The following is a 72,089-nucleotide window of genomic DNA, read 5'->3' as shown; positions in this document are numbered from 1 at the left end:
TTACTAATGCTTATTAATTCTTTTCTGAAGACCAAATATATGAGCTAAGTGTTACATGATAAGGGCTGTCCCCTTTTCATGTAAGTATAAAAATAGAGAGATTTAGTTAAAATGAAAATGAAATAGCAATAGACGAAAATCGAACCTCGTAATTTAGGTTTAGAAATAGATTACGTGTGAGAATTAGAAAAAGGAATGTAAACCAAACGATTGTGTAGAATAGAGATAAAATATTTCAAGAAAACAATGTGCACTGTCAATTTTGTTATGAAAATTTAATTGAAAGAATGCAGCTATAAGATAATGTTTTTAACATATTGGAAAATAGGTTACTGAGTATAGGTTTAAATTCCTTTTGTAAAAAAAGGAAAAGTTTTGGACACACATGTCCAGAACACGTGAAAGAAGGCACATGTTTTAACATGTGTATGACGTCATGGAAAATATAAAGTTCTAGAAATAGACAGAAAAACTTTAGAGTTCGGCAGACAGAAGCAGGGGGATTTTGAGAGGGACAGACGACAGTCCAGTTTGGAATTCGAACGTCTAGAAGCGGGACGGACACTTTGAAACTTAATATGTGAAGCTTTGAATTCTTGTTGATAAAAACCACGGCCGGTCGTGAAGAAATAAACCCATCATGTGTTTTTATAAAACGTCGTCTTGTGTTGTGATTCTACAAAAAGATAAATTGAATTATTATATGTCTATATGTCTGTGTTATAAAATGTCTTGACATACACATCTCATATCCACAATGTGAATCTACATCTCATATCTACACTAAAACTGTATGAACAATGTCTCCTCACTCGAAGAGTTTCCATAGCAACACTTCTAAGTAATGAACATTTAATATAAATATGAATCATCATAACAGAAACAACAACATTCTTTATAAAACGAACAATCTCTCTTACAACAACAATCTACAACGACATCTCTCTCTCTCTCTCTCTCTCTCTAAGCAACACTCTAATAAGACTATCTCAACGACAAACACTATAATAAGACTCTCTCTCAATGAAACCTCTATATAACACTAAGTCCTTACTGATACTTTTCTTATGGCCAAAAATGTGAGCTAAGTTCTTCCCAGTGCTTTTCTTACGATAAAGTAATCGCGCTACGTATTTACTAATGCTTATCTTCAGGCAAAATATTCTGAACCAGATTCTTACTAATGCTTACAAGTGCTTTTCTGAAGACCAAAAACCTGAGCTAGGTTCTTACTGATGCCTTTCCTAAGGAAAAAGATCTGAGTTAACTGCTTACTGATGCTGTTTTCTCCAGCTGACGCAAATGGTGTCTTATAAGAAGTCAACTTGCTGTACGTCTCGCAGACCGCTTCCTACAGAAAAAAACAAAGATTCTTTGGTTAATAGTAACGGTGTTAGGGTCATATCTCAACATCCCCCCCCCCGATTTAATTTGCGACATCTGATGATTCATTTCTAGGTGGTATGCGTCCCATTTCGTCAATTTAAATTGAAACAACAGTCAAATTTACAGTTTACGCATGAAAGGATTGACAAATTTATGCGATGAGTTTTGTTGGTTTTTAATTAACTGTTTCTTTATTTTTAATTTCAGGAAACATTTACGCCTGAAGTAAAGCAGGGGTTAAATAACCTCAGTACAATTTACGATAATATCCAATATAGACTACCATCCAAAATACGCACGTATTCGCTACCAAAAAGGACCGCATTCCCGTGGGAACTACGACACCATACTACAATTTCCTGCCAATTATCATCCTCAGAAATCAACACGACATCAACCGTTGAACGAAGAGTTTGATTAGGGCAAATCACCGCCCTACGAAGTGGTTGTTACAAACGACAGACTATCTACGTATAGAGAATCAGTCGATTAGTTAATGTAATATTATTTTATCTAAATGTATTTCATTACATCAAACACTCTTTTCTCGATATTATATTGCTACTATTTCCTTCTTACCATACTCTCCGAATTCGACTCCTGTATGCCCAACTTCGGAAATAAACCCCTATGTGCCATTCAAAATTATATCTGAACTCTCTTCTGAAATCAGGGCATATCTGTCTTAATTCCAAAATTATCCATTAAATGCTCTCTATTCCATCGGCACTATGTGAGCCCAGTGGCAAGGAGAAGTCCTAGACGACTGGAAACAATGCCGAGGTAACTGGAGAGCACATAGAACACCTGCAAGTCACAAATGGTCACCCATTTAGTAATGGCCAGGTTCAACGTTGCTTAACTTCGGTGATCCAGTGGGAACCGATGTGTCAACGTAATTATGCCGTAATCGTGGGTGGCATTATTTAGAATCCAAACCCAAACATGAAGGTCTTTAATGGTATCCTCTACAATTTGAGCTGACGACACCCTAGAAAAATTAACGTAGTGAAACGTATAAATATATATTTCCGCATACGTAGAGCATATTGTTTCCGTAGGAGTTATACTTCTGGCTAAAAACTAAATCATTTTATTTCTAGTCCAAATGCCTTATATTATTTTTCAAATCTGTAGACCAAAAATTGGCCGATTAGTTTGCTAGAGGTCGTTCCACTCATAAAGATGGAGATTTACTCTAAATGCAGCAGCAAATGCGATGCACTTAAGCACAATGTAGAAAATATGCACAAATCAAACTGTGCATAATAGTGAAATGAAACTAATCATCCAAATGGAAAGCAGAAAAACAAACGAACTGTTAATTAATAAAAGTTAATTATTAAAAGGTATGTGCAAATTAGTTATCCTTTTTAAATGTCGCGGACATATTCACAACAAACTCTATGAGGAAATGGTACTTGTTTTTTTTTTAATAGAAAAGTGACTTTTTAATATCAATATCAGTGCGATTAAGAATCCAACTTAATATATGTATATATGTACTTGCACGCCGCCCAGTGTTTTGTGGTCTGAAGATACGCCTAAATATGATATTTTAATTCATGCAGATTACCTATCTATTATTATAGAGACAACTCTTCATCGATTATTATATTAAACCTTATATATAGTAGTGAGATCAAAACATATATATATATATATGTATGCATATATATATATATATGTATGCATATATATATATATATATGCATACATATATATATATATATTGTTACTTACCCTATATTCTTCCCGAGTGTTTAAACACGCATACTGTCCCCAGACATTAAACCCGTTATGACAGATATGCAATAAACATACCTGACATTAGCGGTCTCTACGAAATTATTCAGACAAATTTTGATTTAAAATCTTACATAAAGTGTATTCACACATAGGGTAAGTTATGAATCGTACATAGGGCTCGAGCAAAACCGGGCTAGTATCAACTGAAATACTATGAATGTGATAATAAAAGTATGAAAAGTCATATGGTTAAGATTAAACTTAGAAAAGTAAAATGACTAGTTGTTAAAACTGGAAAAAAGACAAGATATTCGAGTAAAAATATAAATTTATGACTTAAATTTGCAGCATTAACTATATTACTTTCATTTTAACCATATTACTTTCCATGCACGCATTTTCTATGTAAGCCATGATTTTTCCAGGCTTTGCTTTGAAATAATGTTTTCTTTTTTGTGTTCTATATCATACGTATTATCAACAACCCATAAAAAAACTATTACCAATATCTTTAATTGACTAAATAAAAAAATCAAATAGTAGACGTAATTAAGTAAATGATTTATGAAGGTGTTGACGACGACAATGATGCTATTATAATCAACAGCCAATCAGAGGAAATCGTCTCTAAATCTTCAATGTTGAAAAAGTTGCTATGGTCACCAACAACCAATCAGAAGAAACTGTCTCATCTGTTCCTTACTTACTCAAAAGTCATTTGGAATCAAGTAATTTATTATAACTTTTGTATTAATGAACGAGAATTGAAAATGTTTATTTCAAAATATAGCCTAGAAGTTGACCTATGAACTATAAAACTTGTTTGAAACTTGGACGCAGTTCTAAATGAGTAAAATTAACACTTAACAATATATTCAAACATGGAAGTGTTTCAATTATATAATCTAAAGAAGCTTTGAGTAAAACGCAACTTTTAAAATCATCGCCAATAATATTTGCATTATTAACACTTTATTATATACAAATAACGTGTTATTGAATATTTTATCATGTAGTCTCCAACAACTTTTTTAAAATTCTTTTTTACGGTACTTCTAATCTGATGGGATTTTCGTTCATGTGCTATGGTATTCTATCAACAGCATATCTGTTCAAACCACATATTTATCAGTTAATAAAGACCTTATACGTAATGTTTCGTTATGATAGTTCAAACTGATATTTTGTCATATAGGAACGTGCCAAAAGTAATGCTGTTACGTAGTTGGTCCGAGCTGAACAGTTATTATCATGATCATTATTGATGTTATATAATACAATATTAGAAAGAAGGTATCAAGGCAAAAGTTATTACTTATGATAAAAAAATTATATTAAAAAAAGAAAACATTATATATGCAGCACAACATTTGGGACTATGCTGTGGAGTACAAATCACCCCTATTTGAGAACTAAGTGGAATCAACCAATCCTACGAATACTACTGGTTTCAGAGACTACATGGAGGCATTCAGACCATATTTTACCGCATGCTACAAACACGTTCCTCTCATACCACTTTAGTGGCTCCTGTATGAAAAGAGCACCGAAGAAGGGTAAAGGAACGTCCCCAGAAAAGGCGCTACAGCAGTTTTTACAAGTTTACCGAATTACGCCAAATGAAAACACTCAATCGAAGATGTCGCCGACAGAGTTAATATTCCAGAGAAAAATTAGGCCGATCTTCGAGAATCTTTTGTCAAAACAGGTTAAACCACCGAATACTATAGTTCCTAAAAGAGGTATTTACTTGGTGAAAAGGAATTTTTCCAGGTACACAAAAATAATAGTACGATGTGGGAACAAGGATAGGTCCAGAAAAGGATCGGGCAGATGGTCTACATTATCGAAGGTTCGAGATTTACGCGCAAGAAGCATTTAAACCAAATTCAGAAACGTAACACAAATGACGAAAGACAACCTCCTGCTAAACAAGAAGAAGTAATGGACCAGATATATGATACGTTCGAATTGGTAACACCACAAGTCGCCAGACAACGCTGATCCTTCAGGAAAAGGAAAATAACCGACCCGATAGAGATCAAGCCCAGTAAATAGAGCTATACGATTATCCCAACGGAATGAAAAGCTCGGGAGGAGATGTTGTGGGGTACAAATCAACCCTGTTTGAGAACTAAGTGGAATCAACCAGTCCTACGAATACCACTGGTTTCAGTAACTAAATGGAGACAGCCCTACCATGTTTAACCGCATGCTACGAACACGTTCCTCTCATACCACTTTAGTGGCTCCTCTATTCTTTATGTTAAATATATATTATATTTTATACACTTTAACTATTTGTGGTTTCTTTCATTTGTAACCCCGAGCACCGGTCTACAACAGGCTACAAATTGGTCAAAAGAAAAATTATTCCCAACTCGCTTTTTAAGTTAAAATACACTTTATGCAAAACGTATCGCAAAAGAAAAACAAATGAAATAACATTATATATATATATATATATATATATATATATATATATATATATAAAGAATAAAAATTATTAAATGATCTATTTTTTATATTTTATATTTTTTATTGTTTATTTTTTATTCTTTATTTGTTCTTTATTTATTATTTATTTATTTATTATTTTCTGTTAATTTATTAATTAATTTATTTATTTTCCATTTATTGTCTTCTAACAACTCTTGCTGACCTTGTTTTAAGTGATGACCTGTACATTTCAGTTGACCTATATTATTTTGCCCTCTATATTTTTTTGCGCCTTTAACATTTCCTGTCTGGGTCATTTTGACATTTATATCTCTATTTTATATTTAACTCTATCACCATTTTATTTCTCCACTTTTTTCCCCTCTTTTTTCCCCTGGTCTTTTTTTATATATATTTATGTTTCGGCAGTAGAGTGAAAAGCATATCTTATTTTTCTTTTACTAATATTATTGGAATTTTTTCCTTTTTTCCTTGTACACATTTTTTGTGAATTATTCCATGGATTTCTGCCTTTGGATTATTATGGGCCATCTTCTTCCAATTACGGGATTTCCTTGGATTTTGCTTGTGAAAATGGAAATTTAATTAACTTTCTTGAAGTTATATATTTGGATTTTACCGTCACTGGATTATTTATCTTCCACCAGACTATCCATTCATGTGTAATCACCTTTTTCTTCACCATATTCCCTCTGCTTCACTTTTTTTGTTATCAAGTAAGATCTTTGACTTACTTGTTGGTTCATCAAATACTTTTGCTGCAAAATCCGATCCCACATTTTGCTAATTTCTACCCTTTGATGAGAAGGAAAATATTTCTTCGAAACTCCGCGGATTAAGGACTATCCACTTATCTAGTGTTTCCTTTTCAGATTAAATATGTTTTTTAAATCATTTCAAAGTGTTTTTAACATGTTTTATTAACTTTTTGCTCGTATTATAAACTCTATTATAAACTCTATCTCCTATTTTGTTTTATCGAGCGTTTACATCTGGCTGAGATAACTTTATAAATATTAATTCTTTAATATTTATAATTTACTTTAATTTTACCATCTTGGATCATTTTGGTAAATTTAATTGAAATTTTTATTGTATATATATATATATATATATATATATATATATATATATATATATATATATATATATATATATATATATTTAAATAAATGTTTAGAGGTACAGAATTTATATACATTTTTGAAAATAATAAGCGAAAGTTTCTCAAGAGCTCTTTCGGCTATCATCTCATCAGGAGAAAATTGATAGCGTACAAAATAATATTGTGTCGAAAATAAAGAGTTCTAATGGGGAACTTATTAAATGTGCCAAAAGTACGGGGACACTAAAATAAATTTATTAACGTTTAAAAAACGATTAAAATATTGGCACAACGAGGGAGGAGGAAAAAAAACGGGAGAAAAGATTCAAAGTTACCCAAAGAGAAACAATGCGTTGGATGTTTCTTTTTGCCAGCACAAAGAAGGTTGACGCACCGCAATAGAGACAGACTCCAAACTCTTTAAATGGTTTTTGGAGTCCGCTCCATATAGCACCTCGAACCATTCTATTTTATATCTTTCGGCACAGCACGGGTTGTCAACCAAATGCTGGTCAATAGCAGAGTCCAAGCCTGCAGAAGGAGGGAGACCACCAGACCCCATCCTCCCTTGTCTGATCTTTGATGGAACATGCTGGTTTATACGAGTCAAAAGGTGCAAGGATGTTCGCCCAACATAACCAGCATCGCATTGGCATTTAAATTTATATACAATATTGCTATTTTGGATGTAAGGCAAAATATCCTTGCGAAAATACGGAAAAGCAGGTCTCGTAGTATATACCAAACGCAAGGACACAGAATAAAAGCAGTCGTAAATACTTCTGCGAATCTGGTTAGAAAGTCTATTACTCTTTTCCCCAATCTACGGTAATTTTAAATAAACCGGGCATTTCAAGGGTCCAAACATTTTAGGGGATTTAAAACCCGCAACCTTTTTGAAAATACAGTCATCAATAAGGTCAACAGGATAACCATTATTGATGAATATTTCCCTGATCTTATCGAGTTCGGCGTCTAATCTGTTAGGCGAACAAATCACGAGGGCTCTATTAGGTGTGTCAGAAATTTCGTGAAAATAGTGAATAATTCCACCCCATCTTTCCAAGCTTATAACTCCTCGAAAAATGTAATTCAAGCCTTAATTTTTTCAATTAAAGGAGCAAGGACCAAGGTTTCATTTAAAAAAGACAAACAAAAAACAACGTGTTTTTTTTTTTAAGGTTTTAAACTTCCGACTTTACAGGTAAATTTCTAAAAAAACAGTATCTTTTTTGTTTTAAATTTGAATATATTATTTATTGACCTTTTCTCTTCAATTTGTGATATATAAGACTTTGGTACATAAATTAATTATTTGCTTTTTAATAGACATTTCAAAATGGGAGGCGTGAATTATTCGACCCCCTATCTTTCCAAGCTTTTAACTCCTCGAAAAATGTAATTCAAGCCCTATTTTTTTTCAATTAAAGGAGCAAGGACCAAGGTTCCATTAAAAAAAAAGAAAACAACAAATAACGTGGTTTAAAAAAAGGTTTTAAACTTCAAACTTTACAGGTAAAATTCTAAAAAACACTACGTTTTTTTGTTTTAAATTTGAATATATTAATTATTGACCTTTTCTCTTCAATTTGTGATATATAAGACTTTGGTACATAAATTAATTATTTACTTTTTAATAGACATTTCAAAATGGGAGGCGTGAATTATTCGACCCCCTGTCTTTCCAAGCTTATAACTCCTCGAAAATGTAATTCAAGCCCTAATTTTTTTTCAATTAAAGGAGCAAGGACCAAGGTTCCATTAAAAAAAAGAAAACAACAAATAACGTGGTTTAAAAAAGGTTTTAAACTTCAAACTTTACAGGTAAAATTCTAAAAAACACTGCGTTTTTTTTTGTTTGAAATTTGAATATATTATTTATTGCCTTTTCTCTTCAATTTGTGAGTAAATTAATTATTTACTTTACGGTGAGTAAATTAATTATTCACTTTTTAATAGATACTTGAAAATGGGGGGGGGCGTGAATTAAAAAAAACGTTTGTCTAAAATATTATATTCGGTTTATTGGAAAAACATAAAATTTCACATTGATCCTGAAAATATCGTAAAAATAGAATCAATAGAAAAATTTTGATAGATTTTTAAAGTTTAAAAATTGAAAAATCTTGAGTTCGGAAAATTTATTACTGTTTAAAAAATATATATATTTCTATTACTTTTAAAACAACTTTAATAGTTTATTTTGGAAGTATAATCCATAAAGAAAATAAACAACCCACTTTTAACGGAGAAATTACGAGTTTTTTATATTTTATTCGCAGTTTCGTGTTAGGGGTGTAAAAAATTCCTACAAAAATTCTGATACACCTAGGTCTCTATGTACCAAAGTATTAATTAGGCCGACCTTACGTGATTTTGGTACAAAAGACAACCAGTTCACATATAGGCCAGTAAATGTCGGCTTTCTATAAATTGTAGTGAGAAAGTTCCCCCTTGAACGTTCGAGAAGAACATCCAAGAAAGGAAGCGAATTGTCCTTCTCACTTTCCATAGTGAACTTAAGAGCCCCATGCAAGGAATTCAACCTATTAAAAAATATCGACGCTTCACTTTGCGATGGAAAAATAGCAAAAGTGTCGTCAACATATCTGAAATATGCAGTGGGTTTGGTTGTAGAATTGAACAAAACCGATTCATGGTACCCGACGAAAATATCCGCTAAAGTTGGGGCCAACGGACTCCCCATTGAAACCCCGTCGACCTGACAGTACATAATATCACAAAAACTAAACCCCACGGATTTAGTGCACATTAAAATGAGTTCAATAAGGATCTCTTTAGAAAACCGTGGAGCAATCAGGCGAGCATCATAGAGCGTGCTGGTACATATATGTATAGTCTCATTCAAAGGTATGTTGATAAAGAGACTAGAGACATCAGATGAGCACATAAAAGACGTCTCTGCTTTTAAATCCAACCCACGTACACAATCAACAAACCGAAAAGAATCTGGGATGCAATGTGTGGTATATAACTCGCGCACAGGTTGCAGAATTTCCACAAGCCACTGAGCCAAAGAATGTTGTGCTGAACCAACCATTGATAAAATAAGTCTCAGTGGAACACCTTGCTTATGGATTTTGGGGAGACCATACATTCTGGAACGTTGTGACCCAGAGGGTCTGATCCTCTCATAGACGTTCTTGCAAAAAACCTTCTTTTTTAATAATGCAAATATACGTCTTTGCATTTTAGCCTCGTTCTTGTAAGTATTATCCGTCAACTCGACGGGGCCGAGTTTACGGAATTTCGAAACATCATTGAGAATAACTGCCATTTTCTCAACGTAGTCCGATTTGTCCAAAATCACCACTCCTGCATCTTTGTCTGGTTTGCACATATAAATATCAGTATTGGACTTTAACGCTTTCATAGTTTTAAATTGCGTTATGTTCCAGACAAAGTCGCTATGATCGAGAGGTGTGTTACTGTATCGGTGAGCTAAGGCAACTAAACTAGATTTCATCCCAGCAATATTTTTCCGGGGAATTCGGAACATTATGTCTAAGTTGGGAGAACAAAGCTTCAAAGGCAAAAAGTGTTCTCTCTTTATTTATACTCGTAGGGGGAATACAAAAATCTAAACCCCTAGACAAAACTCTATTTTCAATTTCTGTAAGAACAGTTTTTGAAAAATTGAAAATACGTTTGCTTCCATTAATGGGTTCACACCCATATCTTCTGCGAACAAGAAGAGCAAGTTGTTTACTATTGTCTTTGGAAGCATTTTGCCTAGCAAATTGATCACCGATAGATAAATACTTGCAAAAACGGAAAAAAGTCAAAAAAAGGACAGGAACCCCTTCACTACGGGCCAGAGGTAATGACGATTACTAATATACACGTCTAGCTTCTCCGTCAACTTATTAATGTCGTCTCGTATAAACGCAATCTCCATAGACAAGAGGTTGTGCCAATATTTTACTCGTTTTTTTAAACCTTAATAAATTTATTTTAGTGGCCCCGTACTTCTGGCACATTTAATAAGTTCCCCATTAGAACTCTTTATTTTCGACACAATATTATTTTGTACGCTATCGATTTTCTCCTAATGAAATGATAGCCGAAAGAGCTCTTGAGAAATTTCCGCTTATTATTTTCAAAACTGTATATATATATATATATATATATATATATATATATATATATATATAAATATACATAAATATATATATATAAAATATATATATATATAAAAATATACATAAATATATATATATATATATATATATATATATATATATATATATGTAAAGGAAGTTTTTCTCTTTGGTTGTGTTGGTATGTTTCCCCTGGCCTCCAAAAAGACAGGGACGAGCAGAAGTGTACTTTATATGTTTGCGAGTGTTCTAACACAGGATTTAAATCAGAATGTATACGATTATTATCGATAATCGATAATAAAAAAAATCTGATAAAAAAGGAAGATATGTTACATAAGGGAGGGAGAAGAAGAGGATTTGAGTTGGACACTTTACTTGAGGGATACTGGTACCCTGGTGATGACGTGTCCATTTTACTAATGAAGAGAAGAAGTTTACGACGATGAGAGAGAGATATTACGAGTGTTAAGAGACGAGAGAACGGGACCCAAGATCCCTTAAACCGTTTGTCTAGTGGTTAGGACACTTGTTGTGGATGTATGTGTTTGAATTAAAGAAGATTCATACCTGGTCCGCTGCTTTGGGAGAGTCTTCATCTGGGTGGAGCTCTCCTGCTGTGTTCGCCGGAATACACAAAATGAAGACAGATGTTGGGTTTTCAACCTTTTATTCTCCCAGGCATGATCTGCAGATGTCGCCATCGATGGTCTCCACTGTGGGTACCTACCACGTCCCACGTCTGGGGCGCGCAGCTCCCCCTTACTTAGGACAGAACCATTTTAGACTTCTGCTCGGCTTGGCATTTTCTGAGAGACTCAACGTTTCACCAACCTTGCCACGTAGCATCACATGACATCCGGTTAGATGAAACGTCACTTCCTGCAACGTGGATTAACTACAAAAATATCTCTCTGACCTCCTCCCATCCTCTCCCTCTCACTCTCGATCTACTATCTAATAGAGACACAGAGAGAGAAGATAGAGAGAGAGTATGAAAGAGCCAGAGAGAGAGAGAGAGAGAGAGAGAGAGAGGAGAGATGCTCTTTAACAAATACACTTAAATATGACATTTACATGTATGCAGATTCCATATTACTTTTTAAAAATTAAATTTTATTTATTATTATATTGCACCCAACCTATAGTAGTCAACCACTGGTGTGACATCGTAGTAAATAAAGCTTAGATATATTTTAATTCATGCATATTTGTACAGATTATTATAGAGTGATTACACCATAGATTACTTTATTGTACCCAATATACAGTAGTGATTTCAAATAAAAATATGATTCGGGTACCATCAGATGTAATCGAAACCAAAACTTCGAACCTTAGTTGTTAAGTTTGAAAGTTTCCTCTCTCTCTCTCTTTCTCTCTCTCTCTCTCTCTCTATATATATATATATATATATATATATAAATATAACACGGAAATTACATAATTGTCGATGCAATAATTTATTTCAACCTTATGGTATTTTCAAGCATCTAAACTAGACAATTACATAAATAAAAATTACATAAATAAAAAAATAAAAAGAATTGGGTCTCGACCCAATTCTTTTTCTTTTTTTATTTCAGTATCAAACATGTAATTGTCTAGTTTAGATGCTTGAAAATACCATAAGGTTGAAATAAATTATTGCATCGACAATTATGTAATTTCCGTGTTATATTTTTATGTTATTGCTCTGTTTACCACATTGAGCTCTCATACCCGGATTTCCTCCTGGAATTATTCCATTATAACACTATATATATATATATATATATATATATATATATATATATATATATATATATATATATATATATATATTATAACACTCTGTAGATATTCTGCCTGCTACGACATATATAAAGTTGGGTTGTTTGTCGCACTGACATTGATATTAAAAGCTCACTTTTCTAATTAAAAAGAAACGAATACAATTTCATTATATACTTTGTTGTAAATATACCAGCGACTTCAAAAAAAGGTAAATAATTTGCATATTCCTTTTAAAAAGTAACATTTATTAATTCACAGTCTGTTTGTTTTTCTGCTTTCTTATTGGATGATTAGTTTTATTTCACAATTCGGAACAATTTGATTTGTGTATATATTCTGCATTGTGCATAAGTGCATCGCATTTGCAGCTGTATTTAAGGCAAACTTCTATTTTTATGAGTGGAACGATTTCTACCTGTTACATGAGGAGGGATGTCCCTTTCACTTATAAGTAAGGAGGCAGACTAGGTAAGTGAAATATTATTAGGAAAAGGCTAGAATCGAACACTGTATGCAAGTGGATAATTGAAATCCCATGAATGCAGCTCATTTGTAATTCTTTTAAAAATAACTAAATATTATTCATGTCAGAAAAAAAGCAATTGTCTATTCTTTTAGAATAACTGGATATTAAATATGGCAGTTAAAAGGGTGAACAATGCGAGTTTATAAATTAAAAATAGGTTGTATATTGAACAATTAAAATTGGAAATTCTTTTTTATCCAAAAGTGTGTTTGGGCGGACATAAAACGTGATATAGTCATATTGGTCGACAATAGACTTCTGACGTCATAAACAAAGTCATTTCTGAATATATTGAATCAGAGGGTTCGAAGTTGGAGACAACTAGAGGGAGATTCAGAAAATCAGAAAGAGAAAATCACAATCACTGTCACAGTGATAGAGTCGAGAGCGACTTAGCGGAACTGATCCCCTTAAAAGTGAAGAATAGAAGAGAGACCATGTAGCTATACAAGTTTGAATTCCTGACATCATCAATCGGCTGACAGATGAATAAAGAAATCATTTAATATTTTGTAACTGGTTGTCTTCGTGTCGTCCTTACAACCGAAAAGGTAAATGCGTTTTGTATATTCATCTATAAACGAACTCTTATATAACTCTCTCAAGTAATGTGCCCCCACAATCATAATGTATCTCTCCTCCCAAGTCTTTGTTATATGTTGCTCAATATGAACCTCATAATTCTCAATCTGTACCCGCTACACAACATACCAAACTACTCTGTCAAATTTTAATCTAAAGACTTGAAACAATATATAAGGTATTTGTATTAGTAACACAAAATGATAGTTTTTAAGCAGAAATATAACTCATAAGGAATCAAAATGCTCTTCGTATGCGGAATTATACATTTATACGTTGCACAGTGTTAATTTGTCACGGATGTCGTAAGCTCAAATTGTGGCGAATACTGCTAAAGTGCTAAATAAATGTTTTGGTCTCTATTCTAACTAATGGCACCCAAGTCATATTAAACAAAAAGAATATTGTTTACATCAATAATATACAACGGTTACACTAAAATAATCCACAGTGATAGAGTCGAGTGCGATTTAGCGGAACTGATCCCCTTAAATGTGAAGAATAGAAGAGAGACCATGTAGCTATACAAGTTTGAATTCCTGATATTATCAATCGGCCGGTTGAGGAAATAGAGAAATCATCTACATTTTGTAAGTGTTGTCTTCGTGTCGTCCTTACAATCGAAAAGGTAAATGTGTTTTGTATAACTCTCTCAAGTACTGTGTCCCCACAATCATAAATAATGTATCTCTCCTCCAAAGTCTTCCTTATTTGTTGCTCAATATGAACTCCATCATCCTCAATCTGTAACTGCTACACAACATAGCAAACTACTGTAAAAGTTTAGTCTAAATATTTGAAACAATATATAAGGTATTTTGATTAGTAACACAAAATGATATAGTTTTTAACCAGAAATATAACTCATAAGGAACCTAAATGCTCTTTGCGTGCGGAATCATACATTTATACGTTGCACAGTGTTAATTTGTCACGGATGTCGTAAGCTTAAATTGTGGCGAATACCGCTAAAGTGCTAAATAAATGTTTTGGTCTCTATTCTAACTAAAACCACGCAAGTCATATTAAAAAAATATTATTTAAATCAGTAATATACAACGGTTACAATAAAATAATCAAGGGCGAATTAACGCTATTATAATACATAGACAATTTACATGAATTAAAAAAATATTTAAGCGTATTTTACGATCGAATGATGCTGGGCAGAGTGTTATATAATGCAGATATAAATTTACGGATACGTGTAAAATTTTTTTACATGGAGAAGACACGTTTTATAAATTGAGTATTTGAAACGGAGGGAGACATTTTTATGAAGGAATGTGTAAGGTTGTAGATGATGTTAGATCATAAAAAAAACAAGTGACTGTCTTTGAAAAACATGGTAATAAGAAGGGAATTTCTAAAGAGAACATAGGTAAGTAATTGCCAAAGAAAGGGTCATATAAGGGGCCATTTGTAATAAAGGTGATAAGTGATGATTTGAAAAGACGGGTCAACTGAAGAGATAATTTTGGAAAAGAAGGTCGACTAAGGAGATAATTTTGGAAGTAGAAGAGATATGTCGGGATTTTTAAAGATAAGTCAAATATAAGTTTGAAAGATGAGCAAAGAGGATTATTATATAAAAGCCGAATTCGGAGAGTATCATAAAAGAGTAATAATAGTGACCCAATTCAGAAAAAGAAAAATGCTAGCTCTACACAATGAGATACGTTTAGGAGATTGATTTTGGAGCTGGTGCATTTAGGGGATAGTTTCGAAAACGGATAAACTAGGGGTTAATTTTAACAGATATAGAGTAACTTTAAAAGACGCATTATATATTCTTTTGAAAGATGCGGTCACATAGTAGATCTTTTTCGACGTTGGAGATATAGGAATCGAATTCGAAGAGTATCTTAAAAAAGAAAATAGGAGCGGTTAATTAAATTGTCCCATCGACTGTTTTTCTCTACGTAAATAGTTCGTAGAAGGGTGGTGTGTCCTCATCTGAATCGTCGTTCACCGATTGATGCTGGGTTGATCTTTGAGGCGGTAATCGGAACGGAATTGTAATATTGGTCGATAATTGGCGCGAGAATATGGTGCTTTCTGGTTGAGAATACGGGAGTGTGTTGTTGAATGGTAGTCTATACAGGTTTTTATCATGAATTGTACGTAAGTTAATAAAAACCTGTCTCACTCCAGTCGTAAATATTACCTAAAAATAAAAAATAGAGAAACAGTTAATGGAAAAACCGATGAAATTTTCAGTCGTTTCTTAAGTAAAGTTTATACATCTATCTATCTATCTATCTATCTATCTATCTATCTATCTATCTATCTATCTATACAAGTGAAAATGTCTGTGTGTGTCTGTTTGTTTGTGTTCATTTCCCTACACAATAACTCTGTCAATTTTCGGTCTACAGACTCAAAATTTGACATACGAAGTAGTGAGATTTGGGAAAATCTTTTTGATCCGGTTTCGGTCAGAGATTTGGCTGTTAAGGGGTCAAAGTTCAACGATTTGACCTTTGAGAACTCTACCAAACTCCTCCGACAATTTTGGGTCTAAACACTTTAAATTTTAGATATAAGTTACTTGGACATGGATCTAATTTTATAATTTGATGTGAGCCCAAAACTATAAATACTAAGAGGTCATAAGAAATAAGTAATGATTAGGAAAGACGTGTCAACTAAAAAGATCATTTTGGAACAAGCGGACGTTGGATGGATATTTTTGGAAGTATGGCAGATATGCCTGATTTCAAAAGAGGGTTCCGATATGATTATGAAAGATGGGCACATCGAGGATTATTTTCGAATTTAACAGCCGAAGTCGGAGAGTATCTTAAAAATTACCACCAGCGGTTCAATTCTGTAAAAAAAGTGTTAGCTGTAATCAAGAGAGTTTGGGGGATTAATTTGGGAGCGGGCGAATTTAGTGGATAATTGTAAAATGGATAAATTAATTAAAGGTTGGGACAGATATGGAGGGATTTTAGAAGAGGGGTTGGATATGGTTTTGAAAGATGAGCACATAGGTGATTAGTTGTATGCTAGGAATATAGGTGTCAAATATGTATATGGTAGCGGTCTAATTTCGAAAAAAAACCCTGCTAGCTATAACCAAATAAATTTATGTACAATAATCTTCAATTAGCTGATCAACTGTTTTTCTATGAATAAACAGTTCTACAGTTCTAACAACCTGTTCGTAGGAGGGTGGTGCGTCCTCATATGGCTCGTCGTTCAGAAGTTGATTTCGGATTGATATCTAAGGCGTTAATTCGCATTGATATGACGTATCGAGTTGTCGCTGGCACGGGAGTATGGGAACATCAGTCTGAAAGAACAGTTGGAAATGACTTATATACCATACATTACGACCATGTAATCCCTACGGCCACCTACCTTGAAAATACTGCTGTGAAACCTGACATAGTTATATGGAATAAGTCAGAGAGATTTCAAAAATATTTAAAAAAAAAAAAGAAGAACGTAAACAAAAAAGTTTTTTAAAAAGTTACCTCTTACACACACATTTTGCCAATGAAGTTTTATATTTTTTGCCCGATTAATGAAAATAAATATTTTTTTTTAAATAAATAAACCAAAAAAGGGGAAAAATAAATATTATTTTATGTAAAATTTTTTTTTTTACACAATTAAATCAAATTAATTCGAAAGGAGCTTTTCATTATATCAAAAAAGGGGGGTTAAAATTGTTTTGATAGGTATGACTACAAAAATTTGGACGATCTTATTTTTAATCATGCGTCATGTCAATCAACCAATGAGAAGCCTCCGACCTCGTTAAAAAATTATCGAATTTAAGTCAGTTCGCTATCAGTCTAAGTCTTGACACGGCTGACCTACAGCTGGTCCAGACTACATTGATTCTTCGCCGATTTAATACTGCCATCTTTGTTCTGGAGAATTACTCCACACTCGATATCGTGAGTGTGAATTGATTCTTCGCCGATTTGATTTACTGCCGCCATCTTTCCTCAACATAATTGCTCAACACTTAACAGGAATAAAAATAACAAGAAAATAAAACTCAAAAGTTCACACAAATAGACTAAATCATGTACAAGTCGATCAGCATAGTCCGTGTCTTTTTCTTTTAGTTTCTCATTAAAAAGTAAAATGTCCTTTTTGTATGTATTATGTTTAATAATCATTTTTGACAATGTCAAGATGAATAGTCACATACAAACGACCTATACGTTTAGAAGAAAATTGCTTATCAGTATAGAAAAATAAGATTTATATTTATTTGCTAGCATTTCATAAACACAATATACATTCTCTCTATATATATATACTGTTATTGCATGTTTTAATAAGATAAACCTCCATTTTAGTTTTGTAATATGTTCAAATACAAATGGTTTATTCTAATTTTTTATCCAAAACCAAAAAGCTATTAGCTTCGTTAAACTGAGTATTAAACAATATTTTTCATAATAATGCATAACATACCCATAAGACTAGAAATTCCATCATACCAACTAAACCACTGTCTTCACCTAATATCCTTGAGCCACCAATATGACTGGCAGGAGAAAATTCGAAAGTGAGCAAACACAAAGGAAAAAAAATACAGGTTTTAAAAGGTCTCTCCCTTTGCCTGGTTTCCTATTGTCCCTGCTTTTCGACTGCATTTTCCGTTATGTTCATTTTTCTTGTTTTTTTTTATTATTTTGACCCATTGTGGTAAAATGTCTGACCATCGATATCAAAATCAATGACACAACGTATATGCATACACGCATTTACACGTACACAAATATACAGATAAAATATAAAACCCAACTATTAAACATGTACGTTATAATGGAATATATTCACATACGATATATGACATTTTATAATATTTTTTTTTTTTTTTTACACAGTGATCACCACTTATCAAGGCCCGGAAGCCACTCAGGGATAAGGGTTATTGCAAGTACATTACGTTAGTGAGGAGATTTGATGGAGTGTTTACTTAAGGGGGCGGGCCATTAGGAATTTGTTAACATTAGACTTGAAGACATCCAAGTTTTTGTCCGGAGGGAAGCAGGCAGACGGAACAGAGTTCCACAGGCGTGCAGTTCTAAGAAAGAAGCTTTGTTCATGAAATCCGCGTTTTGATTTAGGCACATATATAGAGTGGGGGACATTTTTCACAGTGGATTCAGCTAGACGGGTGTTTTTCGTGAAAGATTGGCGAGGGGGGACCAGGGATTGGAGTTCAGACGAGCACCTGCCATGAAAATAACGATAAAACAAGGATAGGCTCGCAACGTCTCTTCTGTGGGAGAGGGGTTGCAGGGTAGAGAAAAGGGCATCCCCCACTAAGCCACTAATATATATCTCTTACCGACTATATCACATATGTAGTAATGGCAATTACTCTCGAATCGTATCGTTTCATTTTAACTACTCATACCTGCACGTTCTCTCGTTCTATCGCAGGTAAAAACAAAGAAGGATATAAAATTACGACCGAACATTTTTACTAAACACCAATTATGATTTTCCCCCTTTCTCTGCATTTGCATTGTTGTGTCTGTGTCTGTTCGTTTCAACACGCATCCATCATCTTTTCTCAACTCCTATTTTCTACGCTCTCCGCCTCTTTCTTTCGAGGTCTATTTTCTATTTCACTTTTCTCTCCTCTTACCCGTGACGTCAGCGCGTGCACACTTTGCCAATTTGCATACGTGCCTTAAATGCGGCTGCTGCTGCTTTTCTCGTTCATCGACGCTCTGTCACAATAAGAGCGCACGGCTTCGTTACCTCCAACATGATTCCACTTTATTTTATTATAATTATGGGATCAATGCTCTTCTACTTCCCCCATAATTCTATTGGGTTATCGTCATAGTCATTCTTATACCTACCTCAATTATCCAATCTAAATGATAAAATAAGTGCTTACCTTTAGATGATAATACACTTCTAATAGTAGTGAAAACATGCACATGATAATTTCCAAGCTCATGATTCAACGACTGCATTGTCATTAACTTCAGGTCTGTATATGAAACTCTGTAAAAACAAAAGACGAGACAATTAATTGAATCCCTTATAATTTTCGGAATTGCATGTAAGGAATTAAAGAATACGCTTTTAGTCTGCACTAGCTGGACCCGTTAACCGGCATTGCCCGGTAAAAGCATGTCTCTCTCAGCGTAAAAAAATCAAAGTATAGCTGTTGTTGCCCAACAACACCTCATCATGTTAAAAACGGTATTGTAAATAGACACCACCAACGTCCCTATGTTAAGAACGGCTTTCGCAACAGACACCCCATTTTGTGAGTGATGGTGGGGTTGTCCAAAACTATAACTCGAAATGTAACCTTCACAATCACTGTCAGGATTTCCACACGAAAATATTCTGAACCAACACAAATATTAGGTAGTTGCAGTGTCAGTCATCCCGTGTGTACTAATCTGGTGACCAGTGCGTAAAACTGCACAATACAAGGCATGATATCTCGTAAACTCTTTGTACCCGCCAAATGAAAACTCAGATTTTCTAAATCGACATAGTAGGAAACCTATAAAAGTCTTCATTTTACAGAAAAGTGTGTCGTTGGTAAATTTATATTTAAAAAAAAAACAACTGGTATAAATGCAAGCATATATCAAATAAGTGTGCTCTTATGCAAAATATTTTCATTTTTAACCTACATGCATGAAATATTGGGTTCAGGGTATGATTATTTTTTAGTGGGAAAATAACTGCGCTGAGAGGGCCTTATATGTCGTAAAGTACTTGTATCTGTCAAATACAATAACAATTTTCTGAATCAGCATAGAAGAAAACTATAAAATTTGTCATTTTAAAGGAAATTTTGAAGTTGTAGTTAAGGTAAAAATTATCGTTTCTTCAAAGAAAACAAAAAGTGCAACTCATGAAAAGCAAACAAAATAAGGGGGTCGTTGTAGAATAAGTAAGTATATAGCGTACATGCATAAACTTTGGGGTTCAAAATGTGATATTTTTGTTTTTCTTGGAGAATAGATGTAAAACTGTTTCGTGTTACTAAAAAACTGCAAATATTTAAAACTGTAACAGCCCGTCATAAAATAAAATAAAATAAAATAAAAGGCAAACATGGCCGCTAGGAAATCGTAAAACGTAAAGACACAAAGAAAGGTCCGTGTTTCTAGAATATAAGTATATAGAATGCATGAAGCAAATATAGGGTAATTTTGGGGTTTTTGTGGGGGATGTTTGGTGTAAAAAAAGCAAGCTAAAAATATTTTTAAATCAAAATGGAACGGCCCGTAATAGATCACAGTAGAAGGAAGACATCGCAGCTCAGAAGCCGTAAAAGGTAAACACGGTTAAGGGTAAATGTATTGTATTGTGTTTTAAGGGTATTTTTGTGGGTGTGTGGATGTTTCGAATATTTAATGTGTGCATTTGTAGGTACTAAATTTTTTTAATAACGGGAAATTAATATGATTGTATTTGGATTAATTTATTTTTAAGGTTGTGTCGTGTAGAGAGAGAGAGAGAGAGAGAGAGAGAGAGAGAGAGAGAGAGAGAGAGAGAGAGAGAACAGCCGTCTTAGTAATTGTTAGGAGAACAACATGTCAAACACACATTTGTAGATTAAGCAAGTATATAGCGTATATGCAAAAATGTAAGGTTTAAACAATGGCAATTGTTTTTCGAGGGGTGCAGATCTGTTTGATGTTATAAAAATATTAAAAAATAAAAGTGAAAGGACCCGTAATAAAGGACATTAAGAAGGATATATTAAAAATATAAAGTAATCCAAATGCAATCATATTAAACTCCCATTATCAGAAAATACAGAAATGTGAGGTTTGTGGGACTTCGCTCAACTGAATATAAGGCTACGACCAACTTCCTTTGATTTTCAGGTGCACACTACTCGATAGAAGATACGGGTTACCAGAAGTGACGTTAGGAATAGTCTATTGTCAGAATCTGACGAGGTGCTAACCCAACAACAAACTTCAACAATAAAAGAATGAATACTATGATATAACTAATTATTTAACATAACAAATATATAGTAGGTGTTTTCCACGATGTTTTCAGCTTCCTAATGTCTTAATATTCCCAGTAAAGTATAATGTGCTTGGTTCGTATTGTCTATAATTAAAAACATGGCCGGAGAAGCACATACAATAAAGACTTCTACTATAGATGACGGCATCTGCACTTGTCCTATGCATTTGTCCAAAAGTGAATAACTATTGATACATAAACGTTACTTAAATTTTTCAAGACTTTTTTTATAACACCTATGCCGGCGTGTTTACATTGGTTACAATTTAAACGTTGTTTTAAGTCTTCGATAATGTAAACACGATTTCATTGTTTTCATTTACTTATTCCGCAAGCCTTAACAATTATCTGAGTCTACAAAGCAATTTCAAACAGATAACAGATATTTAAACATCTTTAGATACTTTATAATTGCCTTAGTCTAGAAGGAATTCCGAAAGTATAAAAAAGTTCACATAACGAAAACCAAATAATTGACACATTTTAATATACTATTCAGAAAATGTAAACTGTTTTTAAAACTGAGTATTTTCACAGTTTTAAAATACTATTTTCGGCTTGAATCTTTTGAAACTTGATCTATGGATGCTGAAAAATGGAAAACACTTTAAACACATTTGTACAGTTATCCTGGAAACATTTATAATTGCCTTGGTCCTGTAGAAATTCTCAGACAAATTAAAAATTACAAATACGAATAATCTAATACTTTAAACAGTTTAATTCAGACTATTCAGAAGATTTAAAGGCTTACTTTCAGAATTTAAAAATATTTTTCCGAACTTATTTACACCTTAGACTCGAAACTCGCAAAACAAGGAAAGATTACATATGCCTAAAACGGCATCTTTATATCCTTATTATGGAAAAATTAAACCGAATAATTTTGGCATACTTAAAATATTTTTTTGAGAATTTATCTTTCTTCTTTAGTAAGTTCGAGTGACTAATTATCATTTTAGTAGAACACAAGGGAGCTGCAGATTTTTTATCATCGAGAAGAAGTTATACTTCATATTGTAATAGTTTCTTTGCATTTGTGACCACTTAAAAAATACAATTTCATTAACTGACGATACGACAATAGAAAATAAACCACAAATATATATATATATATATATATATATATATATATATATATATATATAAATTTGTATCACTTTCTATTTGTTTGGGTGTTCACAATTTGTTTAATATATACAAAAGATTTCTGACCTTGCTCTTTCATTTATTTCTATATACAGTACGATTCTTGCAAAATATACAATTAAGAGATCACCTCATTTGCATATTGCGTTAAGGAAATCAATTTTACTTAATAGCTATATCTTAATTAATGTTTCTAGCGAGAGAATTGTTTGAAGTGTTCAATTTAAAATTGTTATTTACTAAACTTTAAACAACAATTATATCGATAATATATTTAATGTAATTAATTTGGAATTATCATTTCCGACATTGACTTTTTAAAAACTGATCTAGAGTTATTTGCCCCTAGAAAATTCGACGCATAAAAAACAAACTTTCTACCAAATAATTTTATTTGGTAGAAATCGCAATATGTTTCTAGCTTGAAAAAAATTAGTGTAGATAGCATGAAAAGTATTATTGTTAGGATAAAATTAGAGGAACAAAAGGACTAGTTGTTAAAACTAGAAAAGAAAAGATATGATATTCTCGTAAAAAATATCAGTTTATACCTTAATTAAATTAGATATTACTAAAAATTTATTTTATTGTTTCATTTCATTTCTATATTCTATTCTATATTGAAATTTATTTTTCCATATTTGTCTTGCATGTCATCTTGTTTTTGATGTATTAGTAATAGTAAGCAAGGTATGTATAGATACAATAGAAAAATTTGAAATACGCATCTCTTTTCTAGCATTTATCACCTTTGGAAAACGAGTTTGTATGTTTTAAATAATTCATAAGGAAATCGAAAATTATATGAGGTGTAAGCCATGTTTAGTTTCACCACAGTTTTCGATGGTTAGTTATTCTACACTAGTCTTGGAGGTGACTGGTTCCTAGTAGACAGAACAGTTTCCGATGGTTAGTTGTTCTACACAAGTCCTGGAGGTGACTGGTCCTCAGTAGACAGTAAAAAAGTTTTTTCACGTGTTGACGCGAAGAAAACATATGCGACGTTGCTCCAGAAAAGGTTTAATATTTATAGAGCAATTCTGGTTTCTGATTGGTTGATAGCAGAACGTGAATTAATTCGATTTGTCAGTTCCTAGCAGCATCGATGATTAGCAGCATTAGATGATGTAAAAATTTCCTCTTCTCATGTCCGCGATATCATACAAAACTAAAACACCTAAAAGGCCTAATCTCATTCCTGCTATACTAATTAGGAAATGCTCAGCTGAGCTAGCCCCATACTTTCCACGCTCTACAATAAATTCCTTACTAAATTTTACCCCCCTAATAGTAGAAAGATGGCCTCTGTGGTACCAGTGTAAAAGAATTCTGATGAAGGAACATACCCTCTTAATTATTGTCCCTTAAATCTCCTCTCCCTCTTCGCTAAAATCTTTGAGAATTTAAATTAATGAAACACTAGTTAAGCACATCGCAAAAGCAACTTTTCTCTGACAAACAGTATGGATTCAGGCAATGTCGTTCTACTGGTGATATTTTAATAGTCATCTCTGAACGCATTTACCATGCACTAAATAAGCCGATGATACCAGGGATGTAGCCTTTGATATATCTACGGCCTTTGACAACGTCTGGCACAAAATGCTGCTAATGAAAATTAAATCGTACGGTATAACTGGACGTATACCAAATATAATAAAATCCTTCGGAGACAATAGAAGCATACAGGTTGTCATTGACGGATGTACATCCAAGCAGAATAACATTAATGCGGGAGTGCCTCAGGGGTCGATCTTTGGACCATGATTATTCCTGATATTCATAAACAATTCCTTGATAACGCTATAGAACGATAACGATATAGAACGCTCTATAAAATGCGTGAGGGAAGAACGGATGTACATAAATGTAAGACAATAGAGGAATCGTTAGAAAATGATCTCCAGACCGTAGTGGAATGGGGCCGTAAATGGATGGCAACATGTAATGCGAGTAAAACTAAGCTGTTCTCCTTTAACAATGACAAGATGCCTCTCCATCCGCCTATACACATGACAAGTAACACCCTACCTGAGGATTCTTCCTTACAACTTCTCGACCTTACGTTTGCTGGTAATATGAAATGGACAAATACATTGAGGACATTGCGAAGGCTAGTGCAAAGAAGGTGGGTTCCCTCTATCGAGCTAGAAGACTACTTACACTTGGGAGTATCATGCACCTTTAGAAGGCCACTATTCGCCCATGCATTAAGTATTGTTGCCACATCTGGGCTGATGCATCTACCACTAGATTTTTCCTCTTGGATAGAGTTTAAAAAAAGAGGTTGTCAATTTAATCGGTACACTTTATCAACCAAGCTCCAAACCCTGTCCTATCGCCGCAATGGTGCATTTCTGTGCCGGTTTAAAAAATATTTGAATATTCTGATGAACTCGTTGCACTTGTACCCCCTCGAGTTACATATCCCCGACCAACCTGCTTAGCAATAAAATCTTACTCCTTCACTGTTGAGGCCTCTAAATGCCAGAAAGCTATCTATTCTAATAGTTTCTTCCCTGGAACAACTAGACTTTGGAATTCCCTTTCTACTACCTGGTTCCATAGCTGTACTGATATGCAGAAATTTAAATGTAACATAAATAAACATATTGCTAATCTTTATTAGGCATGGCCCCAAATAGTAGCCCCTTACGTCTAAGTTGCAATATGCCTTATTAGAGGTAAACGTGAGTTAATAAATAAATAACATAAAATACATAACATAGAATAAATAACATAAAATAAATAACAAAATAATGCGGCATAAAGATTTTTTTCTGAAATTCAATTGTACATTATATGTGAATTCTTAATGCTGCAATATTGAATTTTATAATTTTCTTATAATTTTTACTAGACTATCATGTCTTTTTCTTTTCCTGTTTTAACAACAAGTCCTTTACTTTTCTAACTTTCATCCTAACCATATTACTTTTCATGCTCGCATTTTTTCTATGTAATCTATTATTTTTCCAAGCGTATCTTTCAAATAATATTTTGTTTCTTTTTTGTGTTTAATATAATACGTATTGTCAACAATACATACAGAAATTATCTCTAACCTCTTAAAATCACTAAAAATATCAAATAAAAGACGTAATTATGCTAATAAAGAGAGAAACAGAATTAACTTGTGACGTCCTAAGCGAAACATTATCAGCTCTTGCACGGCAAACAGCATCACTTTTGTTAACTCTACTTTGATAACCCAAATAACATTCCCGCTATGATTTATGAAGATGTTGACGACGAAACGTAATTGGGTACTAAGTGCAAAACAATTTGGTCAATGTAGCCTGATTGTCCTACTGATGATTTACCTGCAAATAATTGCTTTTTAAAGGTATTACCCAAAACCTCCACATGTTGAGAACGATTTTGAAATAAAAATCCCAACCTCTCTATGGTAAGAATGGTTTCCGGAATAAACACCCCTAACCTTTCTATTTGAAGCATGGCTTTCGGAATAAACACCTCACCTCACCATGTTGAGAGCGGCTTTCAGAATAAATCCCCCTTTCAGATAAGTTTTCAGTGGGACAAACAGGCCACATTCACTAACAATTTATTTCAGTTTACTCCTGTGTAGGGCTATGACAACATCATTGTTATCATTGTTTTGACTCTCGAGTATATATATCTGCCACAATCAACCGAGAACCACATCACATTGTATAAAAGCATATAAGATATCAACAGATACACACTCGATAGTCAAAACAATGAACAGAATATGCAGTTGTCATAGCCCTACTCATGTTAAACATATTTGCCTTAAAAACAATTTGAATAATGGACAATAAATGCGTGTAAAAACCAATAAGAGGAAATCTTATCTAAAACGTCAATGTTTAAAAGTTGCTATGGTAACTGCAGTTAAATGGGTTGGTAAACAGCAAAACAAAATAAAATAAATACAATAAGCAAAAGTTCAGCTGGAGTTTTTCACTTTAAACTTTCTCTCTCAACTTCAAGCACGTGGTCTCCCGACCACCTCTGCCAACAGACATTTTATTAGAAAAATGATCCATTTGAATACGTGTGCAGTGGAAGATAAGATCTCGTGAGATTACACGAGACTAAAGCTTATAAATCCATGGCTACCATCTTTAATTTCTCTCTCTCTCTTTCTCTCTCTCTCTCTCTCTCTCTCTCTCTCTTTCTCTCTCAGATCCCAATACACACACACACGCGGGCGTTTTCTTCTTTGATTATTACATTAAACTCTACACTCCCGCCTGATCTCCGGACCACACATGTGTCATGGTGGACGTGGTCGTTTGTTGCGGGCACTCTTACCAAGGGGAGTTGTCTGGACTACTTGATCTTCATTAGAGCTCTCAGAAGAGGCGCCGAAACCATTGGCATAAGCGTTAGGGTGTACAGTCATACCAGGAGGCTGAACTTTTTCATCTTCATCGGAGTTCTCAGAAGGGGTGATGGAACTATCGGCGCCAGCCTTGGGGTTCGCAGTTGTACCATCATGGGGAATAGGTCGGATCCCCAGGTCATCGTTGGACGATTCACCATTACTGCTACTCGGCAACTGGTCAGTATTTAGGGCAAGCTGGATATCCTTCACACGGCGTGGAGTACCATCAACTAGCACGGCTTGCTCACTGATGATGCCAGTGATTCGCCCTCTTTGTAAGCTGTTGGTGCATCTATTATTGGGAAGCTTCACCCAGACAATGCCCCCTAACTCATATGGCCCTTGAGTTTCCTGCCGATCAGGCAGACGGGCGTCACTGTCCTTGATGCGCATTCGATAGCAATGGATCGCATTATTGTGTATCCTGTCGCGAACATTAATTTGTACCAGAGACCAGTAAGCATTTTGCATTTGTAGAAGTAAATCAGCTGCTCGTGTATCTGATGAAAAGCTACAAAAGAAATATTATAATTAGAATACATGTTATCTCGTAAAAAAAAAAAAACCTGGGTTAAAATTGGGACGGACAAGCAGACATATAGAGAGATAGACATTTTTAACTTACTAAAAAGGTGCAAAAATTTATATGATGCTTGTAGTACGTAAAATCTGTGCTCATTTTTTCATTAAATACTAATACTTATTAATCCTTAGTTATCTCTCACTGTGCATCGACCGGATACCATATAACTTAGTTCGTTCTACCTCATTCTAACAAAAGTGCATAAAGAATTACAATCAGATCCGTGAAAAGTTATAGAGTTCGTGCATTATTCTAGTGAAAATAATTAGTTCGCATATAATAACAGGTCATATAAAATTTTAGTCGAATTTACCCAGTAATTTTCCAAACAAGCGTTTGTGTGTGTGTGTGTGTGCGTTTTTGTGTATGTCCGCGGTCGTCTCGCTCCTTTTTAAAACGTTTTATATCACTCTAAATAATACGAGTTAACAACGGGGGTCGCCTGTCTATTTAATTTGCCCGAATTTGAAAAGCTAAATATTCCACATTTTGGGATCGCCGCGTGTTGCTTTCATTTTTCGGTATAAAAAAGCGAAACTCGATTGCCCACGACCGGTGGTCACCAGAAAGCGATGTAAACGTTTGGTCCATGTCGCCTTGTCATATCAGAAAGTTGCTTTCTTTTCAAGAGGGGAGCTGCTTTTCGTTCCCCAAAGTTCGGTAGAAGCTCTCCTGCACAAAATCTTAACTACTGAACAGCCATTGCTTACGTCATGTTTCAAGGTCAAACATCACGCGACTTCACTTCCTCGCATCTATCAATTTCATTTCACTTTAAAAACCTTAACTTAACATGATTATCAATTCCTCTCTCCTCGTGGCTGAGATGTTTAGGTGTCTGGCTTTTTCCCCTTCGTTTCCACCTTCGCCTCAAGATTTCGGGGTTCAAGCCTAACTTCATACTAAAACTTTTTTTTTTACACCTCCAAAAACCCGGCCAAGTTTTGATCTGCCACCCCCCAACAACACACCTCCAAACATTATACTACGTATCACATGATCATGTGATATGACGTCACATTTGTATACGTTTTTAAACAGGACTTTTATAAACAAGTTTAATTGAATTTATAAATAAGTAATAGATTGCAAAAAATGTCCTAACGTAGTTTACACCTGCACAACGCCGGGTATGTCATCTAGTAAAACTAATAATTAACCAGTAATTAAACAAAAACTGCTTGCTGAAGAGTTCGTAATAATCCATTACCACCTGATCCTGGGTGTCCATATGGTAATGTATTTAAATTATTATATACCTCTTCATAGTTTTATACGTATTACAATTGCGAATAAAACACAAAAGTTTATTATATATATATATATATATATATATATATATATATATATATATATATATATATATATATATATAAAGTGTTTAGACCATAGACTCTCAACCTGGGGGCCATGGCCCCCAAGGGGGCCATGGCAATAATTTAGGGGGGGCCATGGTGGAATTTTCTTTTTTAATTGATTAAGTTGACAATAAAATTTTGTTACCTACATAATATTGTTACGAATGTGTGTGTACGTGTGTATGTATGTATGTGTGTATGTATGTGGGAGAGAGGTGATCGAATTATCTCAGTGTGGCCTTGGATATCAGCACGTAAACATGTGGGTATAATTGATTCTGAACCATACTGTATACTGTTTTACTTATTTTGTTCGACAATTATAAATGCGGTCGTTGTTTTCGTGTGTGAAATATTTGTGCACTTCCTTTATTATTTTCTTATTTTTTGGTATCATTGTATTCATGCTCATTCCCTACTCAGGTATTCCTGCTTTTTTTTTAGTGCTAATATTGATGTGACTCGCTATTCTGCTCATAATTTCAATTGGGGCAGTGCTTGTCAAAGGAGGTGTGTTCTTGCTGTAGAAAGTACATTTCAGCTTGCTAGGTTGAGTGTGAATGTTTATCATCTTTACTCTCTCTGTGTATGTTTGTGTATGACTGTGTGTGTGCTTAATGTGTGAGTCCATGGATGTATTATGTATGTGGATATTTGTGTGTTTGTCATTTTATCACTTGTCCTATTTATCTGTCCTTCATTATCATTCTTTTGTCTTATCACTTAATGTTTGTTCTGATGGTCTGTCTTCTTTATTTTCCCTAGATTTGCGATGGCTACTAGTGTTACTAAGAAGCGGAAGTACAGTGAAGAGTACATTAGCTACGGATTTACATCAATTCTCGCTGATGGCATCGAGAAACCTCAGTGTGTACTGTGCTTCAAAGTGTTGGGGAACGATTCTATGAGGCCTAGTAAGTTGAAGCATCATTTGCAGACCATCCATCCACAGTATGCTGAAAAAGACCCCGATTTCTTCAGGCGCCATGAAAGTAGTTTCGGAAAACAGAAACTGGATGCAACTGGTGCTTTCCAACAACAGACCTCAAGTGTAGTTGAGGCATCATACGAGGTTGCCCTTGAAATAGCGAAGCAAAAGAAGCCCCACACAATTGGTGAAACCTTAATTAAGCCATGTACTTTAAAGATGGTCAAGCGTGTTCTTGGAGATGCAAATGAACGTAAAATTCAACAAATTTCCTTGTCAAACGACACAGTGAAGCGGAGAATTAATGAAATGTCAGATGACATAAAGGAAAAAGTGATACAGGAGATCAAATCGTCTCCAGCTGGTATGTTTGCAATACAACTGGATGAGTCAACGGATGTGAGTTCGTGTGCACAGCTACTCGTGTTTGTTAGGTATATTTTCTTGTGTGATATCAAGGAAGAATATCTGTTATGTACACAGCTTGAGACCACCACAACAGCTGAAGATGTGATGGAAAAGCTATCTTCTTTCTTCAAAGCTAACAGGATCCCATGGGAAAATTGTTGTGGAGTCTGATGCTGGGATCAAAATCAGGGTTCCAGAAGCGTGTCAAGGAAGTAGCTCCGAATGCCAAGGGGGTTCATTGTATGATCCATCGTTTTGCACTGGCGTCGAAAACCCTCCCTGATGAACTTTGCAAGATCCTGGAGGCAGTGGTCAAATGCGTCAACTTTGTAAAAGCTGGAGCTCTGAACTCTCGCCTTTTCCAGAACCTCTGTAGAGACATGGATTCGGAGCATGAAGCTCTCCTCTTTTACTCCAAAGTGCGCTGGCTTTCCAAGGGCAATGTTGTGAATCGAGTGTTTGAACTTCGGGGGGAGCTAAAATTGTTCCTGGAAATGCAAGGGAAAGATGATCTGTTGAGTCACTTCAATGAGGTTTTGTGGGAGCCACGTCTTGCATATTTAGCAGATATATTTGAGCAGCTAAATAGGTTGAATCTGAAACTACAGGGCAAGGAAAGAAATGTGTTTCACCTGATGGACTGTCTTCGTGGATTTCTTGCCAAGCTCCAGAATTGGCAAAGGAAAGTCGGTGCCGGGAATGTTGCCATGTTTGAAAACCTTTCAGCTGTCCTTGACGAGAATGAAGAAGATAGTCTGCTTGACCCATTACTTAAAACTGAAATCACCCAGCATCTGAGATCCTTGGAAAATGAACTTAATATGTACTTCCCAGAATTCGAGGAGGAAGAAGGGAAGTTGGTAAGGAATCCATTCTCTGGCACTCTTGATATTACTACCATTCCCAGTGATGTTCAGGACGAGTTCCTTGATCTCAAACATGATTCTGCTGCCAAAGATCTCTATGAAGAAAAATCTCTGAATGTATTCTGGTGTTCGATGCATCAGTCATATCCAAAAGTCAGTGAGATTGCACTTCGACTACTCTTGCCTTTTTCAACTACCTATTTATGTGAGTCTGGTTTCTCCACCCTTCTACAAATCAAGAATAAGAGCCGCAACCGATTGGATGTGGACCCTGACATGAGATGTGCATTGTCAGTGACACAACCTCGGATTCGTCAACTGACTGAAAAGAAACAATATCAGCCTTCCCACTGATGTGTGATAAAGTATGCAGAGGTTAATTGAACTTTCTCCCATCCAAATCAAATTTGCTATTGTCTGCTAGTCTTTTGGAGTATAGTGATGTAAGTTAAGCATATCACAGAAATCTATCAATATAAGATAATTATGACTGTAAACTTTGTAATAAAGCAAGGGTGTTCTCTTCATCAACATTTTATTTATTCTTTTTTTTCTGCGCCTTTTTTGGCAGGGTGGGATTTGGGAGAAAAATGAAGGGGAGCCACACGAATGTTGAGAATTCATGAAGGGGGGAATGGAGTGAAAAAGGTTGAGAACCACTGGTTTAGACCCATTTCATCGGTTTTCAGCTTGAAAGTAAGCTGTCAAGGGGTCAAAGTTCAACGATCTGATCTTTGAAAACTCTACTAAAGTACTCGGCCAATTTTGGGTTTAAACACTTGAACCTTTAGATATAGATTCCTTTGATATGGATCTTACTTAATAACTTGATTGAGCCCAAAATAATAAAGGTGTAAGGGGTCATAATAGGGGTCAAAATTAAAAAAAAAATAACGTTTGTTTTTGTTCAACATACACCGCCAAACACCCGGGCAACGGTGAGCTGAAATGCTAGTCTATATATCTATAAAAGTGAACGTGTCTGCGTGTCTGTGTGTCTTTCTGTGTGCCTGTCTGTGTGTATATTTCCCTACGCAATAACTCTGTCAATTTTAAGGCTACAGACTCAAAATTTCATATACAGGGTACTGAGATTTAGGAAAATCGAAGTGATCGATTTTCTGCCAGAAATTTGGCGATTAAGGGGGCAAAGTTTAACGCTTTTACCTTTGAGAACTCTACCAAACTCCTCCGACAATTTTCGGTCTAAACACTTGAAATTTTAGATAGAGGTCCATTGGACATGAATCTAACTTAATAACTTGAATTTGAGCCCAAAACAATAAATTATAAGGTGTCATAATAGGGTGAAAATTTAAAAAATTGACCACTTTTTTTTTTGCTCAACCTACATCTCCGAATACCCGGTCAACGCCGGGCACCCATGCTATATATATATTTTTGTTTAAACTATAAAAATGAATCTGTCTAGGTGTCTCTATGTGTACATTTTCCAACACAACAACTCTGTCAATTTTCAGTTTACAGACTCGATATTTAATATACAGGGTACTGAGATTTGAGAAAATCTTTGTAATCCGTGTGCGACCAGAAATTTGACTGTTAAGGGGTCAAAGTTCAACGATTTAACCTGTAAGATCTCTACCAAACTCCTCCAACAATTTTGGGTCTAAACACTTGAAATTTTAGATATAGGTTCCTTGGACATGGATCTAAGGGTCAAAGTTAAAAAAAATTGACCGATTTTTTAAAGTTCAACATACACATCCAAACACCCTGGAAAAACGCTAGTATATCTATAAAAGTGAACGTATCTGTCTGTGTGTCTGTGTGTGTACATTTCCCTACGCAGTAACTCAATTTTCACACATGGTACTGAGATTTGGGAAAATCTTTGTAATCCGTTTTCGGCCAGAAACGGGACTGTTAAAGGTCAAAGTTCCAATCAATTAGCTCACATTTCATCATTTTCATAATTCTTGGATATATTACTAATTTCGACAATTATTTCTGATTATTTTAACCGATATCATCGCCCCTCTTACTAAAATAATAACTTTGATTTATTGTCTGATCTGATTATTTCGTTGCAAACACATGAATGCATTACATTACATATTATCATTTGTCATAATTCTTGGATATGTTACTAATTTGGACAATGGTTTTTCATAATTTAAACCATCCTCATCACCCTCTTTTACTAACATAATAGCTTTGATATATTGTCTGGGCTGATTATTTTATTATAAACCCATCAATTAATTAACTCACATTTCAGCATTTCTCGTAATTCTTGGCTATGTTACTAATTTCGACAACAATTTTTACAATTTAATCCATCATTATCTTTATTTACTAATATTTATTTACTAAAAAATAACGTTGATATATTTTCTGGGCTGATTTTTTCTTAAAAAAATCACAACTATCTATTAACTCACATTTCATCAATTTTTATAATTCTCAGATATGTTACTAATTTCGACAATCACTTTTTATATGTATAACCCACATTATTAACCACCCACTAATAAAATAATAACTTTGGTATATTATCTGCGATGATAATTTCAGTTACAACACACTAATCAATTAGCTCATATTTCGTCATTTTTCATAATTTTTGGATATGTTACTAATGTCGACGATCAGTTTTCATCATTTAACCCACATCATCGTCCCCTTTACTAAAATAATAACTTTGATATATTGTCTGGTCTCATTATTTTATTACAAACACACTAATGCATTAAATCACATATCATATTTCATATACTTATCGCACTCTCTTACTAACATAATAACTTTGATATATTGTCTGGGCTAATTATTTTATTATGAACACACCAATTAATTAACTCACACTTCATCATTTTTCGTAATTCTTGGATATGTTATTAATATCGACAATATTTTTTTCATTATTTGCACACACAATACCACCCTCTCTTACTAAAATAATAACTTTGATATATTGTCTGGGCTAATTATTTTATTATGAACACACCAATTAATTTACTCACACTTCATCATTTTTCCTAATTCTTGGATATGTTATTAATATCGACAATAATTTTTTCATTATTTGCACACACAATACCACCCTCTCTTACTAAAATAATAACTTTGATATATTTTCTGTGCTGATTATTTCATTACAAAAAAAACAAAACAATCAATTAACTCACATTTACTCATTTTCATAATTCTTGAATATGTCATTAATTTCGACAATAATTTTTAATAAGTTTAACACACCTTATAGCATCCCCCTTACTAAAATAATAACTTTGGTATATTGCATGGGCTGATTATTTCATTACAAACACATCAACCAATTTACTCACATTTCATCATTTTTCATAATTCTTGGATATGTTACTAATTTCGACAATCATTTTTATAAGTAAAAACCCACACTATACACGCCTACTACTATTATAATAACTGTAATATATTGTCTGGGCTTATTATTTCATTACAAACACACCAATCAAGTAATTCATATTTCATCATTTTTCATAATTCTTGTATATGTTACTAATTTCGACAATAATTTTAATAACTTAAGCCCACTATGTCGCTCTCCCTTACTGATATAATAACTTTGATATATTGCATGGGCTGATTATTTCATTACAGACACATCAGGTCCTGGATATGATCTTAAACTATATCCGATGGTGAGGCCCCAGCTTGCGGACTTTGGGATGTGTGAAGCCACCCCTTAATTGCCATTGCTCCCAGGTCCACTCTGACCCGGAGTGGTAGTATCTCTTAGGGTCCCAACTATGGGTTGAATAGAAACCGACTCGAAAAAAAACAAACAAATATATTCTATTAAAAACTTTTTCTTCAAAATAACTGGATTCGGCATAAAATAACCTAAAAAGGGTTGATATGCCGTAAATCAAAAGCAACTAACCAACAAACCAACAGACACATTAATCAATTCCGGGAATTCTTATAGTATTATCTTATCCAATCCCGGGTGACCCCGCATAATCTGCTAGTATATATCTTTCACCTATCTTATTCGATCCCGAGCGAAACTGGGTATCCTGCTACTATATGTTTTCCACCTATCTCATTCAATACTGGGCGACACCTTTTGCTAGTGTATATTTGCACTTATCTCATTCAAACCCAGGACTGACTTTTCGTCCGCCACCCAACTATTAAAAATATACATGAAATAAAGTAATGGCTAAATCGTAAACTGTTTCAGCCATTTCTGGGACTAAATTTACATCCCCAACCCACTGCTAAAAATATACATGAAATAAAGTAATGTCTAAAACTTAAATGGTTTCAACCGTTTCCGAAACTGACTTCTTATCTACCATCCTAATGTATTATATACATTAAATAAAGTAATGTCTAAAACGTAGATGGTTGCAGCCATTTCCATGACAGACTTCATATCCTCCACTCTACTGTTAAAAATACACATTAAATAAAGTAATATTTTATGCGTAAACGGTTTCAGCCATTTCCGGGACTGATTTCATATACCCACACTCCTGTTAAAAATATACATGAAATAAAGTAATGTTTAAATTGCAAACGGTTTCAGTCATTTCTGGAACTGACTTCATATTCCCACACTATTGTTAAAATATACTTGAAATAAATAATGTTTAAATCATAAACTGTTTCAGCAGCTTTTCGAAATTTATGCACAAAAATATTAACACGGTTAAGGATTAGGCAACCATTGCTTCAAAATTAATTTCTGAGTGTATTATCAGTCTCAGCATTCCAGTGACTTAATGCCCCTTTTTGGGCTTGGTTAATGGAGGAGAAATCTTTCATTACTGATACAATTTTCATTTTTGTTACTGACCAGAGTACCCCTTTTGGGGAGCTGGTCCCCCCCAAATTTTAAACCGACCTTTTGTCAAACTCTACCCTTGTGAGGAGGCAAGTAAACAAAAAAAAATAATCAGAAGGGACATTTTTCAGCGCATTTTATAATTAATCAGAAGATACATTTTCAGTGCATTTTATAATTAATCAGAAGGGACATTTCCAGAGCATTTTGTAATTGAATCAGAAAATACTTTTCCCAGATACTTTTTTAATATTAAAACTTTGTTACATTAAATATAGTACCTATTTACAATGCCCCCCCCACTGGACAGATTTAGACACCAGGGTCGTTTTTTAACGTGGCGAAAAGGAAGAAAAAATTGCCTTAGTCGTAAAGAATTTCTTCTCCACTGAGAGAGAAGAAAGTGAAATGTAGCATCTGAAGTACAGATACTACACTTTGATCTTGGCCAAAAGGCCAAGAAAAACAACTCATTTTTATTTGCTTTGCATCAACAGCGACACCAATTTAAAAAAAAAATAATTTAATTTCATAACAATTAAACGACCCGGATATAACCGTGACACACACAATCGTATTAATACATGACCCCAGCTTGTTATAATAATAATAATAATAATAATAATAATAATAATAATAATAATAATAATAATAACAACAACAACAACAACAAGCTGGAACCAGGTACCGGCGTTGCCCGCTGGAAGTATGTCTCCCACCCCGCCTGTCAAAAAAAAAAAAAAAAATAAGTGCGGTTGTACCATTGCCTGCTCATGGCCAAAATGAATGTACCGTTGCAATGTACGGATGCATTTCACATATATATTTCTATCCTAGCTGTACCCTGCCACGCGTTGCTGTGGCTCAATTTGGTGTCATGGAAAATTCTAATAAAAAGAGAAAATGCATTTTTCTTATATTCTTAGTACAGCAATCCACTCCAAAAAGCAACAAAAAAAAAAAAAAAAAAAGCGAAAGTGAAAAAAAAAATGTTACTCTTGCAGAAATGAATCCTGATCTTCGGGATTACCGTCAATCATGGCTTGGGCTCGGCCAACAATCAGTGGATAAAGCTGAACGTAGCAAAAATGTTGAAACGCCAAATGTTTTTTATTTTTTTATTTTTTCTGTATACAAAAATGTGAGTTAGTACTTGATATTTGAGTGATGGGGGGAGGGTTACTATACACAGATTCGTCCAAGTACGTCCAAGGATGAAATACTGTTGCCATATCTGGGCAGGAGCTGCTAAAAACAGCCTATCCTGCCTTGACAGAGTACAAAATAGACTTCGTGGCTTAGTGGGAGATGCCCTTGTCTCTACCCTGCAACCTCTCTTCCACAGAAGAGACGTTGCGAGCCTGTCCTTGTTTTATCGTTATTTCCATGGCAGGTGCTCGTCTGAACTCCAATCTCTGGTCCCCCCTCGCCAATCTTTCACGAAAAACACCCGTCTAGCTGAATCCACTGTGAAAAATTTCCCCCACTCTATATCTGTGCCTAAATCAAAACGCGGATTCTATGAACAAAGCTTCTTTCTTAGAAATGCACGCCTGTGGAACTCTGTTCCATCTGCCTGCTTCCGTCCGGACTACAACTTGGATGTCTTCAAGTCCAATGTTAACAAATTCCTAATGAACCGCCCCCTTAAGTAAACACTTCAGCAAATCTCCTCACTAACTAAATGTACTTGCAATAACCCTTATCCCTGAGTGGCTTCCGGGCCTTGATAAGTGGTGATCACTGTGTAAAAAAAAAAAAAAAGATTCGAAAAAAGTTGTCAAAAACAAATAAATGAAAGGTAAGGTAAGTTATGTTTCTACCTAACTGGATAATTGTTTAGTGTTTTTATGTAATGTAAAACAGAAATGGTTGCAGACTCTGTTGAATACGTTAAGTTTTGGAAAGTAAGTTGAAAACTAAAAACTATACAACGCAGTGTCAAAAACCCACCGAATATATGTTACCATGATATAGGCTGACATAATTGGTGGGTTTGTGACAGTTTTGTATTGTTTTTTAGTTTTAACTCACTTTCTCAAACTTAACGTAATCAACAGTGTCCGCCACCATTTGTATCTTTCAAATACACCGATAAACAGTTTTTCGAGCCGACTAAACATTACATTAAATGAAAAGGGTTTGTATTACTAAACACAGATACAAAGAAGTTGTCAAAGAATAAATATATAACAAATAAATGTTATCAAAGGCAAGAAAAGTAAATGTTCTACCTAACTGGATAAGATTTTAGTGTTTTTATGTAATGTATAATTTTTAATCGGTTCAAAAACATGCAGTGTTTATCGGTATATTTGAAAATACAAATGGTGGCAGACTGTATCAGACACATTAAGTTTGGGGACATTTTGGGAAAATGAGTTTAAACTAAAAAACTATACAAAATACTGTTAGGAACTCACTCATTATATGTTACTGTGACGTAGGTTGACATATAATCAGTGGTTTTAGACGTTTGCTCGATACAGGTGACGATTTTTAAGAGTCCCTTTTAGTGATTACCTGGTGTGGGGATATTTGTACAACTAAACGGAAAATCTGCCCCCAAAATCCGGTATTATTTTACTTTAAGGCCCGTTTCATGTTCGTATATAACGAAATATTTTATTGTAGATTTCGGTGTACTAAAAACGAATCTGCAAACCGTTTCCGTCGCAAAAAGAAAGTTTTCATGATATGAAGAAACTACTTTTTCGAAAAGAGAGTGATCACTTTTCAATGTAAATTTAACTTAGAATGATCACCCACTTTCTGACCACCTGTGTGTTTTCTGTGTGTTTCTTGGCTAAAAAGTTTTTTGTTTGATTTCTTTTGCATGGTAATAACCCCATAACTCTGGGACTATTTTCCATTTCACAGCCGTAGCCTACGCGCGAGCATAAGCGAAAGCTGTCTAGCCAATAAACATGGGAAAAGTCCCACCCTCTCTCAGCTGGCTAGAAAGTGGATGCTTATTTTAAGTTAAATTTACATGGAAAAGTGATCGCCCACTTTTCGAAAAAGTAATTTCTTCATATCATAAAAACGGTTTGCAGATTCGTTTTTAGCACACCAAAATCTTCAAAAAAGTTTTTTGTTATATACGAAAATGGAATATTTTATCAAAAATACGGGAGAAAATAGTTTTCAATAAAAACAGCAAATGAATTCGATAGAAAAAAATGGATGTTATTTTTAAAAATTTTTCTGTGTTTCTTGGCAAAAAAGTTTGTTTTTGTTTTATTTCTTTTGCATTTTTCAATTTAAACAGGTAATTTTAAAGGATTTTCCCAGGGTAAAAAGAAAGTCCCCCCCCCAAATAAAATCGTGGCCACAAAGTGGGTGATCATTTTACGTTAAATTATTATGGAAAAGTGATCCTCAACTTTTTTAAACTAACATTTCTTCATATCTTGTAAACTACTCGTTTGCCTTAATTATAAACGTTATTTTCGTTTTCAGCGACCCCGAAAACCTATAAGAGTGGTAATTTTAAAGGAATTTTCGAGGGTGGAGTAATTCTTCATATTTACCTCCCCCCCCAAGAAAATAAGAAATTAAGAATTAGACAAATTTATTTTAGGTAGGCTTCGCAAGGAAAGCTTAAAAAAAAAAAAATAAGATAAAGAAATGATACTAAGTGGGTGCTTATTTTAAGTTAAATTTACATGGAAAAGTGAGTGATCGCCTACTTTTCGAAAAAGTAATTTCTTCATATCATAAAAACTATATTTTGCGACGGAAACAGTTTGCAGATTCGTTAAAGCACACCGAAATCTACAAAAACTTTTTTTGTTATATACGAACGTGAGACTCACACATGGAAAATGTTATAAAAAATCCGGGAGAAAATAGTTTCAATAAAAACAGCAAATGAATTCGATAGAAAAAAATGGATGCAATTTTAAGATAAACAAATAATGCTAGTGCACTTTTAAAATCGTATTTCCAAGTTTAATTAAAGTTTTATATATTTTTTTACTTAATTGTAAGGTTAAAGTACAATATATATATATATATATATATATATATATATATATATATATATATATATATAATTTAAAAAATAGGTTTTTTTTACCCATCTATTAATTAGAAAGTTAAAAGTTGTAATTCGAAAGTCATCAACGTGTGGTGCACGTGAAAGGCTAATTTCTACCTGAAATGGCGAATAGTCCCGCCGTTACGAAAAATATTTTTATTTTATTAAATATATTTTTATAATTTGCGATCTTAATGATCTTAATTTATTTTAATAACATGCAAACATTCCTTTACTTTACAGATAAATATATCGAAAAAAAAAACTCAAAAAGCAAGCGACAAACTTTTTTTTGCCTTATATAATAAAGAAAAAAAAATGTGTAAATTAAAAAATTTGGAAGATGAACAAATGAATTATGTTTTTTTGTTTTCTTTTTACTTATCGAGTAAACAGAAAATGAAAACTACTTCGTTTCGTCAATTCGTGGCTGTGAAATGAATCGAACCGGAAGTTCAGTTTTATCAACAAAGCAGGTTCGCACTAACGGTTACAAAAATATATTTATTTTATTTAATATTTTAATAATTCGCGAGGTAAATTTATTTCAATGACATCAAAACATCCCTCGACTCTAAAGATGGGTTGTCTGAAAATTTCAAATAAATTGGTAACGTAGAAATATGGTTTTATTCACTTTATCGAACCAAATTTACATTTATATATATATAGATTGAAGTGTATATCTTGAAATATTAGCTTATTTGTTAATATGATTATTTTAGCCAAAAAGGGGAATTTTAAGAAAATAAATCTATTGAGGAGGACGTAACCCTAATGTAGTATCTATTGAAACTGCAAAATACCTTTTCTGGCCACAATCGGTGGAGGAAAAAGCCTTCTAAACTGAGGCGATTTATATTTTTGTTCCTATGCTGCGTGCAACATAACTAATTAGGAGCTAACCTTTGTATAGTTGTCACGTGTCAAACTAATTTGTAATATGTTTTTCGTGGTCATCACGATCAGCTGCGGCATCAAAAAAACTATCTATATCTATATCTATCTATCTATCCATCTATATATATATATATATATATATATATATATATATATATATATATATGTAAAAGTGAACGTGTCTGTGTGTCTGTGTGTGTGTCTGTGTACATTTCCCTACGCAATAACTCTATCAATTTATAGACTACACACTCGAAATTATATATACAGGGTACTGAGATTTGGGAAAATCGATGTGATCGGTTTTTGGCCAGAACTTTGGCGGTTAAGGGATAAAAGTTCAACGATTTGATCTTTGAGAACTCTACCAAACTCCTCCGACAATTTTGGGTCTACGCACTTGAAATTTTAGATATAGGTTCCTTGGACATGGATCTAACTTAATAACTTAAGTTGAGCCCAAAACAAAAAAAAATTAAGGGGTCATAATAGGAGTCAAAGTTAAAAAAATGTACCTATGCTGTCTCTTCCAAATTACTCAGACAATTTCTGGTCCAAATATTTCAAATTTTACATAAAGGGTATTAAGAGATGGGGCAAGCTTTTTCATCAGTTTGGGTCGAAAATTTTTAGTTATCAATATATAAATGTATGTATGTATGTATGTATGTATGTTTGCATGTCTGCCTTAAACGTTCAATAGAGGCGATAGATTTTACCAAGATCAGTATCGTTTTAAAGCTTGACCTTTTATACGACAAATATCGAAAAATTGACCAAAAATATTAATATCTTCCCCTTCAACTAGGCACTTTTCTACAGGGTGGGTGTGACTTTTTTCGCCGATATTTTTTAAAGTTATCGTCTCCTTTAGATTGTCTAACCTTAATTTTTAAAATTGTCGTTTCCGGTTCGGTGGTGGTCGTAACAGCATAAACGTTAGATTTTACCCCGTTCTTTTCCTCCTTTGCGGTACGGGTTCGAGCCTGCCTTCCTAGTCTACAGACTCGAAATTTGATATACAGGTACTGAGATTTAGGAAAAGCTTGTGATCGGTTTTTGGATAGAAATTTGGCGATTAAGGGGTCAAAGTTCAACGATTTGACCTTTGTGATCTCTACCAAACTCCTCCTACAATTCTGAGTCTTAACACGTGAAATTTTAGATATAGATTCCTTGAACATGGATTTAACTTAATAACTTTATTTGAGCCCTAAACAATAAATTTTAAGGGGTTATAATAGGAGTCAAAGTTTTTAAAAAATGACCGTTTTTTTTTTTGGTTTTGCTCAGCATACACCTCAAAACACCCGGACAACTCCGGACACCCATGCTAGTATATTTATAAAAGTGAACGTGTGTGTGTATATGTGTACATTTCTCTACGCAATAACTCTGTCAATTTTTAGTCTACAGGCTCGAAATTTGATATACAGGGTACTGAGATTTGGGAAAATCGATGTGATCGGTTTTTGGCTAGAAATTTGGCGATTAAGGGGTCAAAGTTTAACGATTTGACCTTTGTGACCTCTACCAAACTCCATCGACAATTTTGGCTCTACACACTTAAAATTTTAGATATAGGTTCCTTGGACAGGGATCTAACTTAATAACTTTATTTGACCCTAAAATAATAAAATTCAAGAGGTCATAATAGGGGTAAGAGTTTAAAAAATTGACCGCTTTTTTTTTTTTCTCAACATACACCTCCAAACACCCGGGCAACGCCGGGCACCCATGCTAGTAATGAATAAATGCAGTTTCCTATTTTGTTAATTGTTTAATGTTTTAAGCATATTTTCTATTTTAGCATAGCAATTCACAAAAAACGCAACTAATCGGAGCTAACTCTGTCAGTGTAGTCACGTTTTAAAGTCTAAGTTTGATTATGTTTTGAAGTCGTCGTTTTCCTCGTCGTGCTAAAATATTAAAAAGAATACACTTTCGTTGTGTGTGAATTGTATATATTTTTACTTGTATTTTTTTTGTTTTTTTTTGTGATGAAAAACTCTGATGGCCATGTTGGTGATACTTGCTGATATAATAAACCCTCACAAAAGTAAGTGGAAAAAAGTTTTATGTAAAAAAAGAAGTACATCCATAAAACATTAAAATTGACAAATAACCTGAATTTGTTTTGTGTTGCAATGTATTCTAATTCTTTTATTAAGTTCGAAAGGCCATAACTGTTATTGTATTTTATGCATTGTATTGCTTAAGTTCACGATCTGGTAGGCGGGTTGGGAACATTACTGTCTGTGTAAATGGAATGGGCTATAGATCACCTATAAGTAGACGTCCAGCTGCATCTGTGTAACCTGAGAAACCAAGCCAATTTTTATGGTGGACATTAAAGTCACATGTATTTACCGTTACTATCCAAAGAGAGTGCTGCATCTATACTATCAGAGACATGATCGATTAGGGTACTATCTTGACTTTAGGGAGAACGGTAGAGAAAATATAAGTAACACAAAACAAATTTCCATGGCAGGTGCTCGTCTGAGCTCCAATCTCTAGTCCCCCCCTCGCCAATCTTTCACGAAAAACACCCGTCTAGCTGAATCCACTGTGAAAAATTTCCCCCACTCTATATCTGTCCCTAAATCAAAATGCGGATTCCATGAACAAAGCTTCTTTTTTAAAACTGCCGCCTGTGGAACTCTGTTCCGTCTGCCTGCTTCCCACCGGACTACAACTTGGATGTCTTCAAGTCCAATGTTAACAAATTCCTAATGAACCGCCCCCTTAATTAAACACTTCATCAAATCTCCACACTAACGTAATGTACTTGCAATAACCCTTATCCCTGAGTGGCTTCCGGGCCTTGATAAGTGGTGATCACTGTGTAAAAAAAAAACTAACGCAGTGATGAAATGTTAGTCGAAAGCACATAAAAGCTTGTTCATCCGATTCAACATTTTCTCTCTAGTTAAAGGAAGGTTGCTACGGTTATAGACTCCAAACCCGTGCTTGGAGTCAATATCCGTAGAAACTGTATATCTATCAGAGTCCTTACAGCAACGTGGAATGTACCCTGTCATGTTACAGCAGTTAGAGGAGATTGAAGAGTGTAAGTTTGTTTCACTTAATGGTAAGATATGCGGGAAGTTTACTAAATAGTCAGACTCTACATAATCTAGATTACCTCTAAGCCCACATATATTTGTTAACTGGTTTGCTTGGCTGGTTGTTTGGGTTGTCATTTCATTACCTTTTTGTTAAAGGTAAGGTTAGGGGAAGAGCGTTGAGCAAAGTGGGCTAGTTTTAAGGCCAAATATACAAAAACAGGTGTCTATTAGCCGAATCCTATCTAGAAATTGCAGCCTCGTAAAAGCCCGCCAGAGATAGCAGCATGACCCCTTTCCATGCGCGACACGGCACTACAATCATGCTGATATTATACACCTGATGATATATCAGTTGTTCTAAGCTCTACTAAAGAGTTAACGTACCCGTACTGGCAGTCGGAAAGAGCAGCAAGACAAACTTTCAATCAGGTACACTCAACCTCTCAAATAAAACCGGCCCAAACAAGTCGAGTGAGTAAAAGTGGCATGCAAGCAAACCCAATTTGCTCAGTTTCTGAGAGAAAGAGAGAAATTTTAAATAGGGAATAGGGGAAACGGCCTTCACTGTCCTAGTCAAGTAACAGGGTCAATCACAGGGTGGCTCAGGTGAGTCCCTGGTATTGTACTTCTACGCCTTGCTAATACACAAAGACGGAGTTTGAAAGTCGGCGATAGACAGAGCTTATTTACTCCTTAACATCTTCTAGCACACACTGTAAATTTTTTTCGAGAAGTAATTTTCCTTGAGGTAATGTTTTAACTATGTATGATTTTCTCTTTGGATTAATGTTTTCTAAAGTGAAAATATTGTAGGAGTATTTTATTTTATTCTATTCTATATACACAAAAGTTGAATTTTTCTCGCTCTCACATTGATAATAAAACCACAGTTTTTCTAATCGAAGATTTTTAAAACGAACTTGTTGATATATTTAGTTATGGATATGTGAACGTTAACATAAAGGTAAACTAATTTGCATATTTATTTTAAGAAAGGAGCGTTAAAGGATTTTTTTATATGATAGTTTTCATTAAAGTATTAAGATTAATAATTTTATTCAGAGTTTCTACATCATGTATGTTTGCGTAGAATTTAGGATTAAAACGTTTAAACACACTGATATGTTTTTATCTCTCCCTCTCTTTCTCTCTCTCTAGTTCTATCTCTTTCTGTTTTTATATCTATATTCCTATGAATTTGTTTTTTTTTTTTGTCTAGTGATATTCGTATTAAAACCATTTTTCCTATTTATTTAAAAAATGCAACTTTCTTATGTATGAAGCGTGAAATTGCATTTATCTGCAAAGAATCTAGCTAACTTGCCTATTCTTTTAAAAATTCATTTTAATTCATTCCCTATAAGTGTTTTTGGTTTTCTTATGGGATAATCATATTTAGTTAACTATTACGTGTAATTATATTCATGCAGATATTCTAGAGGATTTATACTTGCGTAATATTTACGTAAAACTGGTTATAGTAAACCTAGTTCTATACATATTTATGTATGCGTATATATATCTTTGTAAAAAAAACCTTGCCTATCAAACTCCTCTGTCCATTTTTGATTTACAGACATAAAACTTTATATATAGGGTATTTGAACTCATGCGAAACAATATTTGGGATTTAACGGGAGGGGGGAAATAGGTGCAAAACTGGTACAATTAAATAAAAATAAATTTGCCAGCCGACGGCATCACGAATATGCATGCGAGAAGTAATAGCTTATAGTTTATGTTTTAAATTTTAGGATTGCAGTAAACATATCTTCATAGCTCAGGCATTAAAGTTAAAGGAAAAATTAAATCGTAAGCAAAACGATTTGATTTTCTTTTCTTGGTGGCGGCGCACGAGTTATTTCTTTTTTTAAATTTAAATAATTATTATATAATAGGTCCAATATAATACATCAATAAATACGAAATCTGCAATAATTAAAATATCATATTTAAACGTATTATACGATCGAGCAATGCCGGGTGGTCTAATAGTATATATATATATATATATATATATATATATATATATACATATATATATATATATATATATATATATATATATATATATATATTTACGTAGTTTCTGTTGTTGATTTTTTAAACGATATTAAGATTAGCGTCTTCACCTTGAAGATCGGATGTTTTTTTTTTTTTTTTTTATAAATTGCCCATTTTTTATTTTGGATATAAACAAATAATATATTTATTTATTTATTTATTTATTTATAAAACAGTAATCTACGTACATCCATGTTTCGGCCCTTCCTCTCGTCAGCGTACCCTGGACCATATGTCTTTCAGTCCAGCGTCTTATCCATTACGCTATGATGCCAAAGACGATTTACTGTTTAGTTTTTATCGTTTATATATATTTACGTAGTTTTTGTTGTTGATTTATATATATATATATATATATATATATATATATATATATATATATATATATATATATATATATTATATTATTGGTAGTATTGTTTAAACAAAACCAAAATGTGTCAACCAAAGCGTGTTCAATGTTTAGACAGAGCAATATGAATATGTGGAATATGAGAACTAGTGGCTACACATATGCAAATATGTTTCAGTGACCTTTCTTGGACTTATGAGATGATTTTCCCTAGCAGGGTGGCCACTGAAACATATTTGCATATGTGTAGCCACTAGTTCTCCTATTCAATATATATATATATATATATATATATATATATATAGTAATTTATAAAATATACATGGCGACTAAGCTACACTGAATATTCTGCGTTTCATCCACTGTAGGATTCGTCACGCATAAGCCTGACGAATCCTACAGTGGATGAAGCGCAGAATATTCAGTGTAGCTTAGTCGCCATATATATTTTATAAATTACTAACTAGCTCTACCCACATATTGAGCACTTTTGAAGTAAATACTTAAAGTTTACGCATAAATCTATACTTTCGTATATTAAACTTGTGTGAGTAAATGAAGTAGTTATATATATATATATATATATATATATATACACTTGTGCCCGATATTATTCATACCCCCCTTGAAAATTGAGTTTATTAGGTGTAACTTTGTAAGAATTTATTGTTTACGTCCATATTGATACATATTCTTAATAAACCTCTTCTGATCATTTTAGTCATTTTAAAATCTCGGGATACTTGTAATAAAAGAAATATACAGCTATTTATAAAATCTGCAATGTTCAAAAATAATCATACCCCCTTATTTTCTCATTATTAATCGAGTTTCTGACTGTTTGTTTCCTGTTTTATTCTTATTTTGAATGCTTTTATACAACCTTTGATTAATTTCATTTCGTTTTTTGCATTTTTCAGAAATTAAAATAATATCAACTGAAAACCAATAGAAGAATAAAAATTATTAGAATGGGGAAGAAAAAAGAGCTTAGTAATGATCTTAGGAGTAAAATTGTGAATTCACATAAGGATGGTTTAGGTTACAAGAAATTTGAGGTCCCTACAGCAACAGTACAGAGCATCATCAAAAAATTCCAGAGCCACCACACAACAAACAACTTGATTGGTAGAGGAAGGAAAAGGAAACTGTCTGCTAGAGCCACCAGGAATATTGTAAGAAGTGTTAATGCAAATCCAACCACCACTACTAAGGACATTTTAGAAAATCTGGAGTCTTCTGGCATAAAAATATCAAGGCAAACATTGCAAAGGACTCTGCATGAAAATGGTCTGAAAGGAAGAAGAACAAGAAGGACTCCATTGCACACTGGAAAACACCTTGCAGCACGTCTAAAGTTTGCTAGGACCCATGTGAATTTTCCAGAGTCCGTTTTCTCAAGTATTTTGTGGACTGACGAAACAAAAATTGAATTGTTTGGCCATATGGATGCTTCTTACGTTTGGAGGAAGAAAGGAGAAGCTTACAACCCAAAGAACACCATACCCACGGTGAAACATGGTGGTGGTAGCCTAATGTTTTGGGGCTCCTTTTCGGCTAGTGCTCCAGGTAGTTTGGTCAAGATAGATGGAACCATGAAGAAGGAGCAATATTTGGAAATACTCCAGAAAAACATTAGACAGGATGCGGAGAAGCTCCATTTAGGACCAAACTTGGTCCTTCAACAGGATAATGATCCAAAACATACTGCCAAAATAGTCAAGAAATGGTTTGAGGATGATCAAATTAATGTTTTGGAATGACCTAGCCAGAGTCCCGACCTGAACCCTATCGAAAACCTCTGGCACATATTGAAAACTGAGGTTAAAAAGCGGAAAACTAGAAAGTTGAGGGATTTGGAGAACTACTGCATTGAAGAATGGTCAAAAATCTGTGTTGATGCTTGTAAAAACCTTGTTGATAAATATCCAAAACAGTTACAGGCAGTTATTAAGAATAAAGGGCATGCTATTGACTATTAGTAAGAGAGATATGAATAATTTTGAACTAGTGCCATTATTGTTTTTCTTTGTATAATGTTTCAAACTTGCATAATTTATTTATTTGTTGAGTTTAAATTAAATGCTTATGCTTGATTTATTGTTTGAAATCCCTTTAATATTGTCTACCTTCTTGTTTGAGCATTATTCTTATAGAAATCTCAAAGATCCGAGGGGTATGAATAATATCGGGCACAAGTGTATATATATATATATATATATATATATATATATATATATTCATCACATACAGTCCTGTTTCGCTGTTTCACAACTCATCAGTGCGGAAACCCTACTGCTCAAATGACAGTCAAGGCTTCTCACTATTTCGCTATACGGCTGATGCTATGTGGGTAATGACTTAACGATGTTTTGACATCGTCAAAATGTCTTCGCTAAATTCGTTTATTTGCTTAATACGCTAATGGCAGTTTGTATATAACTTGCCGGTATGCTCAACCCAATATAGGGAGCATTATAGTCATCCACATGCAGTATACAACTCATCAGTGCAGCTAGATAGGCAACTGCCTCAAGCCAGGATCAAAACTCAACCGCCCAAACGAGAGTCTAGGCTTCTCACCATTGCGCTATACGGCTGATGCTGTGTGTAATAAATTAACGATGAATATATATATATATATATATATATATATTGTAACACATGCCTCCGCACGTATATATATATATATATATATATATATATATATATATATATATATATATATTGTAACACATGCCTCCGCACGTTTGGAAATACGGCGGGCACGCGCGTGACAAGGGTAAAAAAATGAAAAGGAGAGGGAGGGATTCTTTTTTAAGGGGTTTCTTTTATAAGATATTTATTTCAGTAGACAATTTTTCTGCATAGAGGCATGACTCGCTAAGGTTCTCTTTTAATTTTAAATACTTTTTTAAGTAGAAAAAGGTTGAAACAAGAAGCACTAACCGATTAAGTAAGTAACCGATTAATTAACTAACCGATTAATTAATTAACCGATTAATTAATTAACCGTTTAATATGAGACAAACGGGATGCAAAAACAAAATAAACACAAGGTTGAACACAAGTGGTGAAATTTCAAATTAATTTTCTCACACAATAAAATATGCTAGGTGGGAATGAGATTGAATGAAAAAAAAATACGAGGATGTGGAAGGGAAGCCCCTTTATCTAAACATGTCGACGAACAATGTATCAATGCATATCAACAATAAAAAAAATGACAAAATAAACGACTTGGGAATTCAACATACGAGAGATATACTACTTCAGTTTTAACTTTTCTTTTTATTTTCGCTTTTTTTCTTCGTTTCGAGCAGTTGGTTAAAAACAAACATCCTCAACATCCATCTCTGTGTTAGTCCATAACTAAAATTCTGATTTGTAAGGTTCGCCGTCTTCCCTCGTATTATCGTGGTCGACATTATCTCCTTTTTCGATGTAGGAATGGGGTTTTGCCGACATTATCTTCTTCTTCGCTGATGAGATGGAGGTTTCTGCGGCATTATCTTCCCTGACGGTGTAAGCTCGTTTCCATTTTTATTTCGCAATCCGGATGGGACTTTTCCCAAATCCGTCCGGCACGGCGGCTCGGCCGAGATTGTCCATAAATATGTCTCTTTCCCAGTCCCCTTCTCTCTCACACACATACACACACACACACTCTCTCTCTCTCTCTCTCTCTCTCTCTCTCTCTCTCTCTCTCTCTCGTCTCCGTATTTTCCCTATTCTTCTCCTTCTTTCTTTGTTCACCTTGTCGTTTGGTACCCGGAACTAAAAAGGGTCAGAAAGTATGTTGACCAGATGACCTGCCAACTCGCTGACTCCTCCTCAAAGGGGTGGAAGTGGTGTTGGCATCGGCTCGTCTCTCTTTCTCATATATTTTCTCTCTCTATCGCTCTCTCTCTCTCCCTCTCTCGTTGTAGCTTCAGCGTCTCTTGCTCTCTCTGTTCATTTTGCCTGTGCGACAATCAAACAAAAAAACAACAAAAAAAAACGATACATTCTTCGTCGGCCTAAAAAATAAATTTACTTTATTCTTTAAAGCACATATTCTATTTTAAAAATAAGGTTACAATATGTATATATATATATATATATATATATACATACATATATATATATATATATATGTATATATGATTGACCTTATTTCTGTGTTTGCGAAATGTCTCTACCAAACTGATTTTGCCGCTTCTCAAACGTCAAATGATTTCTCCATCCATTCCCACCGAAAAGTAACCTGCTTTTATAAGGCACGTGATCTCACGAGACTTCGTTCACTATAAAACGTCACGGCCGCCATGGTGGACTCTTTCTTTCTTTCTTTCTGGACGTGCGCGACTCATAGGACAGACAAACACAAGGACGTTTGTACGGTAATCCATTTTCCCCACTTTGGAAGCATCTAATAGAATGTAGGTGTTTTATTTCAGAAAGCAGATCAAATGTTTTCTTATATTAGTTTTATATATTATTGTAATTTTTTGTTTCACGAAGCGGTACTTAAATTAAAAAAGTAAAAAACAAAATCGGAAAATACTCTCATGTATATTGAAAACAATTCAAAATTAAGTGAACTGTGAGCATCAAATTTTCCGTATAAAACTGAGAATTCTTTTCGCCATAACCAATAAACAGCGATTTAATATTTATGAAGAACTAGCAGGACAACTGGCGTCGCCCGGTCGATAAATACGCATAGATATTATACTTTAATCAAGAAACTGAGACACGTGTATACGAGTATTATGTTTTTTAAACAAGTCACTTCTTGTAAATAAATATTAATAATACTCTACCTGGGATCGAAACCCACACCTGAAGGCAGTGAGTCAAGTACGACAACCATTTGACCAGCTTGACAAGATCTTTAAATGTGTTTTCAAATCTACTTATCCTTAACATGAGAAAGCTGAAACGTTTTCGACCTCGCATTTACATCGTGAAACATTTGACAAACAGATTAAAAAATGCGACGATTCCACGTACTTTTTTATTTCAATTTTACCCTTCGCAAAGCTTTCTTACTGGGTGAAAACCGATTAAAATGTTCTTAACGCATCTGAATACCCTATATACCAAATATCAAATCGGTAAATCAAAACTTTGTTGAGTATATAGGTTGAGAAATGTCCCCACAGACATTTTCATCGATATATAGATAGATATAAAAATTAAAAAAAAAAAAACCGGAATTACCTGTGTGAATATTTTGATTTCATTTTGACGAAATTTGCTGGTTGAATGAAAAGAATGTGTCAACAGATTTTTGGACTTTATATTTCTAAACCTAAAAATAATTTTAAAAACACACAATACTAATACTAATAATAACTAGCGGGAACTGTGGAAATTCCACAGCGCAATATTTTATATGTAATATATTGCTGTTAGGCATTCTGTGACCGTTTTGCATGAATGAAGATACCATCATATGATGCTTGCTTTTTATTAAAACTGTATCGCCCCTTACTAAAATGATAAATTTGATATATTGTCTAGGCTGATTATTTCATTAAAACACACACTAATACATTAACGCATATTTCATCATTTTTTATAATTCTTTGATATGTTACTAATTTAGACAATCATTTTTCATATTTTAGACCCACATTATCGCCTCCGCTATACTACAATAATAACTTTAATATATTGTCTGGGATGATTATTTCATTACAAACACACACTAATACATTAACGCATATTTCATCATTTTTTATAATTCTTTGATATGTTACTAATTTAGACAATCATTTTTCATATTTTAGACCCGCATTATAGCCTTCGTTATACTAAAATAATAACTTTAATATATTGTCTAGGATGATTATTTCATTACAAACACACTAATCCATGACTCACATTTCATGATTTTTCATAATTCTTTAATATGTTACTAAGTACGACGATCATTTTTCATAAATTTAAATCACATTATCGTCCTCCCCCTTTATTAAAATAATAACTTGGACATAATTCCTGGGCTGATTCTTTCATTACAAACACACCAATCAATTAAATCGCATTTTATCATTTTTCATAATTCTTGGATGTGTTTCGAATTTCGACAATCATTTTTAATAATTTGAACCAACATTATATCCTGCCTTTCTAAAATAATAACTTTGATATATTTCTTGGCTGATTATTTCATTACAAACCAATCAATTGCCTCTCATTTCATCATATTTCATGATTCTTAGATCTGTTATTAATTCCGACATAATTTTAATTAAATCATAATTTTAACCCACATTATCGCATCCTTACTAAAATAATAACTTTGATATATTGGCTGGGCTGATTATTTAATTACAAATAATAAATCAATTGCGGATGTTCTAATTGTATATATGTTCCACCTATCTTTTCCAATCCCGAGCGACGCTGTGTATTCTACTAATATAAATGTTTTTCCACGTATCTCATTCAATGCTAGGCGACGGTGGCATTCCATTTTGCAATTACTACCATAAGGACATATAGGACGAAAATATGAACTCAGGATTACTTAGTTTATTTATATATATATATTTTTTTTAATGTTCCAAATATCCCCTAGCATGCATTGACCCAATTCTGGAAGAGTACAGTTTTTTTTTTTCATTTTCACCTTTTTTAAAAAACATTTTTAAGTGGATAGCTGTACTAAGAATATAAGAAACATGCATTTTCTCTTTTTATTAGAATTTTCCATGACACCAAATTGAGCCCCAACAACGCGTGGCAGGGTACAGCTAATAATAATAATAATAATAATAATAATAATAATAATAATAATAATAATAATAATAATAATAATAAAAATAATAATAATAATGATGATGATGATGATGATAATAATAATAACAACAAGAACAATAATAACAATAATAATGATAATAATAATAATAATAATAATAATACTAATAATGATAGATTTCTATCTATAACTCTCTTCCTCTCTCACTATATATTGTTTGATCCCATTGGTGATTGTTATTGTTTCTATCACTCTCAATCCCTGTTCACATAAAACATTCACAACACGAACTCTTCTTTTACAACACCAGCAAAAGAATTTCTCTTCTTTCTCTCTCTCTTTCTCTCTCTCTTTCCTCTCCCTCTCTCACTGTCTATCTATCAATCTTTCTCTACAACAACCCTAACATGTAACTTCAATGAACGCAGTTTATTTCTATAGAACATCTCATCTATGATACCACGATTCTAATCCCATATCGACTCTACAAAATAGCTGTATTCCTGGTAGATGGTTGACTCGAGTTAGCTCCAATCATTTGTGTCTCCTGTAAACAATCGCAGCAATAACTAATGAACCCCAACCACAGCAAATGACATTTATTTATTTCTTGTATGAATTAATAAAATAAAGCAATCAGAACTTCCATGCACGAAGTTTCTTTTCCAAAACGTCCTATCCCTATCCGAAGAACAAGATAAAACGAGTCTGTTTTAACAATTGATTGCAGCGTGTCCGCCTTCAATTTTAATGTAAACAAATACTAGTCGAATTATCGTCGGGTAAACTAAAGTCGCCTTAACTTATCTTCTGTCCATTAAAATTACTGTTTCTAATTCTTATTGGGGCGACCCACAGAGAATCCTTTCAACTCTCATTTTCACCCCCCCCAAATGGGGATATTATTTTCAATATCAAATTTTATGTAAATCATAGTCAGAGGCAAAAGAAGACATAATAACAGGGTGGTGGGTTGAGGAAAATCTACTTTGGATTTAGTATTTTTAAAACTTTATGTTACTGTTTTGTTCACTCATTTTTACCGATTAAAAAAATAAGTAAACCGAGTTCAATGTTTGGCCCATCGAGTCTTATATTTTAACTCGAGTAAACAAGATGAAAAGCACACAACAAACTATGCGACCTCTTTGACGAAGTTCCGCCTAATTTTTTAGGGTTTACATGTAATTTACACCTAAACCATAGATAAAAAAATAACTTTTCGCACACACTCATCATTTTTTTAGGGGGGGAATTACAGAAAACCAATGAACAAGAAAATCTTACCTTGCTTTACTTATCTTTTCGTATTTAAAATTCATTTGTGTTTTTAAAATTGTTTCTCCCGCCAATATGTTTTTGCAGAAAGTCACCACTTATAAAGGACCGAAAGCCACTCCAGGATAAGATTTAATATGTGTAAGGTGGTCACAAAGTCAACAGCACAGTTATCGTTACGAAATTGGGTAGAAGTTGATTATTTAAGAGCGACAACTTAATAACTTATTTACATTGTACTCGAAGACGGCAATGTTGCAATCAGCTGGAAAGCAGTCCAAACCTTCCACGGGCAGAAAGTTCAAGAAAATACGCTTTGTTTGTGGACTTTGCATTAATATTTTAACACAAATAGAGAGGTGGAAAATTATTGATATAAGTTTTAGTTAGAGGAGTGCTTGTAGTGAAAGTTTTATGCGGTTGAACTATAGATTGAAGTGCATACTAACACCTGACAGGAAAATATGGTAGATTAGAGATTGACATGCAAAGTCACGTTGAAGAAGTAAACGTTTCGAAATAACGAAAAATTTGAATATTTAGTTTTTTTCTTTGTTTCTTTTTAAAAATTTCTCATGCGTGAAAGTAATTCGTACACTAAAGTTATACAAATCTAATTGCTCCATATTAACAAGGTGTGCCTACAATTTTAGCTTCTATGTAGGTTAGGCATTGCTAATGACCTGCAGTGAGCAGGGTTATCTGGTTTTTCCCATGCAACCAGGAAGGCCATATCAATTGAAATATTGGATCTGCATGAGTAACCAAACTCCAATTTTTGTCCCTATGCCTGAACCTAAATGAAGATTCCATGAACAAAGTTTCTTTCTTAGAAGTGCACGCCCGTGGAACTGTCTTCCGTTTTTCTGCTTTCCAGCTGACTACAATCTGATTGTCTTCAAGTCCGACGTAAAGAAGTTCTTGATGAGCCGTTCCACTTAAGTTAACAAAGTTACCGAATTTCCATTAATAACGATTACTATATTGTCCAATTGACTACTGTACACTCTTAACTCTTATCCTCGAATGGTCTCTGGGCCTTGACAAGATGTGATGCCTATGTAAAAAAAACTGTCGCAACGTTGCCTCCCTGGTCTGTTTTACAAATATAGGCAGACGAGTCCTTGCTGTATATGTCTTGCATTGATGGACTATAGAGAGGAGCCCAAACGAGCACGTGCTATGAAAATATGATAGAGAGAAATGCAAGGTAATATTCCTATTTACTTGCCTCCCCACGAGGGAAGAGTTTTTAATGTAGGAAAAAATCAGCTCCACAAAGAGAGGCAATCTGGTAATATTGAAGAAAAAGATGTTAAAAAATAACGAAAGTTTCGAATGTTTTTTTTTACTTCTTTTTTAATTTATTCAAATTTCTCAACCATGAAGATAATTCATATGCGATTCTGATTGCTCTGTGTTTACAAGCTGTGCCTATAGTTGTGGCTTCTATGTTTATTAGGAGTGGCTAATGGTCAGTGGTTGGCAGGGTAATTTGGTTTTGCCCATGGAAAATGAAAGGCTATATCAAATGAAAGATTGGACGCACACTATCAACAAAATTTTAACCTCTAATCGCTTTAATGTCACATCTTTGGTTTTTATTTTACAAATATTTTTATTATAGATTCATTGCATTTGGACTACCTCGACGTACTTACTCCTGAAAACTCCGTTTAGCAATTTGCTGTCAAGAATGGTAAAAGTCACTGTACTTAAAGTAAAAAATTGTAAGATGGTCAACATCATGAAATTTGGAGCATAAAACAAATAAATAACAAAAGTCTTTGTTATTTATTTGTTTTATGCTCTGTAATTATATGCAGTTTCATAAATTCACGCTTGATATGAATAGAATCTGAAATATAATTGAAAAATACATATTTTTAAACAAACACAAACACACAAACACACGGACACACACACAAACACACACACAAACACACATACACACAAACACACACCCACACACAAACACACAAACACACACAGACACACACACAAACACACACACAAACATATATATATATATATATATATATATATATATATATATATATAGATAGATAGATAGATAGATAGATAGAAGCAGTTCAGTCCGGTTTTGCTCGTTTATACATTTTATAGGATAATTTTATACGTTACACCGGAAAGGGAGATAATAAAATCTTAGTAAATTATTATTTTTTTTTCAGAAAAAGTAGTATTGATATCTCGAAATATATCACAGTTGTACAGAATTCGACTACAGATCAAATGATCCCCTGTTTAAGCCCTGGTGCACTTCGCCATTTTATTTTATTGTTTTCCTATTAATGAGTTCAACTTACAATAAAAGAAGCGGTACTATTTAAAATCATTTTGTTGTTTGCATATTTTTAACTACACATTGACTAGAAGTGACTTTTCCACAGCATTCATCGCCAATTCGAAATATCATATGACCTGATACTGTAAACATACACAATAGGAATCTAATGAACGACATTATCATTATCATTATTTTTAAAATTATTTTATGCGAATCTGTTCACAGGGCAAATTATACCTCTTAATATATAATAGTCAACAGAGGGTTGATTCTATAATAATGCATATGCAATCTGCATAAATTAAAATATTATGTTAAAGCGTATTGTACGAGGGTGCAACGCCGGGCGTCCAGCTGGTATATATATATATATATATATATATATATATATATATATATATATATATATATATATATATATATATATATAATACGATATCAAAACATCGTTAAACTCACTACTCGTTCAAGCAGCCGCCAAGAGCGTAATGGTAGGAGCCTTGACTGCCGTACAAACGGTCGGGTTTCAATCCTGGCTTGAGGTATTTGTCTGTCTAGCCGCACTGATGAGCTGTGAAACAGCGAAACAGTACTGTATGTGGATGACTATATATATATATATATATATATATATATATATATATATATATATAGACTTATATGTAATTATACTGAGTTCGTGAAACTTAACTAACACTATAATCAGCTCCAACAATAGAAAAATCAGCAAAATAAGGAACAACAACGAACTAGTATCAAACGTAAGTATCCTAAATAAAAATTGTAACTGCAGAATGCCTGAAAATTGTCCGTTGGATGGGAAATGTTTAACTTCATAAATAGTATATAAATGCGAGATAAAAACCGACAACACAAAGAAGACATATCTGGGAGCCACGTGAACAGAGTTTAAGGACAGATACAGAAACCAGGTAGTATCATTTGAAAAGGAACCTGGGACAGACACTAATAGGGATGGCGTGAACGATAGTAAGGGGGTGAGCACAAAAATAAGCATTAAAAATAAAAAAAAGAGAAACACAACTGCATTAGGTGATTGGATTAGGGAACTTACAGAAATAATGAAAATTTTGAATTAAAATGGTCAGTAGTGGACAGGGGGAGGAAGTACAGCCCTGGGAAATCAAAAAGGTTCAATCTATGTTTATTGGAAGCATACTACATTGTGAATTCCAAAGAGGAAATTTTCAAGAAAAGACTTGATGCCATACAGTGATATCTTCACAGAAATAAATTTCTGTTATCACGCCTTAAATGTAACTGAGGCATAACTTTTTTACAATAAGGATTATCAGATGCTAGGATTAAATTTTAATGTAGAGTATAATAGCTAGAATTGCTAAAATCTAAACGAATGATCCAAATTCAACATGCGAATAAAACTCCCATTCTTCTTAACCGAATAGGAAATATAAATAAGGTATGTAGCTCATCTAAGAATGGTTTTTCTCAATAACGGTGAGCATCCTTGTATTCAATCATAGCAGTATGGACGGTGAAATAAGGGTTACCCTCTTCAAATCAATAAAAGAACTTAGCAATTAAACCAATTATTATTAAGAAATAAAAATCAAATTAGCTATTTGGGGGGGTGCAAAATTTATGTAAATAAAATTTCATCGGATTTTGTCATCCTACACCAAAAGTTGGTAGAATCCATACTGACTTACTTATTTACCTACAGCAATCCCTGTTCTAAATGTGTTTACCCATAAATGCAGGAGTAGACATCTTCCCACAGGAGTGAAACACACTTGTAACCATGGGTGGTTTTGCTCTCAGAATAATAATTAGAGGATATATATATTATTTATTTAGATATTCAAAAATACAACGCATGAATTAAATGATTAGTAACAGAGGCGGATTAAACCCATGGGCTAAGACAATTCTTTGAGATCAAAACAAAATTTATATACTTAATTTGTTAAGTAAGCCATCGTAGCATGTTCTGAACCTGTCTGATTAAGTTTAATCAATTATTAAATTAATTATTAAATCATAGACGCCTCCTAGTAATCAATGAACCAAAAACACCAAACGGCCTGAATTACCTCCCTTTGACCATTAGTGGATACAAATCGACCCAATTTCAAACAAAAAAAATTAAGTAACAATACTTAACAATATAATTGGATTATCTCCCTTCATTTTATCCTACTTAACGATATGAAAACATTTTTCAAGTAGAGTAACAATGATTTTTAAAACATTAAATAACAATAAATAGATTAAAATACTTCATCCGTAATATAATACGAGGATTTTTATATATATATCTTTAATACACCCATTTTATTTACTCTCGTATTCAATTAAACATTGAACCTAAAAGGGTCTTAAATTCGAACACAAATATAACGATAATATATAAACATTACCTGCCACTAATACGAAACTAAAACTAACCGTAACATTTTTGCAAGGCTGTTACGGCCATAATATCGAAACAAAAATTTTAAAAATTAAGTATTGGGTAACAAACAAATAAAAATAACTAATTAACGAACCCAACGAATGGGATATATATTCAAAAATTTTTTTAATGGTTTAGGGCTCTCTGTAGCACCTTGTCATGACTCTGCTCTTAAATAAGGATACGAAAATTAGGCGATATATTAATATTTAAATAGGATTTTCCGTAACCACAACAAAGGTAGATGTTTCTCGCATGCCTTTCTAGCTAGGGATTTCCCCTTCCTTCCTTCTCTTCAAAAAATGCTCCATTGCCAAAAGTGTGCTTATTCATAAAGTCTGAAGAAATGCTGGGTTTGGAAATTTTCAAACGACATAATGCTTGAAATTGTCGAACTGGAAATGGAAACAATTGTAACTTAAATTGAAATACACTTTTTGTTGCCACCAACACCTTGTTTTGAAGTCCTGTTTTTGCTTACACAGTATATATATATATATATATATATATATATATATATATATATATATATATATATATATATATATATATATATATATACATAGTAAATTATAAAATATATATAGCGATTAAGCTACACTGAATATTCCGCGTTTAAGTTTCAATCTAGGATTCTTCAGGCTTATATTTTATAACTTACTAACTAGCACTACCTACGTATTGAACACCGTTGAAGTAAATACTTAAAGTTAACGCATAAATTTATACTTTCGTATATAAATTTATCTGAGTAAATGAAGTAGTTATATATATATATATATATATATATATATATATATATATATATATACATATTGATATCATATATATATATATATATATATACATATATGATGATGATGATTGCAAACGTCTTGTCAGACGAGTGCCACTCCCTCAGACACTTAATGTCCATGAGTCCTGAAATGACTTTTTTTTTCTTAGTCCTACTGGTGAATTGACACGCTCACGCAGGCATGATACTGAAGACGGTCATTGAGATCAATTATTACATGTTTCCAGCATTTCAAGCCTCCATGCGTCATAACTTTTCCATCGCCACAGGACCATTTTTATAGACAAATGCCCGAGGGAGTATCTATACACAGGTGATGTTACAGAGTCTTAGCTTTGTACGACAGCTAAGTCTCTCTCTCGGTTCAAAATGTTGAGATCCAGCAACAAGCAAGAGCAAGATAGCCAGTAACAAGTTAAACTGCAGACCAGCTTAATGCGGGTACTGGTCTCCCGCTTTATGTTTTTTTTAAATCAGAGATTTGCTTCTCCTAGAAAGGTTGCCTTCACCACGGCTTATGGGAGCCCTTTCCACCCCAACACACAAACACACATGGTGCTAGTTGGCCGTTGACCCCGAAAAAGGGTCCATTCATATATATACACATATATACACACACACAAACACACACACACACACACACATATATATATATATGTATATATATATTCTGTATTAACAAAACCAAGACTTCAAAGAAAGAATTGATAGCAACAAAAACTGCATTTCATTGGTGTTACAATTGTTTCATGACCAGCCGGACAAATTCAAACATTATTTCGTGTGAAAATGTTCACATACCCTGCCTCTCTTCAGACTTATTGAATAAAAAAACACTTTCACAATAGAACATTATGTAAAGACATTTCCCCTAAAGGAAATAAAACATGCGAAAACCTTTATCCTGGACGCGTCATTGTCAGGAGCTTATTTAAATATTTTATATATCGTCTAATTTTCGTATCCCTATTTAAAACTTGTCATAATAAGTTACAACCCCCCCCCAAAAAAAACACCTGTAGCCGTTTAATATCTAGTAATAATGCTATCCATTGATTTCTTAAATTAGATTTCTATAATTCTTTATTTCACATAATTTTTCTTTTAATTTTATAGAGTTTTATTTTTATATTTAAAATATGGCCAGATCTACCAAGCTAAAACGTTACGGTTATTTTAGTTTCGTATTCAACCTATGCTCGCTAATTTGTTTCTTTAGGGAAGATATCGGCTAATTTATTTCTTAGATTTAAGATCAGTTTTAAGTTTATGTTTTATTTAATATGGAAATAAAGTCCGAAACGGAGATAATTCTGCTCATAATTAATTTATAAAATTTCGTTGAAATTATGGGAACCCAAGAATGTCGTAGACACTAATAACAGTTAAAGGAAGACAACCAGGGCCGTTTGATATTTTTAGTTGGGTAAACCTAAAATGTATCTATGATTTAATTAATTAAACAGATGCAGAAAAGGCTAAGCTAACTTATTCAAAAAATTAGGTTTTAAAGCATATTTTTAATCTTAACAACAACTTAAGATTTTAAAGTATATTTTTATTCTTGAAGCTTAGGGTTTAACCTACGTCTGCCATCCATCCATAATCAGCTGGGGTTATTCATTGCTCCAAAACCAAAATTAAAATTCATGAATTGTGTTCCTAGATACCTAAATAAAATAATATATAACCTATTAATAATTATTATGATAATAAAACCAGTGTAAAGTTCCAAGTGTGTTAACACCGATAAAGTGGTGTTTACCCTTGCATTTTTGGATAAAATCATTTAGAACAAGAGTAATTTTGACAAGCAGAGATTACCCAAGTTTTACTTATCAGAGAGCAATACCAATTAATTTCCAATTCCCCAATTGCTAATTTAATTTTTCTTATATATAATTGCTAGTTAGTTGTTAAGTTAATTTATTGATCTGGAAACAGTACCACTTATTTCACCATCGATACTACTACGACTAAAAAAGTGCTCGCAGTTATGGAAATATATTGCTAATCTTGGTTAAGTCTCCTTCTATATCTATATTACTTATCCAGTGTAGAATAATAAAAAAAAAAACTATATTTGTAACGTGCATCCAGGAGATAAGCGCCCGCGTGTTTGCGTGTTGTGTGGGTACGTAGGAGAGACGGATGAGGGGGAAAAAACTTACCTCGAGACCAGCTCAGCGTTACCGGCCAAAAATAGAAAAGAAAGCCCAAGATGGCGGCCGCCGTCTTTTGTAAAGTATGATGTCTCGCAAAGTCACACGAATTCTCGCAATATGCAAATTTAGCCGGCCTAGAACGACGATAAAAGCGGGTGATGAAAAAGAGGTGGCAGAGCGACGATTGAGTTGGCCGGGGAATCGTGTGGCTGTTGCTTCTTGTGCCGTGTGAGGATATTTTACCGTTGTTGGATTCCGTGCAGAACCGGTGTATAAAGATTATTGAATTGCTGCAACATTTATAACATCTTTTCCTGAACTTACTGTGTTAAAGAGAGAATCGGGCGCCATCTTGAATTTTTCCTTACACATTTCTGTTACAAGCTATTTCGGCCATTTGGCCTCTAGGACTATGACCGAGTCGAAATTTGACTTAAAGCTCATACCCGAGTTTGACAGGTCCACGTCCATCGTCAACTGGATTCAAAGGGTCGAGCTGACGTGCGACCTTTGTGAGGTGAAAAGGATACACACTGTGAGTCCCCTGAGATTGGCTGGGGGTGCCTTGAGTGTATATCAGCAACTCAGTGCTGCCGAAAAGGGAGATGTCACCGCAATTAAAGCTGCGTTGTACAAGGCATTTGTCATGGATCCTTGTACGGCCTATGAAAAATTTGCTTCCCGAAAACTTCTACCGGAGGAAAGCGTGGACATTTTCTTCGCTGAGTTAAAGAAACTCGCAGTTCTGTTCGGTGGAGGAGTGTCGGAGCGGACGCTCGCGTACGCGTTTGTGGCGGGCCTTCCCACTCGAGTGAAGCAGCTACTGAGAGCCTCAACCAGCGTTTCAACAACGACCATGGAACACTTGATGGAACGTGCTCGAGCCATCATCAAAGATGAGGAGAACCTGGGGGAACCAGTTGAGATGGCGACACAGACAGGCAAGATTGGCGCTCGGGAGATTCCGAATCAGAACCCTGCAAGCAATGGGAAATGTTTTCACTGCGGCCGACGCGGACATTTTGCAAGGAATTGCACCAACAGGGGGCGTGTGCGCTGTTTTAATTGTGGCGGTTTGGGGCATCTAGCCCAAAACTGTGCGGGAAACGTATCAGGGGAGAGGACGTCAGAGCCACCCTGCTCCACGAGCAAAATTTGAACAAGGCGTAACCAGTGATGACCGTCTACGTAAACAGGATACCCTGCTCAGCACTTCTCGACTCAGGCTGTTCGCATACTATAGTGAGCACCAGGCTGTGTCCAAGTTGGACTAAGAGGAAGATCAAAGTCACCACGATAGGAGGCGAGACGCAGACATGCTGTGGAGCTGGAACTGTCAAGATCTTCACGGACACCGGTGCAGCCACTAAGATCAATGTGCTCGTGACCCAAGGAAATCTCCTGGGGTTTGATCTGTTGCTCGGATACGATGCTATCAAGGCGCTGGGGGGAGTCGCAATTCATCGGGATGGAAAGGTGCGATTCTTGGAGGCCCCAGTGTGTGCAGCGCTCCATATCGATCGGCCGGATTTTACAGTGGACTACGACTCGCGCAAGAGGGCCTGAATTGCATCTTGGAAGTGGACCGAGGGAATGGCACCCACTAAACTCGAGAATGCGGTTGCAGAGTACCCTATACCCAGTGAGGTCCGAGCAGAATACGAAAGGGAACTAAAGGCGTGGATCCAAGATGGCTGGTTAATCCCCTACCCTGAGGACAAGCTTGGGCCTCCCAAGGGTCTAATACCCTTAATGGCAGTAGTCCAGCATAACAAGTCGAAAGTACGGCCCGTGCTGGATTATAGGGAGCTTAACAGGCATATTGAAGTCTACACTGCCGATGCTGACGTATGCGCCAGCAAGTTGAGGGAATAGCGTCAGAAAGGCACTAATGTCTCGATATTGGATTTGCGAAAAGCCTATTTACAGGTGCGAGTTGATGAGACGTTGTGGCCGTTCCAGACAGTTTGGTTCCAGGGGCAGACGTACTGCCTTACACGCCTTGGCTTTGGCCTAAATGTGGCACCACAGATCATGAAGACTATTGTCAACACAGTATTGTCCCAAGAAAAGCCCATGAGGGACTCAACGTCAGCTTACATTGATGACGTATACGTCAATGAAGATGTACAGTCTGCGTCGTGTGTCAAAGAAAAGTTGGCTCAGTTTGGTCTGGAATGCAAGAATCCCGAACGTTTAAGGGAAGGAGCACGTGTATTGGGATTGGATGTTTATGAAGAAGATGGTACCCTACAATGGAGGCGTGGCAGTGAAATTCCAAGCATCCCCAACCTCGTTACAAGGCGGATCGTTTTTTCTTGGTGTGGAAAACTTGTTGGTCACTTACCGGTCTGTGGCTGGCTCCGCGCAGCTGTTGGTGTAATTAAACACAGAGCAAATTTAACAACCACGGGTTGGGATGACATATCCGATGATGTCCTACTAACTCTGATGATTAAAGAGACACTGGAGAGAGTGAGCAAGAAGGACCCTGCCTGTGGGCGGTGGTGTGTTAACGGAGACAACGTAGGTGTGTGGGTTGATGCCAGTTCTTTGGCGTTGGGAGTATCGTTGGAGCAAGGAGGAAACGTGTTCGAGGATGCGTGTTGGCTGCGGCCCGTAACAGATTCTCAGCATATCAACCTGGCAGAGCTGGACGCTGTTGTAAAGGGGGTAAATCTGGCCCTGCAGTGGCAGTCTAAGAAGTTGACCTTGTATACAGATTCTCTCTGTGTCTACCACTGGGTGTCTGACACACTTTCAGGACGGACACGAATCCGTACCAAGGCAGCAAGCGAAATGTTAATACGGAGAAGGCTAGACACTCTAAAAAAACCTGGTATCTGAGTATGGGCTATCACTGAGCGTCACTCTGGTGCCATCACATTGTAATCGTGCTGACCAACTGACCCATGTACCTCACAAATGGTATGAAGCCGCGAAGATGGGAATGGAGATTACTGCTCGATCTTGTGCAGTTGCAATCGACCCATGTCAAATACAAAAAATTCATGTACAGAGCGGACATCCGGGTATCAAGAGGACCCTTTATTTTGTGAGGCGCGTATACCCAGCAGTGACCAAGATGGATGTCAGACAGATCGTCAGAAATTGTAAGGCTTGCCAGTCTATTGATCCTGCACCAAAGCGATGGCAGAAAGGTCGCTTGGAAGTTGAGAGTGTGTGGCAGCGGCTAGCCATGGATATTACCCATTACAGTGGCAAGCCCTTTCTAACTCTCATTGATTGCGGGCCTACGAGATTTGCGGTGTGGCGGCAGATGACCAGACAGGATTCAGCAAATGTTGTTCGCCACCTATCATCCATTTTTTTGAGCGAGGTGCGCCGGAAGAGCTCCTGACTGCCAATGATGCAGCGCTTTGTAGCCAGTAAGTTCGGCAGTTGTTAGATGAGTGGGGCGTCCGACTACGGTTGCGATGTGCGCATGTGCCGTCAGGAAATGGCATTGCTGAAAGAAGCCATCGCAGCATTAAGAGAATTGCTGCCAGGAAGCGATGCACTATTACGGAAGCCACATATTGGTACAACATTACGCCAAAGGACGGTACGTCCCCTTCAACCGCACCTGCGAATGCTATTTACACGTACCGAGTCGGAGTGAAGGGAATCAACACTACGCAGCCAGCCGACAAGGGAACATATAACAGATATGAAGTGGGAGATCCAGTGTGGGTGCGGCCCCCAGGAAATCGGTGCACCAACAAGTTTAAGCGAGGACAAATATATGGAGTGATTAGCCAGCAGTCTGTTTTGGTCGATGGAACCCCACGACATGTGCGAGATCTTCGCCCAGCTACCGAGGTGCGTCACACAACTACAGGAGAAAGCAGTGAAGCGTCTAGCGATGAGCTGCCGATGCACGGATTCAGTGAGCCCCCTCCAGAGACTGATAGCGATACTTTATCTGATGAGGCGGAACCAGATCCAGAGCCCGAATCTGAATCAGTGAATGTACCTCTTCGCAGAAGCACATGCACTAAAAGGCCACCCCCAGTGCTCTCTATGTGATCATCAGATCAGAGGGAATGTAACGTGCATCCAGGAGATAAGCGCCCGCGTGTTTGCGTGTTGTGTGGGTACGTGGGAGAGACGGATGAGGGGAAAAGACTTACCTCGAGACCAGCTCAGCGTTACCGGCCAAAAATAGAAAAGAAAGACCAAGATGGCAGCCGCCGTCTTTTGTAAAGTATGATGTCTCGCAAAGTCACACGAATTCTCGCAATATGCAAATTTAGCCGGCCTAGAACGACGATAAAAGCGGGTGATGAAAAAGAGGTGGCAGAGCGACGATTGAGTTGGCCGGGGAATCGTGTGGCTGTTGCTTCTTGTGCCGTGTGAGGATATTTTACCGCTGTTGGATTCCGTGCAGAACCGGTGTATAAAGATTATTGAATTGCTACAACATTTATAACATCTTTTCCTGAACTTACCGTGTTAAAGAGAGATTCGGGCGCTATCTTGAATTTTTCCTTAGACATTTCTGTTACAATATTTGCTTGCTAGATTTGGATCCTTTGTTTAGACGTCATAATTCGAGCTAGTTAACTCTACATAAAAATGTGGCCTTGTCCCCAAGGAGCTTTATTTTTACAAAATGTTTTTACCCAGTTACATTGAAGAAGTGATAACAAAAAACCTATTCCTGTGAAGACATCCCTGTATAGCATCCAACCTTTTATTTAATATTTCCTCTTTAGAATTCACTATGTAGAAGGCTTCCACTAGAGATAGGTTGCACCTTTTTGATTTTCCAGGGCTATACTTACTCCCTCTATCCACTACTGACCATTTCAATTCAAAATCTTTATTGTTTCTATTAAGTTCCCTAATCCAATCCCCTAATGCACTTGTATTCCTCCTTTTATTTCTAATGTTGATTCTTGTACCATCCCCCCTGCTACTGTTAACACCTTCATATTAGTTTCCCTCTGCGGTTACTTTGTAAAGGATGATATGTGGTTTCTATATCTTTCCTTAAAAACGCAACCAGTGGCCCCAAGATATATTTTCTTAATATTACCGGTCTTAATACACTATTTCTGAGGTTAGGCATTGACCACCCAACGGACAATTGTCAGGTATTCTGCAGTTACATTTTTTTCTACGACACTTTCATTCGATGCTAACTCGTTATTATTCCTTATTTTGCTGATTTTCCTGTTGTAGGAGCTTATCATAGTGTTAGTTAAGTTGCTAGAAGTTGCGAAAGATAATTTTACCGAGTTTCTATTTATTATTTTGTGTAATCTATTCTCCGCAGGGAAGTTTTTATCAGTTTACGTAAAATTCCCTATGTATATTATTTTTTATATGCTCGCTAAACGGCGGATTGAACCAAACCTGTCTCTTGGGTCTATTTTTCTTATTAATGGTACCCCCTCGTCATTACCTGTTCCGCTGCTTTATTATTACTCCCTCTGTTCCCATTCTTTTGATCCTTATTAACATACTCCTTATTAATCTTGGGTTTTTTCTAGCTCTCATTGCCATGTTATACGATATTGTGCAGTTACGTTTGTTGTTCTTACTATTATTGGTCCTTTTGTGCTCTATTGTTCCATTGTATCCCGATCTCATAAGAGCTTCATTGTAATATTCCTTGTTTTTATCAAAAAGACTCTCATTCTTAGAAAGTTCGAAAACTCTTTTAGAAATGTTGGGGATAAGCGCCTTATTCATACACTTCGGATGACTCGATTGGTAATCTATGTTGAATATTTTCTGGTTAGGTTTGTGATATGGTTCATATGTGTTATCGTTTAAGTTGAGGGTAACATCTAGAAAGTTAACTTTCTTGTAATTTCTGTCTATTGTTATCTCTAATCCCAATTCCTTAAAAAAAACTTCTGATTTTTTTCTTGATTTTTCCTTAATGCGATCGCTAGAATTAACTATAAAAAGTGCGTCATCCCTATAAAGCCCTCCATTTAAACCGGGGATTTTCCTGCCTATCTCCCTTAGTAAATAACAACCTACCAAGTCAGTAACCTTCGCGGAGTCCGGGGCCCCCATTTTGACGAAAAAATTACCCTCTCTATCTTTTCTAGTCCACAGTTCCCCGTTATATCTGATTAAAGTTTTTCTAGCTATTTTTATAATTTCAATTTCCAACTGCGTCAAGTCAGTTTCCTCTTCAGCTAGTTTAAGTGCTTTCTCGAATAGTATAGGGGAAATTGAAGGGTAGTACGCATCTATGTCGAACATTATAAATTTACTTTTTTATTTTTTCGGGATCCTATCGAACCACTTGATTACTTCACACGAGGAAATCCAGAGCTTGTGCTTAATTTTGGATTTTAAGGTTGGCATGATTCTGTCTCGTATCTTTTTAGTGATATTACATTTGTCGGATGCGCATGGAGCAATAATTCTAATACTGGGTTTATTATTGAATCCGGTTTATTGTCCTTCAATAAAAACCGAGGGTTAAGTAGGGTGTAAGCCTCTATTTTATCCTGAATGTTCATTTTCTCACAAATTTTTAATGCTAACAAGTTGATTCCAAATAGATCCTTTTCAGTTGCTTTCTTGTACTTATTAATAAGTTCAGTTAGAATGAGATTGTTATATGTTTGAAAATTAATACTGTAAATATTCATCGTTTTATCTGCTGGAACCATAAGGTTAGGGTTAAAATTTAAGTCATCTTTTTTTTGCTTAAAATTTATTGGTATATGGAGATTTACTGAATTATACAAACCCAGTAAAATTCGGTTTATTACAAACAAGTCTCTCTTTCTCCCCCCCTCTCTCTTTCTCTCTCTCTCTCTCTATATATATATATATATATATTATATATATATATATATATATATATATATATATATATATATATATATATATGTGTGTGTGTGTGTGTGTTTGTGTGTGTCAGTGCGTGCGTCGCTCAGAGGTTACGGAATGTGGATGTAGTATATATTGATTTCGATCGATTCTAATGATGGCGCCCAAGTTATATATATATATATATATATATATATATATATATATATATATATATATATATATATATATATATATATATAACTGAGTTTAACTATCATATCTTAGATACAACATAATAATCGATAGTGAATTGTCTCTATAAATATGTAATCTACACGGATTAAAATATCATATTTAAGCGTATCTTACGACCAGACAATGCCGGGCGGCCTGATCATACATACATAAACAATGATATTCAAAACTCACTTTTCTATTAAAAACTTAAAAAAAAACGAATACAATTTCCTTATATATATTGTTTTGAATATATCAACGACTTCCAAAAAAATGGTAACTAATTTGCATATTCCTTTTAAAAACTCACTTTTATTAATTTATATTTCGTTGTTTTTTTTTTCTGTTTTCTTCTTGTTTGATTAATTTCATTTCACTATTAAGCGCACTTTGATTTGTGCATATTTTCTACATTGTGCATAAGTGCATCGCATCTGCTGCTGCAGTTAGAGTAAATCTCAATCTTTATGAGTGGAACGATCTCAACTAAATTACTCTGCCAAAGTGTCGTCTACAGACTTGAAACAATATATACGCTATTCAAATTAGTAATATAAAATTCAACAGAGAATCAGCGCTATAAAAATTCATAGAAAATTTACATAAATATAAAAAATATTTGCGCGTATTTTACGATCGGGAATCGTTGGACAGAGTATTTTATTGCACCCAATACGCAGTAGTCATTTTCAAATTAAAAATATGATTTGGGTGCAATCAAATGTAATCGAAACCGAAACTCATAGCGTTACAGCCTTAGTTGTTAAGTTTAACAGTTTACTATCTCCCTCTCTCTCTCTCTCTCTCTCTCTATATATATATATATATATATATATATATATATATATATATATATATATATGTATATATATATATATATATATATATATATATATATATATTAGAAAATTCTGTAGATATACTGCCTGCTCATGCATATATAAAGTTGGGCTGTTTGTCGCACTGACATTGATATTAAAAGCTCACTTTTGTAATTAAAAAGAAACAGATACAATTTTTTATATAATTTATTGTGAATATATCCGCGACTTCAAAAAATGGTAACTAATTTTCATATTCCTTTTAAAAACTAACTTTTATCAATTCACAATTTTCATATTCTTTTTTTCGTTGGGTTTTCTGATTCCTTATTGGATGATTAGTTTAATTTTACTATTAAGCACAGTTTGATTTGTGAATATTTTCGACATTGTGCATAAGTACATCGCATTTGCTGTTGCATTTAGAGAAAACCTCTATATTTATGAGGGAAACGATCTCAACTAAATTGGTCTGCCATATTTTCGTTTACAGCCTTGAAACATTCGGACTAGTAATAGATGATTAAACTTTTAACCAGAAATATTACTCCTAAATAATCAAAATGATCTTCGTATCCGTAAGGATACATTGATACCTATCACAGCCTTAATTTGTCCAGGGTGTCGTCAGCTCAGGTTGTAGTGAATACCTCTAAAGTGCTAAATAAATATTTTCGTCTCGATTCTAACTAATTACACTCAAGTCATATATCTATCTATATATCTGTAAAAGTGAAAGTGTCTTTGTGTGTGCTTGTGTACAGTTTCTTACGCAATAACTCTGTCAATTTTTCGTCTACAGATTCGAAATTTGATCTACAGGGTACTGAGATTTCCGAAAATCCATGTGATCGGTTTTTGGCCAAAAAGTTGGCGATTAACGGGTCAAAGTTAAACGATTTTAACTTTGAGAACTCTACCCAACTTCTCCGACACTTTGGGATCTACACACTTGAAATTTTAGATATAGGTTCCTGGACATGGATCTAACTTAATAACTTGATTTGAGCCCAAAACAATAAATTTTAAGGGGTCTTAATAGGGGTCAAAGTTTAAAAAATATTTGACCGCTTTTTTTGCTCAACATACACCTCCAAATACCCGGGCAACACCAGGCACCCATACTAGTATATCTATAAAATGTGAACGTGTTAGTGTGTGTGTCTCTGCGTGTGTACATTTCCCTAAGCAATAACTGTCAATGTAAAGTCTGCAGACTAGAAATGTGATATACAGGGTACTAAAATTTGGGAAAATCTTTGTGATCGGTTTTTGGCCAGAAATTTGGCTGTTAAAGGGTCAAAGTTCAACGATTTGACCTTTGAGAATTCTACCCAACTCCTCCCAGAATTTTTGATCTAAACACTTGAAATTTTAGATATAGATTCCTTGGACCTGGATCTAACTTTATAGCTTCATTTGATCCCAAAACAAAAAATGTTAAGGGGTCATAATAGGGGTCAAAGTTTTAAAAATTGACCGCTTTTTCTTTTTGATAAACATACACCTCCAAATATCCGGGCAATGCTGGGCAGCCATGCTTGTATATCTATTTTATTGTCTCAATATACAGTAGTCATTTCAAATTAAAAATATGATTCGGGTGGCATCAGATGTAACCGAAACTGAAATGTATAGCGGTCAAGCCTTAGTTTAAAAGCTTGCTATATATATATATATATATATATATATATATATATATATATATATATATATATATATAGTCCTGTTTCGTGTTATCACAACTGATCAGTGCGGTTAGACTAGTACCTCTCCCAAGCCAAGGATTAAACCTAGAATCATCGTGTTTATAGTCGGCAGTTCACCCACACGACCACGGAAGCGATGCCTGCAAATAATCTGTCCGAATGTCTGTTCAAACAAACATCCACCCACCATTTTTACAGTGC

At 34.5% G+C, this 72,089-nt stretch overlaps 1 protein-coding gene, 1 long non-coding RNA gene and 1 pseudogene across 6 annotated transcripts in view; 1 reads left to right on the top strand and 2 right to left on the bottom strand.

Moving 5' to 3' along the window:
* LOC145256291 (uncharacterized) overlaps positions 1-2,034 on the top strand; it is a 47,633-nt gene extending 45,599 nt beyond the window's left edge. For all 5 annotated transcript variants that reach the window (XM_080115006.1, XM_080115002.1, XM_080115005.1 and 2 more), the window contains one exon: positions 1,594-2,034. In XM_080115006.1, the coding sequence (XP_079971132.1) occupies positions 1,594-1,803 (210 nt within the window). In that variant the 3' untranslated portion in view covers positions 1,804-2,034. The remainder of the gene's footprint in view (positions 1-1,593) is intronic.
* A 10,485-nt stretch (positions 2,035-12,519) lies between these two features.
* Positions 12,520-55,210, bottom strand: LOC145256290 (uncharacterized). Its single transcript, XR_013863964.1, has 3 exons — positions 54,636-55,210; positions 19,590-19,699; positions 12,520-15,872 (listed from the first exon to the last, which is right to left on the bottom strand). It is a non-coding gene; the product is annotated as an uncharacterized LOC145256290 (long non-coding RNA).
* Positions 36,522-36,637, bottom strand: LOC145256687 (U2 spliceosomal RNA; annotated as a pseudogene).
* Positions 55,211-72,089: the final 16,879 nt, after the last annotated feature.

This window comes from Euprymna scolopes, chromosome 32 (assembly GCF_053919585.1).
Source record: "Euprymna scolopes isolate OS-2025 chromosome 32, ASM5391958v1, whole genome shotgun sequence".
NCBI classification, from domain to species: domain Eukaryota; kingdom Metazoa; phylum Mollusca; class Cephalopoda; order Sepiida; family Sepiolidae; genus Euprymna; species Euprymna scolopes.
This window is presented reverse-complemented; position numbering and strand designations above follow the sequence as displayed.